Source organism: Numenius arquata, chromosome 9, assembly GCF_964106895.1.
Source record: "Numenius arquata chromosome 9, bNumArq3.hap1.1, whole genome shotgun sequence".
Taxonomy (NCBI): domain Eukaryota; kingdom Metazoa; phylum Chordata; class Aves; order Charadriiformes; family Scolopacidae; genus Numenius; species Numenius arquata.
The window spans coordinates 45,764,156-45,825,103 of NC_133584.1; the positions used below are offsets into that span (position 1 = coordinate 45,764,156).

At 39.2% G+C, this 60,948-nt stretch overlaps 1 protein-coding gene across 1 annotated transcript; it reads left to right on the forward strand.

Annotated features, from left to right (window-relative positions):
- The first annotated feature begins 6,035 nt into the window (after nucleotides 1-6,035).
- Nucleotides 6,036-56,568, forward strand: TAF1B (TATA-box binding protein associated factor, RNA polymerase I subunit B). Its single transcript, XM_074153564.1, has 15 exons — nucleotides 6,036-6,103; nucleotides 7,022-7,120; nucleotides 7,601-7,688; nucleotides 9,539-9,636; nucleotides 9,929-10,024; nucleotides 10,641-10,773; nucleotides 14,240-14,396; nucleotides 21,556-21,655; nucleotides 43,075-43,222; nucleotides 45,361-45,538; nucleotides 45,841-45,887; nucleotides 48,636-48,726; nucleotides 49,169-49,239; nucleotides 51,120-51,345; nucleotides 55,933-56,568. Exons 1-15 carry the CDS (start codon nucleotides 6,086-6,088, stop codon nucleotides 56,123-56,125), a joined length of 1,743 nt encoding a protein of 580 aa, XP_074009665.1. The 5' UTR covers nucleotides 6,036-6,085; the 3' UTR covers nucleotides 56,126-56,568.
- Nucleotides 56,569-60,948: the final 4,380 nt, after the last annotated feature.

Consider the following 60,948-nt stretch of genomic DNA (forward strand, 5'->3'; position numbering starts at 1 on the left):
GACAGAGACAACTTGGGAAGTGTAGATTTGAGTCCAAAGCTCAGGAACATTCTGAAAATAGAGGTTTCCCTTCTGCTTAATTCAATTTTTTCTAGATTTGGCTCTTCTTCACCTCTTTGTATTCTAATGTAGAATCACCTCTTGTGGAACAAACATTGGAAACCTGCTCCCAGTGCTCTGTGGATCCATGTGTCATGGCCTCTTGGAAGCAGGATGGAACGTGGAATGAAGTATGATAGGAAAAGGTGCAGGCTTTTTTGAGATTTTCATATTTTTTAAACCAGAATTGAAGTTGTTGGCTCCTTGCCATAGCTTTGTTGTGTGTCTTTTTAAGAATTTTCTTCTACTACCACATGTCATCTTATATGTGGTTACATTTAAATTACTGGGGGAAAAATTAAACCAGTCTGAAGCAACCATTAGGGATACCAATAGATATCTCCTGTTTACCAAAACAATGTTTGAACAAAAGGGGAAACTAAACTCTATTAAGCATAAAGGATATGTTGGGCTTGTTTGTTAAGACTTGACCTAACAAGAATAACTTTTCAGATTGCTTTTACACGTTACTTGCTTTGTAGCATGCTTTGGGATATTACTGATGGTTTGGTTAACAAGGATTTTGAAAATGGTATCATTTTTGAAATTTAATTTAAATTAGAACTCTGATAGTGTGTAACTAATTAAAAAAGCTTCTGGAGCTGAAACTTAGCTCACTAGAAGATGGGTAAAAGCATGTAAGACCAGTGTTCAAGTCCTGCGCTGGACTCGGTTGTGTCATGATTCAATAACCAGACTGATCACCAGCCATTTATCTCAGCAATGGCTTCTCTAACACCTGGAGAATGATTCCAGCGTCACAGGCCCTTCTTTCTTGTGTGAGTTTCTTTAGATATTTCAGGTCTACCACTTAGAGAGACTTTTAAAATTTGTGCTTATATAAAATACATTTTTAAGACATCATCTAATGACAATATGTGCTGAAGATAAATTGCTGCTGCATTAAGGTACTGAAAAATATGAAATGCCTCTCCTCTTGTTGTGGTAAGACCATGTGCTGGTATCCAGAGATCGGTATTGACAAGCAGCTCAGAGTTCATCACAAGGAATGATGGGAGAGAAACAGTAAAAGAACCATTTTATAGCCCCTATTGCAACCTCAGAACCAAGACTACTCTTCTGTGCAGGAACAATGACCGGTGAATACTTCCAGTTATAGATTATGTCCATCGCTGATCCCATCTTTGCTGTTTCTCTGGTTATGGAGCATGGGGCAGTATTTGGGCTTTGGCAATCCTAATTCTCCTCTGTTAATGAATGACTGCAGGTTAAAATAAGCCTGTAACAGAAATCTACATATAATAATTCCAAAACTTATCAGCACTTTTGAGGACTTAATTAATTATATGGTGAAAAACGCCCTGTGAACACCACCACCCCCCCACCAAGGCTTTGTAGGACATAATGAGTACATTACTCTGCTTCCCTGAATCTGCTGCTTTCTGCATTTTTTCTGACAGTCTTACATTCCTGCCTGCCACTGCCCACAAGTGTATTTCTTTGCTGCCCAGTTTTCATCAGCAGAGGAACTGTGTGATGAGCTGTATACTCACTGAATATGCGCAGACGTGTACGTGTTTACCAGATTAATAACCTTCAGCAGCCCATTGGATCTGAATTCCGAGCAGTTCCCAGCAGTATTGCTTGGAGCCCCTTCATGAATCCCAGCTCCACAAGGTGGCTCTCGATTCCTTTAAAAATACCACTGTGTTTGTGGATTAAACACATCTGAGAATGATCTTGAGAACGCTCTTCAGGGCTCTACAGACACAGAAAGCTACAGTGGAACCCAAAATCCTCCTCGGTATGACATGCATTTTTCTTTCAGTAAAGCTAGAAACTAGACAAAGTCTGACACTATTAAAGTATTACAATTTGAAGGAATGTTTCATGTTAGCTGCTCAGTAAATTCTGAACAGGGAGAAAATAAAGGCATTATACATGCCTGGAATGAGAAGGGGGGCATTGAAACACCCACTTCCTGCTCTGTTCCTTTGTGGCTGCTAAGATCCCCTTCTCCTAGAAGTGTCCTTCCCCTATTCTGTAGCTCTGTAGGATCAGGTTAGGATAGTCACCAGGTACTGGGGAGTGCGACCTCTGCTAATACGGACAGAGAAAAAGCAGCTTGGTGCTCCTTAGGAAAGAGATCCTGCCTTTGAAGGCCAGGACCCACAATGAGGTCTTTACTTAACTCCAGCCAGGACTTCAGCATCCCCAGGCAGACCTCCCAAAATCGCTTCACTGCTAACCACATGTTAGCATGGCTTCAGATCACACAAGAAGGTTGAACCTAAAGAGTTTTACATCTGAGAGCAGCTCATCTCAATGCAAGGTCCTCCCTTGTGGTCTGTGTCTCCAAACACCCCTGGTTAGATGATCGCAGATGATCACCAGCTCTCTGTGGCATGGAGAGTCACATGTGAAACTGGAGTGAGACTGCGGCACCACAATGTACCTCTGTGAGATGGGCTGGGCTGCAGTGCATGTGCAAAGCAGAAGCTGATGGTGTGAACCCCGAGCTCGGTGTGTAAGACAGGATAAGTCTGCCTTCCTCCTGGGTGCAGTATTGCCACTTTTGGTAGTCAAAACTTCAACCTCGTGCTGCTCACATCCTAAGAACAGCTTAAGAAAACCTGAGTAAACTGTGGGAAAAACCAGTTATCTGCTTTCTGTTGTTTTGGATGTTTGAGGTCATATTTTCTGGTTGTCCAGGGCCAGAAATGTATTTAAAAAATAAAATTTGAGAGCTGAAGCTGTATAATAAACACTATCGCAAGGCAATGCTGGGTGTGTCTAAGCTGTAACGTTAAATTCATTCTTCTTGTCGCTTCCTTCAAAGCTCCGCTGGGCTCAGCCCCTCCCTGGTTATCCTCCCCTGCCCAGCTTGCTGCAACCCCTACGTTTTGCTGCTCTTCCCACCTTTGTCCCTTCTCCTGATGGCTCCTTGCACAACTGTCTCTCCGTGCCTTTGCCTCCACGGCACTTCTGCTTGGCACAGCTTTTCCCCTTGACCCTTTCTATAGTGCGGTCTCTTAAAAACATGGGTTAGACTGAAGCCATCTGCTTCTTGTTTTCCTAGTTTCCCTTTTTGTTTTCTGCTTGGTTTTAAACATGAGTTCTTCCATGGAGGGATGGTGCAAAAAACCAAATTGTGGGTGTGAATAGCAATGTATATTTTCTATAAACTTGAACCTGGTAGATCTGCCCTGTGTTGATCTTCACGATTGTTAGAGCAGCTCAAGTTGCCTTTCTGCTCTAGCTCTTTGTAGTAGGTGTCTGACAACAGGTAAAGACTCTGGGGAGAATGTCTGCTACAGAAGTTTGTGTCCTGGAGCCAGCACTATTTCACGGAGTGTTATCCTGAAGGAGAGGCCACGGGACATGTCTTTCAGTCCAATATGTAGTTTTTACATTTTCACATGTAGAAAGTCTGCAGTCAGCAGCCAGAAATGTGATAGCAGCAATGGAACCCAGTTCATTAAAAATTCAAATCAATGGAAACAACAGGACGTATTATTTATCTAAGCCTTGGATCAATCTGACTACTATGCATAATGATCTTAATTAGAAAAGTGAGCCGAAGCAGGAAGACAGTCTGTCTCCTGACTTTGAAATTATCATACCCCTATCAGTATGCTTGGGTAACTTGTAATTAGGGACAAAGGTTACACATAATTTTATATGCTGAAAAACCGGTTTTATACGTCATTTCAAAAAATATTTAAGAAATAGATATAAGACTCGCTACCCCTATTATGCTTTGATTTTTTGCTCCTAGATTACTAGTCTGCACTAATTAGTTGGTGGTCTTAAGAAATATGGATAGAAGCTTTGCATGTATATAGATCCTGGATACTAATAAGTAACTAGTAGTATCAGTATTAGTCTTTGTACAACTTCCCTTCAACATACCTCTGTTTCACCTGCATGGAAAGTGCAGCTCAGAACAACAGTGTTGGTTGTCCAAAAGCAGAGAGTAAGTGCTTGCCTGTTCAAAAACTTTTCTGGGACGTTACACAGGTATGCCCAGAGTCACACCAGTAGTTCCCCATGCAGTGACCCACCCTTCTCTTCTTGTTGTGCTTATCTTCAACTGCTGCCACTGCTGCCAACTGCTGCCACTGAATAACTGAAGCGTTCTGGTTTTTTGACAAATTGGCAGGCTCCTGTGATCGCGCTTTCTTGAACTTTTTTTTTTGGCCAGCTGTAATTAGAAAACAGAAGTCCTAACTCTGAGGTCCTGCCTCATCAAAGCAGTCACTTCCAGGCTTAACTTAAACAAGTTCTTCAATTTAGTTAAATCCACTGAGCGGGCCCACTGCCTGCTCACAGCGTTGCGTCACCCAGGAGCAATGCCTTATCTTCTGAACTGGACCACTGCTCTTCCTGTTTTATCATAGATACAGCTACTCTGACTTTTTTTTCAAGGTAGTATTTCATTTTAGGAAATCATTACAAAAAGATCAAACTCTTTTTCTGTCACATGAAATGGCCTTGCTTTCCCAGAACAGTGTTTCCACAAACAAAAAAAATATGGAAATTAAAATCACAAGTAGGATCTGTTTCATCAAAGTATCACCTGGAATTCTGTGAGGCTGACAATCACCTTTTTAACATGTCAGGAATTATATGCGTAATTCTCTTTAATGGGTGTTACAAATGTTCATCCCACACTGAAAAAAGATCACAGTTGGTATGAGTAATAACTTTTTTTCTTGAACATAAACAGTTCCCCTCTAGCTCTGTACATATCCTCCAACATCAATGTAACCACAGCTGTCAAGGCAGCCTCACCTCTTTCCATGTATATTTTAGCTTTAATTTTTTCCCATGCTTTCACTTAGTGGACCTTTTTTTTTTTTTTTTTAAGGGGCCTAAACCTGTTCTCCAATTTTGTGGGCAAATTCATTGCAATAACAGATCTCAGTGTTTAGACATCTTTAAACATTATTATTAGCGTGCAAGAAATTAGAGACCTACATCAAGATCTGGAGGTTTGGGGTTTTTTTTTAATTGAAAGCGAATTTCAAATCACAGTTTCCCTCATTCAAGGATCTCGAAACACTTTACATAGTTAAATGAGTTCTTGTGGCCTCCTTTTGTACAGGCAGTAGCAGTCCCCCTTTCAACAGCTTTGGGAGAGTCTCAGCGTTCCCCTGCCTTGTGTACCTGGCCAGGACGAGATGAGGGCAAGGACGCAGGAGCTCAAGGCAGAGGCATGGTGGTGGACTGGGGCTGGAGGGGCACGTGTCCCCCACTGGTCCCTGTGACACCGCTGTGGAGAAGCATCCCATATCCCCTCAGAGATGAAGCGCCCATGTCCCCTCAGTGAAGTATTCAATGTCCCCTTTGAGGGAAATCACCCACGTCCCCTCACTGGACCACTTTGTGTCCCCTTGAAGCACCCATGTTCCCTCAGTGAAGTTCACAATGTCCCCTCTGAGGTGAAGCACCTATATCCCCTCACTGCAGCTCCCATGTCCCCTCAGTAAAGTGCTCAACGTTCCCTCCCAGACAAAGCACCCATGTCCCCTCGGTGTAGTGCCTGATGTCCCCTCTGAGGTGAAGCCCCCATGCCCTCTCACTGAAGTTCACAATGTCCCCTCTGTCCCCCGGTGAAGCACTCCAAACCCCAGCAGGGACGCAACCCATGTCCCCTCAGAGAAGGGTCCCGTGACCCCGCGGTGCCTTGATCTCCCTCCGGGGCCCGGATGGGTCCCCTGGCCACCGTGGTGGGCCTGTCGCCACCCCAGGAGGCGCCGGGGTCCCTCAGCGCCCTCCAGCCCCGCCGCCAAGATGTCTCCGGCGAGGGCAGATGGGCGACGGGGGCTAGGGGTGCCCGCGGCAGAGCTGGAGATGGCGATCCCCCAGCCCGGGACACACTAGACAGAGGCAGCCAGGCTGGGGATGCCCGGTCCCGCCGCCGGCCCGGAACGCAAGTGCCAGGGCTGCCGTTTCCAGGCCGGCCCGCAGTGCCGGCGCTCGGCGCCGTTGCCATGGTGTGGGCCCCGGGGCGGCTGCCGGCATGGACGAGGAGGCCACGGTGGGGGCCGGGCGGCGCAGGGGATCGGTGGGGACGGCTGGTTTCGCTGGGCCGGAGGGAGCTGGCGGAGCGCGGCCGTGTGGGAGACGTTTTCCCGCCGGGCGTGCGGCGGCTGCGGGCCGTGGGGCGGGGGGAGTCCGGCGGCAGAGCGGAGGCGCCGCTGGGCCCGCCTGCCCCGGCCCGGCCCGGCCCGGGGGCGGCGGCCGAGGCCCCGCCCGGACCCCTCGCTCGGTGCTTGGCGGCCGGTGCTTTGTCCCGGCCGGGGCCGGCGAGGGGCCGCGGGTGAGGCGCCGGCCGACCCCCTCGGGCCCTAAGGGGGCTGCCCGACCCCTCCACAACCCTGTGCTGCTGAAAACCACTTTATTTTAATTCGTTGGTTTCCCTTTTTTCTCCTTTCTCCTCCGGTTTCGCCGGGTAGTCTCCCTTTCTCCCAGCACGGCTCTGCACCGGCCTGTGCAGGCTTTCTCCCGCTGCATGTGTTTCTTCACAGTTCTAGAAATTTATTTTTTACTTTCATCTCCCACTTTCTACTTTTTGTCTCTGCTTCCATTTCTGATGGGTGTTTTTTTGGTTTTTTGTTTGTTTGTTTGTTTTTGTTTTTTGTTTGTTTTTTGTTTTGGTTTGGTTTTTTGTTTGTTTGTTTGGGGTTTTTTTGGTTTTGTTTTTTTTTAAATCCATGCCCTGTGTGCTAGGTGTGTATGTTCACATACACAAGAGCTGGTGCTCGCCAGTTAAAATTATTTGTTCACACTTACCTATGACTGATAGCAATGATTACTTGTTATCAACCAGAGCTAACGCAAAAATGCATAAATATTATCCACTATGAATAATCTCAAAAGCTGTGCAGTCGCCTAGTAATAGTGCCATTTGTTTTGCTTGAACACGTGTAAAACTATTTTTTTTTCTTCCTTTTAGAGAGATTTTAATGAACGCTGTGCCCAGTGTTCAGAAGTGAACTGGGGTCTCACTGACGGAGGCAGATTTTATTGCAGATCTTGCCACAATGTTACTGAGGTAAAAAGCTATGCTGCTGGCCTTGGAAAAGGCTTATTTTGATTGTTTTTTGGTTTTATACTAAGAAAATGTTAGATTTCCTCCTTGGCATTAGGAGTTGAAGGCAGTATTGTGATTCTTCCTTTTTCATGCTTGACTTGACACTGTATAAAACTAATGTTCCTTGAAATCACAAAATTTAAAATGAACCTTCTTCAGATGCTGTGGTGCTGTGGCTGTGGTGCTGGCGTGCTGTCTAGATGCCTTAGAGGTATTGCCTGGGTATTGCCACGCTTCAGCACAGCACCAATACAAGCAAACCCTGATCCACGTCACCTGTATGTCCAGGATAGTAATTCTCTATTTTTGCAATTTCTGAATGAAAAGTCTCCCTTTAGTTTAGGAAATTTGAACAAGTTCCTCCATTATGTTTTATGATAGCGCAATTTATGCAAGTTAGGCCTGGCTTTTTTCTTGCTAAGACATATTCCTGTTTTGCAGAGAACTAGAGAAGTTGTAAACCCTGATTTTATTTCTAATACAAGAATCCACACAATCTCCAAAGGTTTAAAAAAGCAGGAAAAAACTGGTATGTACAAGTTTCCCTCTGTATTTTGCATAAGTGGCTGTTCAGCCAGGGTTCACCTAACCCATTATGTCTTTGACAGTGGCCGAAGGCAGAGAGCTAGGAAAGACTGTAAGAGCAAGAACAAAATACACCTCCCAAAGGCTATCAGAAGCTTCAGTGGTCGCCTTTGGTGACTTCCTGAGCCACAAGTGACCTCTGTGAGCCTGGTGGTGGTTTTTTTTGCATTGGATAGAACTTATTGCCACTTTGATTTCTGGAAGCCAGTACTCACTGAAGATACGGGTAACATGCATTCAGATGTGGTGATGCCCTTTGTTCCTTCGTTATGATGGCTATCACAAAACCAGAAAAGTTGTCTGTCTTCATAAGTGAGATATGATGGTGGTCCAGCTCTTAGAATGTCAGTCTGTCTTGCATTACAGGTACTTGGCCCTGTAACCTACACAGAAACATACACGGAAGAGATTTCATACAGTTAAAATAGCTAAACCAATGTTAACATCTTTCATGCAGAGTCACTTCTATACTTTTAATTTCATGATTCAGAAGAATAGTAGTCATTACGTATGATGATATATGCCGTAAGGGTGTTATGGTAAGGCTGCTGCTGGAGCTATGTATGTATTCTGTGATGGCTGGGTAGATGTTTTACTGTTGTGGCCACTTTCAAAAAGCAAAAATGCATTACAGTGCTAAATGGTTAGCGTTGTCTCTGATACGCTGACCTATCTTCGCTCTACTGCGGTTGCAGTGGAGTGCAGCATTCCTTTGAAAAGAACAATTGTGGGGAAGTGAAGGGAGGAATGAAAAGGGGAACAAGCTTAACACCTCCTCTAGCCTGTATTGCTCCTAAATTCTGAGCTGTGTACCACTTCATGCTTTTCACTTCTCCTGTTTGGGAAGTCATTAGCCATCTTCGTCATTAGCCAGGCTTCTTCAGAAAAAAATCACTTCTGTGAGTGCAGTTACATTATACTATGGCATCTTATTTTCATGCATTTATAGGAGTAAGCTATATCTGGGGTTATCAGTTAAAGCCAAAATCATTAAAGCAGGACAGAAGCTTTGGGCAGGTAACTTCTAAGATGGTGAGATGCGATGTGATTCAGAGGTGTGATTGGAAGGAAAAATAGTGAAGAACAGGCGGGGAGAGAATGAAAAGGAAGTTGAGAAATGCAGAGAAAATTTCTAAGACCAAAAACCTACAGAAAAGGAGAAAGGAGTTGTAAATATAGAGAGGCAAGGGTGAAAAGTAAATGTAACAGTCTGAGGGAATAATGGATAGATTGGAGAAGGCCAATTCCTTATGAAATTCATGTTGTGCCGAGATTTGCTAGAAGCTCTGAATATCTGAGAAAGTTTCTTTCATTTAAGTGTGTATGATTTTGTGGGAAAGAATGGTGAAGAATGTGGTGATATTGGTTGTTTTTTGCCTGACTCACCACCATAATGTGTTCCAGTTTTCTGTGCTGGGGGTGGGAAAGAAATGATCATATTTCATTTTTTAATGACAGGTTTGCAGTTATTTTAAAACTGGTCACTTAACAACTCTCCACTCAATTACAAATGCTACACTAGAAATTATACTGAAATATATTATATGAAATATGTGGAGAGAAGTGCTTGTTCAGTAGCTTTTCTTCTTGATTAACACTGTGAATAAATGGAAGTTAATGGAGTACTCAGTGTAGCTGGTCTATGCTCTAGGATCTAAAATTATTTAATAGGGAGACATGTCTCTGTACCAAGAGAACAGAATATTAAGTGGAAATAAGTGTCCGTAAGGTTGAAAAAAAACCAACAAAGCACTACAAACAAAAAAAAAAACATCCTTTTTTTTTTTAACTTAGATAAAGGCTGTGAATGGTATGTTTGTGAAGGCTTTCAGCTTGTACTCAAGAAACAAGCCGAAGCTTTAGAAGCATTGGGAGTATGTCCACAAATGAAGGTATGTAAACGTTGGTGTGAGTTGTATACACTGTGTGTGTCTTACAGGAGGTGTTATTTTAAAAGCTTGTAATTTTTAAAGTGAATCGAACAACTCCCTATGTAAAAACACTAAGCATATGAAAACAAACTTAGTTTCTCTGGTAATTTTAAAACATAGTTTATAAATCACAGTTAATAAAATTAGAGCTGGAACATTATTCACATTCCTGAGTTAAAATTACGCTTTGTTCTCTCAGCAGTTAATGATCTTATAAACTTTGCACCGATCTCTATCCACTTGTATTTATCAGGATGAAGTTCTGTGCAATTTTTGGAGGCGTTACCTTCAGAAGACCAAACAGGCATATTGCAACAGACCAGCTGGGGAAACTGTCAAAGCATTATCAGTAAGTGAAAAGCTCAGATCCCATGAGATGTTTGGTATCTCTTTAAAAAGCAACAACAGAAACTTTCTTTGTTGAAGCTACATATCTAGCTTGTATTAATATCGCTTCAGTATGAAGGGTGTCTTCTAAACAGGGTTCCACGTGTCCATTGTTGTTCGTTTTTTTTTTTTTCCTGTTCCGAGAGACAAACACTTGTTTGAGTAGGGAAAACTGCTTATTTAAAAATATTGCTTTGTCTTGGCTTAGATGGTCAGTAGATAGAGCAGAAATTGCAATACAAAATGCATCATCAGCTACCATCCTTACCTGCCTGCTCTCTTGAAATTACGTATTTGATCAAGCTTTGATTCTATGCATTGCCAAATTTTTGATCATTGTAGCAGATTGAAATGTAATGTAATCACCAGAAGTGTTTTTATCTGGAGAAACACATTAAAAATACATTTTTGCAGGGTTTTCTTACATACTGGCAATTTACTGGAAAGTAAAAATGTGAACAGTCTGGGTTTAAACTTCATTTACTGTTGATCTTGCATCTATCATGCTTTATTTGATTTCTTCAGATTGAAACAGTAACTAACAGTTGTTAATACAGTGACTCATTTACAAAAACCAGGTATGTGATAGCAGTACTGACGTGGACAGTGAACCAGAGAGACCCAGTCTTCTTCACTTGTTGTCTCTCTCTGAAAGTGAGGGGGATCTCCAGACTGATTGCAGCTTTGCCTCATCAATTAGCAAGGTCTCAGGTAGGAGCAATGAACTGAACTATCTGGAAACTGTTTTTGTATCATTTTTAAAAATATAAATAAATAAATATATATATAAAGTGTATTCATGTACAATGAATTGGAAGAACTGGTTGGAAAGTGAAAAGTTTTTATTCCTGTATGCCAGAAGAGTACTTCCGCCCAGAGTACTTCCCCCCCAGTACCAGAAATAGAAGACTTCCCCCCCAAGCCCCTACCCAAAGAGGTGAAAATTGGACCTGGAACAGGACCTGGAAATACAGTGGGAAATGCAGAAGGAAGTTCAATTTTATAACAAGATCGCTCCATGCATCCTGTTTGGAGTGTGAAAAATTGCTATTATATTTGCAAAGCTAGATGTTCACAAATATGGCAGCTTTAAAGAATAAGCACTTGTTTAGCTAATAGCAGATCTGTCAGTTGTGACTGATGTTAAAAAACATGAGTTTGATCTTTTGGGGGGTATTTTTTTTTTTCTATCTCATAGATATATTTAGCTCTCTAATTTTTTTTTCCTTGCAGTACTTTTGGTTCTTCTGAGTCTTTTGTTCTGCATTCTTTTTACTACTTTCCCTATAACTTCTTCTGTAAAAATCTTCTTTTAGCATTCCATCAGTTTCTCCTTTCTGTTCACAATATCAACTTGAAAATACTTAAAATGTTTAGCATTCCGTAATTAAAATGTTATAGAAAATTGGAGTGTTTGGTGCTACTGGACAAGTGTAATGCCAGACAATGCTGCAATGTCTGATATTGGAATACTTTTCATGGCACATTTAAAAGCTTTTTTTTGCATTTTAAATTTCTGATAGTTTTTCTTTTTTGCTTTATTCTTCGCTTGCCTTTTCCTTCTTTGTTTGTTTCAGTGTTTCTTTTTCCCCTGTTATGTACTGTCTTCTTTATCTCCCATTTCTGTTCTTCTGTGATATTGCCTGTCTGCTCTCAGAAGAATGCAATCTTGTTCGTTCATGTTTTTCTCTTTATTTCATGAAGTTCAGAAATAGTAATAGAATGAGAAATTTGATCTGCAGCAATTTAAAAAAAAAAAAAAACAAACCTTTTTAAAAATCCAAGCAGAATTAGAGAGGGGAAAAAGGTGCAAAAATGGTGACAAAATTTTTTGTGAATATAATGCCAGTACCTTTCATCCTTATATATTAAAATGACAGAATTTTTGGGTAAAGAGTCAATGTGTGTTTGCATAGGTAGCAGATCTTGGGTGTTACACAGGTATCTATTATATGAAGAGGAAAGAATTAGGTGAAAAATTTCTAGTGAAAAATATTCTGTTGAATTTTCTTCCCCCTTTTGATGTCTGGAGGAACTCCTTTCTTCCTTGGTACTTGTGCCTTTTATAGGTATGTTTCTTAGAGTTTTAGAACAGCTAGATAGTTTTTAGATCATAATTTAATGTGTTCTTGGTTTGTTGTTTCAGAGATTGAATTCAGCTTGAAGCAGTCATACCAATTTCACTAAAAGCGCATGAAATAGATTAAGAGTTCAGTGACACTGAAAGTTTATTTTGGTGAAATTAGACAAACACAGGAATTGTTTTGTGTACTGAAATTTAACACAAGTAATACTAGATGTGTTCTAGTCAATTACCAATTCTTGTGAAGATTCATAGGTTTTGTTTTCAGTGCTGTTACTACTGAACTGTTATTGCTACAGACTAGAAACCCTTTTTCTCCTAAGGGGCTTGTCCAATGTGCAAGCTTTTTTTTGTGTGTATGTGTTATTTTGGTCTAGGGATAATAGCAAATTCCACAGAGTATAGCACTGAGATGTTGCTAGAGAAGCCTATTAAATACTTAAATTATTATATGCATGTAACTGTGTTGTCATGCCTTGCATAAGCTGGAAGAAATAAAAGGAAATTGAGTGCCATCATTAAGGCTGCAAAAATAATGAGGATTATTTTAAACGTGAAATTAATAATGAAGCTTCAGTCACGAAGCTGCCTTTAAGCACAGGTATCCATGTAAAAGGTGAAACTGTTGACTTAAAGGATTAACTGATGTTCCTGCTTTTGTTCTTCGACGCACCTGTACGTGATAGCACGTCATCTAGACGTGCTATCATCTAGTCATCTCGCAGGGTGCTGTCATCTAGACCTTGCCTTGATCTGTACGAGGTGTGTGTTTGAGCCGGTTCTTTGAACCTCTCACTGTGACCCTAGTGCTACCGGCCGCCGTTTTAGGAGCCGGTAGGTGGCATCAAAGCCCAATTCTGGCTCAGGAACATGGTTCTGCAGTGTCTGTCTTCATCCTGCCTGTCGGTGGGCGCTGGACCTCTGCCGCTGACCACTGTCACCTTGCAGGGCTGGCTGTCACCTGCAGCATAACCGTGGAGCTGCCAAGCTCTCTGGAGTTTTAAACTGGTTTTTTTTTTGCAGGCTGCTTGCCATGGCCCCGCAGCTCCCAGGTGGGGAGCTGTGGATCCAGCCCTCGCTGTTCTGTCTGAACAGGTGAACACTCTGTGGGGAAACACTGTGAGAAAATCTCTGCAGAATCGATGCTGATATTTTGTGCTGGTGTGCTTTAAATACAAAACATTTTCATTCATCCTAGCTGGGTCAGGATGTAGGGAAGAGGAGCTTTCTTTTTCTCTTCCTCCTTCCCTGAACTCCTAGGTTTCACTGCTGAAAAGGTTCCCAACTCGTAAATCACTCCCCTAAATTAAATTTCTCATTGCTGCTTCTCTTAGTTTTCAGTGATTCATCTCAGTAAGGAAGTAAGGAGGTTTGTTTGTTTCTTGCTGGTTGGTGTGTTTTTCCTACCTTCTTTACCATTTACTATATTTTTGTTCTAAAGATGTTTCCTTTTTCATTGAATGTAGATATGTTCTTTTAAAAGAATGCTTACGTTTCCACAGTTGGAGATTATATGGCAGGTGGTTACATCCCTTAACCTCACTAAAATTTTTGCAGTGTAAATCATGTTCTCGTTAAAGTCCTGACTGTGAAATTTCAAACTTTGTATTTTAATCCCCAACTCTGAGGTACTGTTTTAAGCACACAAAATTTTCCCTTTTTTTCCTCACTGTTCCCTTATCTCTCAAATGAAAAATAGTGTTTCCAGCTTGTAAGTATGTTAAGTTTATGTTGTATAGGAGTTAATGTCCTTCTAGAACTCCAGGTTTAAGTGTAATTTCCAACAAAAAGTCTGTTTTGATGGGTACTAGAGAGAGTTTTGTCTCTTCATATGATCCAGTGTCTTAGTCAAGTGAAGCAGTTTATGAAACAGATTGTCATCTCATATCATGGTAGATGAATCAATTACAGTTAAGCTGTTTAGTAGAAAAGTACACAAACTACCTAACTACTCCAAGTAATTCCAAAATGCTACTAGTTGCTAAACAGAGATCCTTGTATGTTCCGTTACCTTGTTTTCTGTATAGCATGGATTGTGTGCATATCATATCAATTACTTTTTTTTTTCTTTTCTGTTTTTAACATGAACCCAAGAAAGCACCTCTGTGTACTCTGGATCAGTAGATGGTAGCTTGTATTTAATGAAGAACCCAAAGGAGAAACTGAGGATGACAATGCCAATGACCCTTTCATTTTGTTACATGGCGTTACTCTGGTTGCGAGAACCTATGACATTATCTGATCTTTTAAGGTATGAATAGTCTCTAGTGAAATATTTGTTGCTTTCATAAATAATACATTTTTTTAAAATAAAGATCTGTACTATTGCCCTCTTACTAATTTGCCCAGAAATAGTGAGAAGTTCCCTCTATTTAGTTGTCTTCTATTTTCTTTGACATAACAATTTGTGCTGCTGCTTTTGGAGAATATTCTCTTCTGTTGCTTGCAATGAATCTCAAAGACCTGTAAGGGAGAAGGTTTTGGAGCTAAAGAAACTTTTGTCCTTCTCCTTCAAAATTTCTTAAGATCCAGTGGAGGTGCATATGGTCACATTTCTGCTATTTTTGCTGTTGTCAGCACGCCAGAATTAAATGAGTAAACATTCTCCAGGACTTACATCAGTGTCATCGTACAAACGATACCAGCAGTATATAGAGATATGAAAGGTAGCTAAGTAGCTTCGCACAATGGAGTTGGGCCCAGAAATTATTACAGGAAGTCCTTTTTTGCCTTCGTATCTTTGTATCTGTAATTATCAGAGTTCAGAATAATATGGGTTTTAATATGGTAGAGATAAAATGTTCTAATAGTAGGGTTTGACACTAAATGGAGACCATCAAACTATTGCTGACAATGCAGTTTCCTTCTCCCCTCTACAAGGCTATAAACACATTCCTTATTTACTTCCAAGCCTGTCATTGTTTGAGAGGCATTTGGACAAGGCCCTTAACAACATGCTTTAACTTTTGGTTGGCCCTGAAGTGGTCGGGCCATTGGATGGCCACTAGATGATCCTTGTAGGTCCCTTCCAACTGAAATATTCTATTCTACTTAAGGAATGAAAAATAATTCAACTTTTCTTGTTAGCAATAAATATTTTAAATCAGGCCCAAATAGCTTCAATTCAGGAATTCTTAGATCTTCCTTGGAAGGCGTTTTGTATACTGATGCTGCTTTTTAACAAGTGTTGAAATACTGGTTATTTCTAAAAAGATGGGGAAAAAACGTTACTTTGCCAGAATTTAAGGAACAGAAAGACTCAAGTAACTGTGCATTGGCAATTCAAATTGCAAACTTGGACAAAATAAAGGAAAAACTGATTCAAAATTCAATAGATATGTCAGATTTCAATTCTTTAATTTTTATTTTTCAAATCTATAACCTTTGAGCAGGCAAGGTAATGAGCACGTCACCCCCCACCTGTGGTGCGTGTAACTAATATTGCCGCTGAAAGCGTGAGGAATGCAAGGGAAGTTTCCCCCAGAGCCTGGTCTGCCATCATGGCCTCTCTCCCCTAGAGTCCCACCTTCCACCTGTGCTTTTCTAGCTTTGTGCAAGCTATCTGAGAAGGACAGGTATTGAAGAACACCCTTTTGCAAGTACTTTTCGAAAAGGGGAGGTTTGTAGGTCTCGAAGTACAGTAGTTAATACTTGCTAATTTATTTCTATGCAAAACAGTATTTAACTTTATTATTAACTATTATTATTAACTATTTTAACTTTGATTTAACTTTAGGGGGTGGCTGTTGCCTTCATCAATCAGAATTGCACAAACCATTGCATCTTTGCATAACTGGATAAGCTGTTGTTGCATAAAAGATGCTTGTAAAATGTTCAGCAAAATGCACAGTATTCAGCATTCAACACAGACGTATTTATTGACTGGATTAAGAAATAGTAGAACTCAAAAGTAGTTTTCAATAACAAGATTTTTTTACTGACTAGTATCTTGCTAAGGAAATTCTGTAGGAATCAGAACTACCATTGTGTACTCTGTATTTTTGTCAGTGAGTAGAAAAAATATATATAAATCCTGCCTAATCATGCTTGTATATGGCAAAAATCCAAGTAGTAAATTACAGTTACTGGGACAGAGCAAATGGGTCACAGTAAAGAATTCTTGCTTAGCCCATCCTGTTTGGAGAGAAAAATGAATAATTAAATGAAGAATCAAATATCTGCTCTTGGGTTAGTGTATCTTGGAAATTGTTACTGGAAAGCACGTGGGGTCACACGAGGCAAATACCTCCTCACAAGTTCCTGTCTTAGTGTGATGGTATGGTTTAAAAAAAACCCCAAACTGTTGAAGTCAACTGTTAAGAGGAAAGGTTGATTGTGGTGTTTGCATATTAATGGTATATTATTGATTTGGCACTTCAAAAATTGAGGACTCTCTGAAAATAATTCAGAACCTGGAGAACATCCTTTGTACTTAGATCCTTAAGAGAGAAGCACATCTGCTTGAAAGGACTTAGAGAAAATATGAAGACAGCAAAAAAAGCTGGAAAAGGAGAGACAAAAAATCGAGTACCAAATGTAGCACAGAAAGGCACAGTCAGAAACTAATAATTGGGAATTGAAATAAGATGATTTGAATGAGAAGATATCATTTAATTAGATGCAATATATGGGTGTAATACTTCTAAAAGTGTGTAAATTGGAATGATCCAGTGACTTTAAATGCACTGAAAATAAGAACTGAATTAAATGCAAAAAGTGATGTTTAAAAGAATGTCATTTGTATTGCAAAGTTTTGCCATGATACGATAGTTATATAAGACTGTAATTACATTATCATGTTTCCCTCCCTACCCGTAAGGTCTCTGCCTTTCACAAGTTTGATGAAGAAGGGAAAGAATTTTAAATTGCACATACTACTGTAAAATTCTTGTATTCTAACTTTTGAATATTTAATTTTAAAAAATCAGACAATGTTCACAGTTTTGCATAAAGTAAGATACACACATCAAAATAGCGACAGGCCAGAGATGAAAACCGTGCAGAGAAAACATTAAGTATTCAGCATTACCTTTTAAATCTTTATAGGCAAATTGTTTTATTTAAACCAGCTGAATTACAGTTGTACTTAAAGTTCTGCCTTGTTTTTTTCTGTTTGGTTTTCTCCCTACCCTGAAGTCAGCTGACTCCCGCTCCTCCCTTGTGATACATGCTTAGGCACCATGGCAGGGCAATCTGCCAGCTTTTAAAGGATTTACAACACCAAAAATATACTCCTCCTTGCTACTTGACATACTTAGCAGAAAAACACTACAATTACCTCCTCCGATGGAGACTTTTTGGTTTAAAAATAACATTTTTAAGAACCTTCTTACTCTATGCAATACATTAAATATTTTTCCATTGTAAATAGTCTCACAATACTCCATGCACTTTCTATTATTTATCTAAAGAGTAAATTTTTTGGCTTTTTGGAAAAAGATGCTAGACTTTGAGATTGTGAGAACTAATGCCTTTCAAATGAGTTAATGCCTAGCTGTGCTGGCAAGACTAAACTTGTAATCAGTTTGTGGCATTACTGTGTGGCTTTAACAGATGCATCATTTCCTCGTAGCACGCAGAGGACCTAAGATTTTTTTTCATACTTGGACCTTACTAATGTGTGCTACTGCTGTAATTAAAAGAACATGGACTGTGTACTGTATCTGCCAGTCAAGTTTTCAAGCGCTTCACTGATAGGATGTAGTCTCACAAGTGTTTTGATCATGTGTCTGTTAAATGAAAGGTTTGGAAGAACAGCAGAAGAAACTGTTCTGGTGTGCTGTTCCAAATCTGGGCTTTTGGAGTAAGTGTTAAGAACCTGAATCATCAGCACATTTTATTCATAACAGGGTATTTACGCCATTTCATTTATTTTTAGAACATAAAAACAGCTCTTAACCTGAGAGAGAAGAGCATTCTTTTCTATGGAGACAGTAATTTCAAGCTAGGAAAGATGCCATTATTTTTTAAACAGTTGCAATGCTTTAACTTGGTCCAGCCAAGTTAGTGAAAACTTATTTAAAAAAAAGAAAAAAAGTGGATGGATATTGCTTGCCTTTTGCAGTATAAGGATGTGGTTTCAACATCAGTTTAAGCTGATCCGAGTTGCTGTGGTCCTGCATAAACATTCCTGCCCTTTCTCTTGCCCTGGGTACTAGCATTCATCCGGGTTTTGGTATGTTAGTTGAAAGAAGTAGATCTGCAGAAAACTAATTTTGCAAAAGAAATTTTCACCAGATATTTTGGCGCAGGTGAATTTGCTTCACCGCAGTCCCTTTCTGCCTTGCGCTGGCAATAATGTCCCTGCAGTCAGCTGAGTCTGGAAATCTGTCTTGTTGAAATCAAACCCTGGAAAACAAAAGCCTAGTTTTCAGTCTAATCCTCTGTCTGAGAAGTCACACAAGTGCTTTTGTCAGCAGGGAGGAGTGTGTGAAGGACTGACGGGAGGGTGGGATTTCCCACTTCGGAGGCAGCAAGCTGTTAGGGTGGTTTGGCTGCAATCACCACTCCACCACACCCCAAGGAAGGTCTTGATTGTTTGTCCTCTTCCAGCTGTTGCTGCGCTGGCTCAGGAGGTTGCTGCTCTCAGTGTCTTGGTACCAGCTCTTCAGATCTGTCAGCTAATTGTGTGATTGCACCTCAACACGTGTCAGCCAGAGCTTATCATCAGCTGAGCCAGGAATGGGTCACTGTTGCTGAAAGAGGAAGGTCTTGCTTCCCTTTCTTCTCTCCTGCTCCCTGTGTGATGCATCCCCTTCCCTCTGCCGATTCTTGTGCTTGTTGGAGCTATCTGTGAGCCTCCTCAGTTTGTTAGGTGGTGGGAAACAAACCCTTCTTTCTTGAAACAGGGGAGTGGGCAATCTTTTGCTGTTGTGAATTAAATTTGTGGCAGAGGATGACGAGCAACAGGAGCACACGCAGTCAGAGTACGACTAGCTACCTTGGGCTTTTAGGTTGGCTCAATCCGTTTTGTGAAGCCGTCCCTCAAGTTTGAGTTCTTCCATGTAGCGCAGCTGACTTGGATGAAAATGAGTGAAGGAGCTGATGTGCAAGCTGCTCAGCAGAGCAGGAGGGGTGGCAGGGACAAGCAACCGGTGCTGGGTTTGGATGGTAACTTCACCCAGTATGTGGACCAGCGCACATCTCCTTTTGGGGTGGGGAAATGCTCATCACGCTAGTTGAGGAAAGCCACTGAAAAGTTGTTGGCAAAATGTACATCCCACAACTTGATTAGAAAGGATTGTGCAGCGACTTTCACCTCTTCATTTACGAGACTAATACGCAGAGCTTCAGAATAAAAAGTATTGGGCAGCGTGATTTTTCCGATTGCTGTTATTTTTCAGAAATCATAAATAATTCTAACTGAGGGAGGGTTTTGATTAAGAAATGCATTTTTCATTTTAATCCCGGTTTGAATTCAATTTTTTAATTAAACTGAAAATTCAGTTAAGTCTGTTTAAAAAAAATTTAGGACGTGACTGTAAACTTTGCAGTAACTACCCTCTAAATAGAATTTTGGTCAACTTCAATAGATATATATGCTACATAACATGCAACAAGTGGTGATTGGGGCACAGGACTGGAAGAGGGAAGGTGAGCTTGTGAATTGCCGTAGGCTCAGGAGGGAGGTGGATCCTCCTCACCGGTGGCTGCTCTGTCTGTGAAGACGTTGTTCTGCCTTATTTTTGTTCCTTGTTTTTTTTTTTGTTTTGTTTTGTTTTTTTTTCTGCTGTAGGAACCCACTGCTGTAGGAACCCAGGAGGGACTTAGATAGGGACAGCAGATAACACAGCTGGCAGGACAGAAAATTGTTTTCACATCTCTTACTTAAAGAACAGGGTCTTCTCTGTTTGAAATGTTAACTTATTGCAGTTTAATGTACTCTTTTAAACACAATTGTTTGGGAGGAGACAGGAAGGCGGTTCTAGTTTAGTCCTATGGGAGACCACTGATATGCTTTAATCTGGAATGGGAGTAGTGTCTGTTCCCTCGTGAGGATCCGTGCTTGTTCAGTGCTTGCTTTGCCTGGTGTGAATGGATAAGGGCAGGGGTTTGGTGTCATGCTGGCTTTTTATTAGTAGCTGTTGTTAAGTCCCATCTTTTTTATGTATATGAAAAAGTCAAGCAAAATCCCAAATAATACTGTCAACCACTTACCAAAGCCAATTTTTAACAACAAATGCATTAGTTGGGTAAAAATAAAAATTAAATTATTTTGTATTTATTAGTATACAAAATCATTTATATTCATACCCAAATAATACTTTAAAAAAACCAACCAAACCACAGAATACAGATGTAATTAATGGGGTTTCAGTTCTGTATATCTTCTCATCATTCTGTGACTTTCCTCCCTGCCACATTACCTGACTCAAACTCCTGCAGCAGAAACTGTGTGTTTTAAACTAAAATTTACTTAAAGCTTTAGAATTTTGGCCCAGAAGGCCAATCACACCCTGGGCTGCATCAAAAGAAGTGTTGCCAGCAGATCCAGAAAGGTGATTCTGCCACTTTGCTCTGGTGAGACCTCACCTGGAGCACTGTGTGCAGGTCTGGAGCCCTCAATATAGAAAGGACATGGACCTGATGGAGCGGGTCCAGAGGAGGGCCACCAAAATGATCAGGGGGTTGGAGCACCTCTCCTATGAGGACAGACTGAGGGAGCTGGGGTTGTTCAGCTTGGAGAAAAGGAGGCTCCGGGGAGACCTCATAGCGGCCTTCCAGTACCTGAGGGGGGCCTACAGGAAGGCTGGGGAGGGTCTGTTTACAAAGGCCTGCAGTGACAGGACGAGGGGCAATGGCTTTAAGTTGGAGAAGGGGAGATTTAGATTGGATATTAGGAAAAAGTTCTTTACTATGAGGGTGGTGGAACACTGGAACAGGTTGCCCAGGGAGGTGGTTGAGGCCCCTTCCCTTGAGATATTCAAGGTGAAGCTCGACGAGGCCCTGGGCAACCTGGTCTAGTTGGGGGTGTCCCTGCTGACTGTGGGGAGGTCGCACTAGATGACCTTTGGAGGTCCCTTCCTGCCTGGACCCATCTATGAATCTATGAATTTTGAAAAAAAAAAAATCTATACCATTCGAAGGAGACTTAAAGCAGTTTCAGAAATGTGGTAGCTGAAGAATGTGCAGAACAAATTCCATATAAATGTGTTGATTGTAAGCTTATTGCCAAAACATTGTCATTTGTCAGTTGTATCTGAGCTTGAACTTAAAGGCTGTTAAATCATTGAACTGTTTTTTGTCCTGTGGAGCGTTTAGGGGTGTGTAGCTTCAGATAGAATTGCTTAGGCAGTGTAATACTAATGTTATTTCAAATATGAAGTTGATTTGTATATTAATTTTAGAATAAACAGATGCATTTGTCTTACTAAATACTATTTTCATTTCGTCTTCATTTTTTTATGCAGGTTTGTTGTTGAAGGTCATATTCCATATTTGAATGTTTTTCAGCATTTCCCGGAGAGGATGAAATTATATGGACTTGATCTTAAGATCTTTTGTGTGGAGGTAATTTTTTTTTCTTAAAGGGAGAGATTTAAAAAAAAAAAAATACCAAAACCTAGTTATCTTGTATTTTCATTTTTTGGGTCACTGTACTAATAAATTGATTAAATCTATTCTTATGTTGTAGAGTTTCTGTTTTGCATTATTGGAGCCTGTGCAGAAACCAGTGCACTCTGTGACTCTGAGTGCTTTAATCTTTAACCAGTTTTATTAAGCTGATTATCTAAGTTAAAACAGAATCAATAAGGACTTGTGGAGAAAAAGTATTCAGAACTGCTTTTGGAACACTCAGAAATAGGATTTGGCTTCATGACTAAGGGCAATAAGTTACCCTTTTTGGTGCTTATTTAAAATATCTCTTGAATTTGTCTGTAATTCCCTATTCTTTTCATAAAATATGGTTTAGATGCTATCTTTTTTTCTGTTTCTTGCTGTACTGGCTGAAATATATCAAACCTAAAATCTACAGAAGAGGTTATGGTCCTTGTAGAAGCTGAAGTGTGATGGACAGTCTTAAGTAAAATGTAAATTTCCCTTATTTAAGGTCATTACATATTGTGGTAATGATTGCCCACTGGTGTTTGCGTTGCAGAAAAAAAAGTTTATTTAGGGTTTTGAAGTGTGCAACTAAAATCTCAGCTTTTAAGAGCAGAAAGCTGCAATTCTGCTAACAGCAAGAGCTAGGTTTTGGGCTGCTATAAGGTGTTTGTAGCCCAAGCCCTCAGTAATGATGTTGGAAGTAATGTTACCGTTCTCCAATATGTAGTTTCTATTCAGCAGGTCATGAGTTGTTCAGAAGCTAACCTGTAGTTGGGGTTTTTTTTCTGCTATCGTGTCTGGATAAGTAATAATTATGACCTCAACTTTTAAAAATTAGGAGATAAATTTAATATAAAACTTCTTGAAATCTTTTTCTGTCTTACATCTTTCCTTAATAGAAAAGATAGATCAGGTTGAAATGTGGCTGTAAACTTTTTTTTTTTTTTTTAATTTTTTTAATTCTCAGTCTCTCTGTTTTTCTTTACCTCCATCCTTTGAAGGTGTTTTTGTCTTTCAAAAACGGTTACACAGAACTTTTATTCTGGCCTGACTAAATAAAATAACACCTTCCCCCCTGCAAATCCTACAAATCACACAGATTAAATTTACATATGAATCACATCTGGGAAACTTGTGCCATGCGTTAGAGTGGGAGATGTGGATTGCAGAGAGGAGATGACAATTGCCCTTGGAGGATCCTACTGCTTGCTTTTGGGATAGGGCTGTTTCTGGCATGCGAGATGACCTGATGCCGATCCCGAAGGTGATTTCATCAGTCCCTGTTAGCTCGCTTTCTCCCAGAGCTGTCAGTTGGATTATGCTGCTGTCCCTCCATAAGCACACTTCCACTATGGATTGTAGCATGTCCTGACCTGGGAGCGGGACTTGACAACTTGAGAGCCAGAAGCTGGTCAATTTGATCTTGTTCCACCTTTTGTATAAAAGAGGAAGTCTATCCACTTCACCTTCTGTCTTAAACACTTATATAGCATATATGCACTTCGATTTTTCCACAAATGGGGGAAAAAAACCCAAATCTGATTTATTATTTTTTTTCTTAATATTGCTTAAGATGAGTCTGTATCTAGTGTGATTTGCTATTTGGCTTATGGGAAATTGCTGATCTAAAAGCTGAATTTGTGTAACTTTTTACTTCTGTCTTGCTTGTCTGATACTGACACCTGCACCCCTCACTTCCAAAGCATAAGTAGGAATACGTACTAATCAATTAATCTCTTAACTTTGTTGTCATTGAGATATGTAGGTAACGTTCTGTAAAGTTACTGTACAATTTGTTTTCCAGCCACTCTGGTATTATTGTGGCTTCCTCTTTCTAGGAATATTTGCTTCCTGCTTTACCTTCAATGTTCCTTTAGTAATGCATCCTCAGGTTTATTTATTTTTAACACTTTTCACTACGTCATTGGGCTGCTAATTGCAAAAACCTTACTGACTGTTTCCTACACCTCATGTTTCAGAACTAATCTTGCTGCTCGTTGCAGCACTGAGATTGCCAATAGTTAACTGTATCTAGTTTTGACATCTGAATTTTGAGACATTTGAGAGATAAAGTTATTGCTCTGTATTGGGAAGTCAGATTGTGTAATGCTCCATCCTGAAAATACAGCCTGGATTCCTTGGTGTTCTGTATATAATATTCTATAGACAATTATCTTCAAAACCTTTAGGGGATTATGACTGTTAATAAGTAGGCGGGTAAGATGCTCTAATGCCATTATTTGTTGTGCTTCAAGTCTAGTTAATGTAAGCTGCAAACGTGTTCAAAAATCTTGGTAACTGACAGGGCTATTCAATACTGTCTCCTTTGTATTTTGAACAGATTTTTAGTGCATTTCATTGTGTCCTGTGCTAATTCTCTGCAGCTAAAATTTGAATCAAGAGGTAGTTATGTCATAATAGCTTGAAGGATTTGAAGTCATACTAAGTATCTTTTTATCACTGAAGTACGGATGAAGCCTAACTTGACAAGACTCATCTTATATATTCTCAGTGGCTTAAAGCTTTTTTTTTTCAGTAACAATTTCCCAGATACCCAAAATACTCTGAATTTGTATAAGGTTGAAGTTGCTATAGCTTTAAAAAAATAAATGCAACAATTATTACAAGGTGAGTCACATCTACTTTCTATCTTTCTATGTAGTGACGTGTGTATGTGTACATGCATAAGGCTTTTTTTATGCCTTGTCATTTAGTAGTAGTATTTCATACACAAGGAATGTGGCTAGTCTGAGGCTTTCCAGCCGATGAACTTCTGTGCTGTGTAATGCAGGAATGGAGTCCATATCACTGACAATTTTTCCCTGTCCCGCGTACAGTTTAGCAATTAGAGGTGATTGCAGCATCTGTCATACAAGGAGAGGCTGAGCGCGCTGGGATTTTTATCGCTGGGAACGGAAGGCTGGGGGAGATTTCAGTAGTGTGTGTAAACACCTGACGGGAAGGAGTGGGGCTCTCTTCTTGGTGGTGCCCAGTAGAAGGACAGGAGTCAGCGGGGAAATACAGGACATTCCATTTAAACATAAAACTTTTACTGTAAGCATGACTGAATGCTGGAGCAGGCTGCCCTGAACCGCTGTGGAGTCTGCGTCTTTGGACATGCACAGAACCTGACTGGACACAATCCTGAGCAACTTGTGTAGGTGACCCTGCTTTGAGCAGAGGCATTGGACTCAACGATCTCCAGAGGTCCCTTCCAACCTCAAGTATGCTATGATTCAAATGGTACAGTATGCTTTGTATTCTACTTCACATTTTCAGTGTAGGTGGCAGATAAGCCCTTCATATTTTAGTAATGCAACAGCTAATAAGAAGGGCATAATTTTTCATTCTGCCCAAATTGAACTTTAAAATACCTGCCGCAAAGGTTATCGTATCTGGACAGCTCTGTCCAGAAGTCTGGAAGCTCTGGGCATAACTGCCTCATAAATAAAGAGAAAAGGAGCCTCCGTCTCTCATTATCATCTTTATCATGATGCATAAGTGTTAGACACGTGTCGGGTCCTGGCTGGAGAGAAGTACTACCTCACAAGTATTTTAGGAAGGATGAAAGTACTTTATAAAAGATCTTTGTGTAAAATGAGTTGTTCATCTTCTATATGTGTTTATCTTTTCATTGCTTCGAGTCTCTTTTCTAAAGCCTTCGCTTGATTAGTCATCCTATTTATCCCTTCCTCTATGGAAATCATGTGTATGTTAGAAGTTGGCCTTTGCTACATGGGTTTTACCTAAATACATGGTCAGGGGGTTCACAGGGCAAACAGCAGCAGTAGCAGGATGCTCCTGCTTAGTTTTTAGTTCAGAAGTTGTAAGTTCCCAATACAAGAGAAGAAAACAAAGTTTTCATTTCACTCTGCAAAAGTTTGTTTTTCTAAAATAAGTATTATTATTCCGCTTAATTAAAACCTTTTTTTATTCATCAAGAAATGGTAAGATACTTAAGTTTTGGGGTTTCTTCTATGCAGGAGATCAAGGTTTTTTTCTTGCTATTTGCAATTTCTTTAACTTCAGTAAATCCCTGCTGATCTTGGGGCTTGTGCCAGTAGCCAACACATCTTTAATGCAGCGGGTATCTATTTCTTTAAAAACCTGCTAATGTAGGAGTCAAAACGAATTTATAAATTAGTAGTATGTATAAAGTTTCGTGGCTAATTTGCTTTCAACTTGTTGTATTTTTATTGATAATATCTGTCCTCCAGTGGAGCTACACACAAATGCCCTCTTCCCTTTCTGCTTGAAGCAGAGATGTATCTTTAAGATACATGTCCTCTATTTTGCTTTTAGGGATTTATCTGTATCATACAAAATCCCTTTCCTCTTGAGCTAGCAACAACTTGTCCTTGCCATAGATGTGTTTTTCTTTACATTTCTGACTCAGGACTGTATACCCAGTTATCTCTTATGTAATTATTTAGTTTGTGCTTTAAAGTTGGTTCTGCTTTGCTGTCTCAGGTTTACCTTTAGCTTTCATTACTTTTTATAAAACTAATTACTTTTTGGTGTATTTTACCATTAATGCATAGTAGATTGATTCTTTTTGGTTTTGATTCTCACATTCTTAACACAGACACACACACATATATATATTTGTCTATATATATATACGTGTGTGTGTATATATATATATTTAAACAGATGACTCCCAGGGCTGTTGGGCAACATGATTTACTAAGATACTGAAGGTAATAAACACATCACTTTGGAGTATGTGCTGTGTGAAACAGGGCAGGTGTAGTCTCGTAAATATCTTTCAGATCCTGTAGTTCTCAAGAGCTTCAGGAATGGTTGTCTTTTTAGATGCACAAGTATCTGGACTTGTGTATTGAGGAGCCCGATGTTTGACCTTAGTGAAGTTCCCCTTACTCAATTTCTCCTCCAACTTTAAAATAACTAATTTCTTCCTGAAGTTACTAAGAATCTCTTTTTTTTTTTTTTTTTTTTCTCAGGGATGTGGGGGCTAGGAGAAGGTTGAGCTTGGTGGGTGTTAGATGAGTTCAGAAATTGTCCACGAACCTGCCTTTGAAGACTTTCTTCAGAGAAATGGGTATTTACTGAATTATTCTTGCTACTTCTTCTGTCCTGAAGTGTGGCCATAGAATGGCTTCTCTATATAAGCCTTTCTCTTTTTTCTTTTTTTTTTTTCTTTTTTAATCTCAGCTGGAAGTAGCTGCACAATTCTGTCTGAAACCTTGTGCCTTTTACAAGGCCACCAAGTAATTCAGCGTTGACAGATTGTTGTCGATACACCTTGCTGTCGAGGGACCTGTGTCTTAAAAATGCTTCCTTTTGTTCTTTTACGATTTAATTCCATTCCTCTCTGTCTTCCTCTGTGTGTTTTTGTTTTTTATAATCCACTGCATACTTCTGTCCATAACAAGAGATGTACTTATTTAGACAGCTTTGACCTTGCAATGTGAGAAAATTAATATCCAGGTTACTTTTGGTTGTCTTAATATACACTGTTACGTTTTGTTTCCTTTTACACACCCTACCTCCAAGTTACCCATATTAACGAAGCTGTTTAGTTTGAATTTTGCTCTGAAGTCTGCTCTATATAATGCACCTATTTCCATCCCTAGATGTCTTGATTCTTAAATAGCTCCTTGTGTTACTCTTTAGGTTTTCCCATGATACAGAAATGCTTTCTGAATTTCCAGCTGAGAGGGATGTCAGCATCTTCCTTATCTTTGCCATGTGGAAAATTCTTGAATGCACCCTGTTAAAATGACAGCAACATACTGTGCTTGTCAGAAATCAGTGTTGTGGACAAAAGGAGAAGAATCACGAAACTCAAAAGAACATGTCAGGATTTTCTCCCCTTTCTCCCATCTAACTTCTTCTGAAAGGCTTCTTGTTCCTTTCTTCTCCTGGATATCTTCTTTCTTTCAAGCTTAATAGCTTATCATTCTACATTAAAATTATGTCTGGTTTTGTCCGTGTCAGATTAGGTCAGTAGCTCTGGGCAGATATCCATTGTGTTCAGTTTAATAAGAATTTTAATTCATGCTTCCTTATGACGATGATCTTAAAGGTCCCTTCCAACCTAGACTATTCTATGATTCTATGAACTGATGTTGGCTTTCATAGGAAAAGGAGGAGTTTGAAAAGAAATATTTGCTGTCCTGAGAAAAGGTTTATTTCATCCAGGGTCTTTCTTTTCCTTAAAGTAACCTCTCATAGGTGTTGAAGTAGGTACCACAATGTATTTATAAAGTAGACTGGAAAACTTTAGCTCTTTTGAGAAAGCGCCACTTTAGTGCAGAGCATTTTATTCTGTATGATGCTTTGGAATTATTTTATTTTATTTGAGTTGGAGGGACACACCCTCCCTAGCTTGGATTTCTTTCCTCTTTTATTTGGGAGTGAAAGGCTTGCTTTAAACACTGAGAGATGATCATTCTTCTCTACGCTGTCTGGAAACTTTCCAATTCTTTGGTTTCTTCTTTTACAGTATTCTATAGCTTGTATTTTCTTTTGTTCTTCTATTCAATTTCTTTCTTTACTTTTTTTTTTTTTTTAAATTTGCTTGAGTTTATTCTTGGCAGCACTTCTGTATCTGTATTTCTCTGCAACTAATCCTTCTGGCACCCATTTTTCTGTGTCAGCTTCAATCAAATCTCACTTCTGTTGAAGACTTGGGATATCTGATTTCTGAGATGAATTTACCAGTATATCTCTCTGCTGTCGAGGATGCTTCTGTTTTGCTCCTTTGTTCTGCACACTTTACTTTCCAGCAGAGTAGCTCTTGACTTTTGAGTAAAATTACGAGTTACTGTCTTCCAGTGAAACTTTGTGGTAATTTTGATTTGGGTGCCCTTTAACTATCCCATAAAGAAGGAAAAAGGTTTTTCAGAGCAGCTCCTCGTGGGAGCTGGCGCTTCAGTCAGCTCTCTCCTCTCCTGACCTCATGAAGGTTGCTTGACTGACAGGATATTTTTAGCTTCCATTTTTCCCATTACCATTGTATTATTATTTTGTTCAGGATCTGTGCCAAGCTAATCATTCTAGAGTTCCTGAATCTCCCCTTTACATTTTTTTAAATACTGCATATTAATGTGGAGAGTTCTTTGATGTTTAGAATTTCTTAGGATTATTTAAAAAGCAACATTTGTGTTTCAGAGAGCTCCTCAGTTATTTCCTTGAAGCTTCTTGTGTGTAAATTATCTGGGCCTCTCCTTTGTAAAATACTCATTTTTATCAGATACTGGTTGCTTTTTTGCAGACATAATTTTTCTTTTCCTTACGTATTATTTTAATGAGGTGGATTCATATTCTTTTTCCAGTTACAGAACAATGTTGCTTTTTCTTCATATTTGTTTCATGACTTAGCCATTTACCTGTGGCATTGAAAGTCAAGGTTTTGGGTTGGGTTTTTTTTCTGTTTCCCTGCTGCTTATAGTTTAGTCACCTTTACCTCTTGTTTCATTGTAGAATATCTATAGTGCTGTTTCTTGCCTTTTTTTTAATCCAGGAGATTGTCCCTGCGCACTCTGCAGTCAAATTCCCCCTTCTGCTTCAAAAAGGGGGATCTTTTATTTATGGTTTTCCCTTTATCCCATGATCGCACAATAAAAAGAGGGATATGACAGACCCATCTGGGAGTGTAGTGCCCTACCAGGACTGTATTTGGAGAGATCTAATAGGAGCAACACGTTTTTGTATCATTTACTATCCTCCTGGAGAACCACGTTTGGATTCAGGACTTTTCTGCAGTATTACCCAGTGCTGGACTTCTCTTCCAGGTTGTTAATGATGATGTAGCGTTAATCATTTCTGTTACAATATGGTTAAATGTTGATGAGTTTTACTATGGCAGGAAGACAAAAGCTATTGAAGCTCAGATTTAGCCCCTCTTTCTGATTCTCTTTGTTACAGGCAACATTAAAATTGGAATACAATTATTAATACTGGTGCTGTATAAACATTTTGTGCCTTGGGACCATCTAACAACAGAGTTGCTCAGTAAAACCTGGTTGGGGATGTGCCACAAAAATATATTTGAATCAATTCAGCATTGTTCAAGCATAGTAAAAGCCATTTTGTTTTGTAAATTTAGCTGACGAGTTTAAGTAGTTTAAGACGCTTCCTGATTTTGATTTCCCTGTGAATGTTGGGGGCAGAAGAACTGTCAGGTAGCCTGGAGGAAAACATAGAATTGGAGGGTTTCTCATGGGCTAAGAAAAGAAGATTGCTCAGTATTTTGATGATCACCTGTTGTATATAACCAAAACTGGGTACTTGGTTGTAGTTTTCAGCTTTCGAGGCTAATGGCTCAATTTTAGAAGTAATTTGGCATTCAGTCCTCACTAATTTCTAATCATCTCTGCCAGCTTGTTACAAAGTGTGAAGGGTTCATGTAATTCATACTGCTAAGATTGGTTGAATAATTTGTCAACGTTCTGACTAGACGTAGCATCAATATTACAGGTTTCTTGAAAACTAGTTCTTTAAATTTACAGTACTGAGTAGCGTGTAGAAACTGTCACTTCTGTATCTGAGTGTGTTGCTTGGCTTATTCTCCGTGGAAACAATTGCCTGCGTTTTCTTGTTAGATACTTTGAGCTGCTTCTGTCTTGTTTTGTTTCCCGCAGACACAAATTGATAAAATATTTTACTGTGTTTTAAGTGCCTAAACTTACACAGATAGGATCTTCCTTGGGAGGCTTTGCAAAGTAGCTACCTCTGTCACTTCTGAGAGTATTTTCATTAGATAACTTGAATGTAGATACAGAAGAAAGATAGATAGATTAGCAGAGGGACTGTTGTTAAGAGTATTGACACTTCTCTCTTCTTGCCTGTGCTCAGCTTGTTTCCTGGAAGGCAGGGCAAGCTTGTAGAGTTTGCAGGCTCCTTTCATTCACAGTGGTAATTCTTCCGACCTTGCACTAAGAACAGAGCCTAAGTACTTTTTCATCATTCTTTCGAATACAGAAAAAATGAGTATCTTCTCACACAAATAGATGAGCAACAAACTTTATTGCAGTGCAGGGAAGAATGAGGTCTGTACTCAACCCATGAGGTGCTCAGGGGAGAGCAGTATGCCTGTCTGTGAGGACGCTGTTACTTCGGAATGGCTGTTGAGGACGTGGCTCATACCTGCCTTCATCCAAACACAGAGCCAGGGGATAGGTATTCTGGTTAAAGTCTAAGCTTATATGGCGTAAGCTTATATGGAGCTGTAATATTGACCACTGAAGATCCTTAGGAATCTCATGATGACAGTTTTTAGCGTTACTAAAAATATAGGTAATTGTCCTGCTCTTCAGGCTAATGCCTCTCTCAGGTTTGCTGGTAACATTCCTGCATTTTTACCCTAAATACGATGCAATGTGGCTGAGTGCTTTTGTATAGCAAATGGTATTTCATTCTTTGTGATAGTTTTATATCAAAGATGCTATTTATGGTACTATAATTTGATCCACTTAAAACCAGAAGGATTAGCATTTGCTTCATTACAGAGTTTGGGTATGTCGGTAGAAGTTTATAAACTTGACAGTATTTCTTAAGTGCTCCTGTTTCTTTAGTTGTGGGTGTGGATTTAGTCTCCTAATTATAGTACTCTTTTAGGAGGGGCAGATGAAGTGAATCACTGTTCTAGGGCTTTATGTTTTTTGTCCCCCTGTCAAAGGAGGAGTGAAATTCCTCTGTATGCTTTTGTATTCTGAATATTGCATGAGGTCACTGCACTGAAATTTTTACCATGGAAATGATTTATACCAATTGGTGAGTGCTTTGGTATTGCTAATTTGATAGGTGACAACAATGCATTCACTAAACTGACATTACTGTTTTGAATGCTGATATGTCAAATCATTTTTAGACTTGAAAAAGCTTAAGACTGCAGCCAAGATGGTTTTTAAACTAAAATGGTCTGCTGGCTATTTTTGATGAGTAAACCTTGTAGGAAAAGGTAAAATGCCTATATTGATGTAAGTAAAGACTTCTAACTTGCAGAAGTCATTTTTAAAGAAGAATGATAATTTTAAACAAAAAAATTATGGTGTGAACAAAACTATACCTACAAGTTGCTTAGTCTGCATCATTCTATTCAGACTTGTCTTTTCACTTTTGTTCTTTCTTCATAAAATTCTTAATACTATGTTGTGAGCAGTTTGGAACAAGTCTTGAAAAAATGTTACCCTCTTGATCAGGTTTACTGGGGGGGAAAAAAAAGAACAAAAAAGGGGGCAAACCTGCCCCATTCTACATCTACTGAAATATATGATCTCTGTCATTCACAGTTATGAGATCCAGATGAAGCAAATATAGCTTGAAATGTCTCAGGTTTTCTTCCTGTCCAGCAGTTGACGTAGACTAAAATTTTTCTTTTTTTTTTTTTTTTATTTGGAGAAATTAGTAGAAGTAAAAATAAATTGAGTGGGAAGGAGAAGACCTTAAGAGACAGATACAACGTGAGTTTGGGGGTTTTTGTTTGGCATCATTACAGTGGGTAAGCATTACACATTAGTTTTTGGGTTTCCTTAAAAAAAGATTATAATTCAGTGACCCATGAGCTACTGTTAAAACACACACCTTTTTTTTTTCCCCCCAATGTCTGTTTTGTGTCCAAGCACACCCATGAAGTACATATCAATCAGCAGATTTGTCCATGCTGTTATGTTTGTTAAATGGAAAGAGATTTTATTTTCTTAAAGAATAAAATTTGTAACATTCTCTCAAAGCTGGTGTTATCAATGCTATTATGTTCATTTACCAGCCTTAATTTAAATATCTGTGTGATCTTAATTATACATGTTTCTGTAATCCCTTCGTGATGCCGTTTTCGAACATGCCATTGTTGTAGCCCAGATACATTGGAATTATTTTGTAATAACTCCTGACTTCCAGTACAGAAATAGAGATCAACTTTGTGTTAATGTATAAATCTATCATGCATCCTTATTTTTGAATACTCCATGGCATTCTGGTTGGGTGTTTTTGCTTTTCTTACTCTCCCTCTTCTCAGAGTTACAGAGCTACAGAGTGTCACAACAAGGATCGTCAAATGTAGGGACCATTTTCCTACAAAAAGCAATTAGCTTTGTCTGCTTACCTTCCAATCTAAAGAAGAGGTGACTTAAAGGAAGATGGGGCGATAGTTTGTAGAATGTGTTTAGGAGGCAGCTGTTCAATGTCTCTTCCAGTACCAGGACTGGGAGGTGTCAGAAGAGGCTGCTGATCTGCAGATTGAGAATCAGACAACAGGAAACGTGGCTGCATGTGTTTTGTGGGGAACTGGTGAAACTCCTTGCATTAGGATGTTTTGGTTGCTAAAAGGGCCAGATAATGACTGGACAAATGCCATGAAAGAAAAGGTACCTGGAACTAAAAAATGCAGAGATCTCACTGCTGACTCAGGCACAAATAGTGTGAGGGTGCACAGATACTTGGTAAAGTGTCATTGTGCCTTCTTTGGTTCCTGAATTCCTCTTGCTTGCTGCTGGATGCAGTGCTAAATAGATCTTTTTGGATTGATGTGGTACAACCACTTTTTTGTTGTTGTTGTTGTTCTGGTATTTTAGTTACGGTTTCACTTTGTGGTTTTTGTGTTCTGGGGAGACTTTTTTTAAGATCGTAAAACTTCATTTTTCATTAACTAGTTATCTCACAACAACTCCTTTTTAAGTCATAGTTCAAGCCTTTAAGTTAGGTGAACCAAATACCATCCTTTAAAGTTTCAGATTTATAGATCTGGAGATGTTTCTTATTCAACTTGAAAAATGTTGAGGAATGATTAAATAGCAAAAGTATGCAAAATCATTGCTTAAAAGGGGTATCTCTAGCTTATGGCAAAGAATCCTAAGCAATGAAAACTATACAGTTTTCTTAAGTAAAAATGTTACTTTTTGAAAAAAGGTTTTGCATGCCTGTATTTTTCTAGTGATCCTTTGGTTTGTTTTGGTGGAGGAACTAAAGGAATCGCTTGTTTAAAAACTTGCAATGTAAAATTTGGTGGTGTTGAGTAGTCGTGGTGATCCCAAGGCTAGGAGGAAGGAACGCTTGCAAGAAGTCTGGCCTAGAAATGTGGCAAAAGGAGAAACGTGAAAAGCCATGTAAGAGTAAATAAATTCTAGGTCACGAGCGAGCCATCCAGGAATGGAAGAGATGGCAGCTTAAGGGTTTTTACACTTTACGCATAATATTTCTAAACAGCCTTCAGTTCTGTGCAGGTTTTTTTTTTGGCCCTAAAAGTAAGCACAGGTCTTGGATTTGTGAATAGATTAAGCTAATACGGTCTTTTTTTTCATGTCTTTGCATAGTGATTAAGGTTTTAAAGTTAAGCATATGGAATTTAGGAATTACTGGAATGAATTTGCTTTTAGCTGAGACTGATATATCAGTGTGCTAGGGTGTAGTCATTAATCATTTCATCTCATATTGTTTCTAAACCAAGATAGCGTCTCAATTTAACACGCGGAAAAAAAAATGAGCTGCTCCGGATATCTTTTCCTTTTCTTCATTTAATACGGGGCTTTAAGCCTGCTTTAGTGCACGCCATGTGGAGCCAGCACAGTTGCAGAATATTTTGGTTCTTTCTCTTCTTTTGACGCTGGTCGTTTCCCCTCATCACGGGAGGGTGGCTGCCCGGTGGCTGCTCCTCCAGGGCCGGGCTCTCAGGGGTGGTGTTGTGCTGCTCTATCACAAGGTGGAAAACTGGGACAAAGAGACCTGCCTGAGGCAACAGGGTGGGTTTGTGGCACCATCATGAAGAAACCTGAACATTTCGTAAATCCTGTAAAGTTGTCCCCGTATTTAATTTTTTTTTTCACACTGGCTTTTCAAAAGGATTTCATATCACTTAATAACCTGCTACTGGCTAATACCCAGGTCTTCAAGTCATCGCACAGCTCATAGGAAACTGCTGCCGTTTGGATTGTCTCACACTCCAGGTTTTGGGGAATTGCATGTTTACATTTTAGTTTGGGTCTGATTCAAACAAAGTAATTCCTGACTAAATCTATTAATAAACTCGTGAATGCAGGTCAAATGTTTGCTCTGTTTTCTCCCAGAGTGTTCAGACTGGAATGACAATGGCTTTCTGCTTCCCTGGAAAGTGTATCCACCAGACTGGCTTTTAGACACGTTCCTCTGTTTGCTGAGGTCCTTTTCTAAGAACATTTAAAGTCTTATGTGTAAGAGCCTCTTTTCCTGACTAAAATTTGGATGAGATTAATTGCCATACGATTTTTTTTTTTTCTTAGTGGTAACTATTTAAAGAATTCAAATTAAGACAGAAGCCGGTCATTCTTGTTTACTGAAAAAAAAAAAAAAAAAAAGCCTTCTAAGGGGTATAAAATTCTTGCCATACAGATTCTGCTAATTGGCTGTGACTTTCCAAAACAAGCAGCAATTCCTGCTGTGGTTTGCTGGTGTTTTGAGATGCCTTGTAATCTTAGTTTTGTTGGGAGTGGGTGTCTCTCTATCTGTGGGCTTTTTATTTTCTGTCTGACTCTGTATTTTTTGTGCATTTTAACAGGTGCATGCAGTACTTGTTCAGGATAGAAAGTAGTGCAGAATGAAAAGAAGTAAGGGTGAGGCTTTTATTTGAAAGAAAAAAAAAGCTGAGGAGGAAGTTCACTGCTGAAAGGGTTATTGTAATCAAGTTTATCATGGGAGCTTGCTGTTGTGTAACAGAAACTCTAGCTTGTCCATACCTGTCTTAAAGCATTACTTAATGAAGAAAGAAAACAGACCTAACAAAATATTTGTGAAATTCAATAAAATTTGTTCCCAAACTCTTAAATTTCAGTACATTATGACAGTTCAGCTCCTTATTGGATTACTCTCTCCATTTGTAGAAAGGCTACATTTTTTAGAAAAGTGGTATTTGTAGAGTTAGCTTGTGAGCATGAGCAAGCTAATGCTTGAGCATGTGTCTCTGTTGGTTTTTGAATAAATGAGTTTCAATATTATTAAACCACTTAAACCAGGAATCATGTAATGAGCAAGATGTCTTCCTCTGAAAGTAGTATATTAAAAGGTCTGCTCTGCATCCAACAAAAATATCTTCTCTTTATTTCCTCTAGTAAAAGAGTACAACTGTACTGGATGTTCACTGAGCTTTTTCTTTTGTGCGTGGGTTGCTGGCTTATCCACAAGCCATCTTGAATTCTTCAGTAAAAACTACCTGTGTCAATTTAATGCAGTCTAATATCTTAATACACCTAGATTTTTTTTTCTCTCAAATATATAAACATTTTTAATTGAGTCATCTTCTAAAATTAATCTTTTTTCTATACAAAGATCCTTCTCACTACTTCTGCATCAAAGATTAGGAGTAATTTGGGATTTTAAGATGTAATAGCTGTTTCAACTGAGACAGTTATCAAAGGAGAGAGCAAGAGAGGGGCTGCCAGTGTGAAGTCTTCCATGACTTTCCAATGGTATCTTGATTTTTCTTCCCACTTCCTCTGCCCATTTGTTGCCAGGCAGATAATTTGGGCAATGTGTTTGCCTGGCTTCAAGGTGGACAAATTGATTTTGTTATCTGGTGTTAACCTTTCGGTTATCCTTTCTGCTTGATGAGAGCAGCATGTAAAGCAGCAACTGCAAGTGTGTGCTTGACCTCTTTGTGTTTTTTATAGTGGAAGAAGTCTCATGAGATGCATATTTCTTAGCAGTTATCTAAATGGACTTGTAGCAGTTTCACCTGTCTTTGTTCTTCTTGTCATTTGGTTCCTTTTTAATAATTCCAGGCACACCCTCTCGCTGTTACATCAGCATCTGTATGTGATTCATGGATATCACGGTTTGAAGAAATTTACAGACTCACTTAGTCCACATAAAAATGGCTGCACTGTGTCAGACTCGAGGCTCATGGAATCTGCTCTCCTGTTTCTGATAGTTACCTAGGAAGGGATGTAGGAGCAGGGTGCAGGGGCTCTTCCCAGTGTACTTTCACACTCGCCAGCAATTCAGAAGTCTGGGACGTTTCTACGCAGCTGTGGTAACAAAGCTTACAGTGCCTGGCCTTTACATCACGTGTGTCTTTTCTGTGTTTCCTGTGTTCTGGCAAAGAAGGCGTTCATGAAAAATTTAGCTTGTGACTTCACAGAATTGAACAGTGCAACAGAGTTGACTGCATTAGTTTTGCTATCTAACCTAGTTGAGGAAAAAGTAGTATGATTGAGTGCTGCTTCTTTTTTAAAGTTTGTATTCATAATAAAACACAGTGCTAAAGCACATTCAATTTGTGTGTGATGGCTGTTGTATTAGTTTGCTGCTGTTCCAGGTGGAATGGTGATGGTCCCTGAGAGGTGGACAGAGGTCAGGCAAGGGGGGAAAAATGTTGTTTAAAAAATATACATCAGCAAGATTCATTTGTATGGGACGTACCCAGATAGGTAGTACTGTGAGAGTACACACAAAGCATGAAAAAAAAAAAATCTTCAGTAATCTGGGAGTTTGGGCTAGCCAACGACATTAAGGATGTAGTACATAATGATTGGTTCACAAGGTCATTTAATTCAGTTTACTATACTAATTTGGGTGTAAATTTCACAGCTGATACAGTTATTGTCTTTACTGTCAATTCTTTTATGTAACCTGTGTGTGCTGTGGCTGGTGTTGTCCCACGTCAGGCTTATGCTGTAGACAACCAGATATATCTGAACCAGTTGAGCAGCAGAAGCAAAGTAAGGTGAGCCAGGCTCCATAGAGGGCTCGACTGCTGTGCTCATTGTTGGTATGTAATTTTACCTTACAGAATTTTAAAGCTAATTTGGGTTCCTGGCAATATGTGTTTCAGTGCATATTGCACTGTCTGTATTCAAATATGTTTTATGAACATGTCTTGTCTTATGCAAGGATTGTGTTGTAAAAACCCCTTCTCCAAGCCTCCTAACTTGTTTCCCAAATCTTCAAGTTAAATTGCTTTCTTAGTCCATTTCCTGAGAAGTTTGGTACATTCTTTTTTAAACTTGGTCTATGTTGACTTGGTCATCTTAAAAACGATGAAGTTGCGCTGGTTTTTGTATCCAAACTCCAAATGTCAGAGATTCCCAGGGTCCAACAAAAACCCAATGATGAAAAAGTGAAGGAATCTTATTAGATTCCTGTATTAAATGGTCATTAAAAGAATGGCTTAGGAAAGATATCCACTGCTGAACATGAGCAGCAAAGGTGAAGGCAGAGCCTTACAGAATGTGCAGGTACGGGAAGAAAGGGTTTTCTGGATGGAAATCCACAGGTAGAAGGATAACGAGGAAGGGACCTATGCTGCAAAAAAAGTACTGAACAGGAGAGGAGGATGGAAGGGGAAAAATACGAAAGGAAGAATTTAGAACAACGCTATAACTAGTTATTTTCAGAAGGGATAGAACATTATCACCATAAAATAAACTGAACTGTGAATACGTAAGTAATGGCTGCTGGGATGTTGTCCTGATACAGAAGGAAACAGCCTGTACAGTCATCTAAGAAGAGAGTCAGTCAGACCACATGTAAAGCCATGGAGCCTGCAAATGAATCTAGAAAGCCAGCCAGCGCAGACTGCTTTCTGCTTGTTGATCAGCAACATCCTGATATTGTCCAAACAAGCAGGAGAGGCTGCAATCTTGGCTTACCCAAAACAATTACCTGTTACTGTGATCTGATTATCATGCTAATAGTTTGGCTCATCTGCTTCTGAAAACCAGCTTGTTCTTTTCTGATACAGGTGAAAAATTCCATGTAACTTTGGAAGATAAAGGCAACCGATTTAAAGTCTCATGAATAGTCATCATCATGAAAATCTTGTTCTAGATGCTTCTTCACTGACTTAATAGTGTGTATTTTGTTCTCCTATGCTCAGTTGAAGATTGGGGGGAGGGGGAGGGAGAAAAGAAAAAAATATTCTCTAGTAGTTCTCTTTCTTATTGTTTTCTGGAGAAGACCTGAAGTTACCTTATTTGTGAGAATAAGATACGGAGATTTTAAAGACAAAACAATTAAGAAAAGATCTCGGTAACCTCTGTACCCACTCTAGACAAGTTATAGGCTCTGTCAGCGTTGTTGATCAGTCTTGAAGAAATCCCAGCTTGCGAAACGCCTGGAAAGGGCTAGCAGGTGGCATAACTTAAAAAGGGTTTTCTATCAGTCTTCCTGAAGTTATTAAGCGCCCTCAAGGGTTTGTAACTGAGTTTTAGATATGGAGTGTTTCCCAGGTTCTGGAAACAAGATGAGAGCTCAGTAACTCCACGTGCTGATGGTTAGGGGAGTTGTCCTCATATTTAGCACAGAAACACAACTTGAAAATACGTAACACAAAATTCTTTAATTTATGGTTGGATAAGCAAAAGTTATAGATTGTGTGGCATATGATCTAACGCTGTCCCCTCTTGTCCAGGTACACCCTTGTCCAGGTAAACCCTTGGGGTTTAGTTGCGGGGTGCTGGAGGCAGAGTTTTTTCACCTGAAGGAGACCCCGGCTCTGGATCTTGCTTTCCTAGTTGATTTGCTGGTTGACTCTTTTGTTTTATCAGGTTCTTTTTTTCTGGCAGAGGTACATAGCTAGGTAGAAGGTGATAACTTTTATTAACTTTGACGCTGCATTTTTGCTGCATCTTGCTTTTTCTTAATGTTGTCCTAACATTTGCTATGTTTCTTGTCTGGAATTTGGATGTTCTTTCTAATTCTCCCAGTACATATGAAACTTTGCAGAATAAGAGATTTGCTCTATGAACACACAGCTCTTTCAGAATTAAACAGGGTATGAATAGGGTATGTAGTGACTGATAAAAATTATCAGTGCTTGATGACTGAAATGCTCTACAGTCTCTGCAGTCCTCAACCTTTCAGCCTTCAGATCTTTGCTATGATGCGTCCTACAGAGATGTGATCTTGTGTTGGATCCAGCTTATGCTTGCAGTTTACAGTCCAAGAGATTACTGCGTACTCCTGGAAGCGTGGCGTTAGGTGCAACTGGCATCGTCGTGACTCAACGCTGTGTTGTAGAAACACGAGTACTACAGTGAAGGCTTTTGAGCTTGGGGGGTTAAGGCCTGGAAAGTAGCAATTGATTTGACTGGTCTTTATGGTGGATTAGTGTATGCCCTTCCTAGATCTGCACGTCCAATTGTGTTTGCATCTCTTTATGAACACACATCAACTAAAAACATTTTTTGTCTGTTAACATTCTTTCTAAAATGAGCCAAATGATAGCTCTCGGTATTAATTTTTATTTGTTGTTTTTACACTACTTGTTTACTCTTCAAAAAGAAAAGAAAGGGTCAGTTGTCATTGCAAAGCAAAGAGTGTTTTCTAGCCATTTTGGAACAGAACCGACTGCCTTTCTAACTTGCTAAGAAAAGCTTGGAAACAAGAGTCGGTGTTGGGCTTGAGGAGGAAGGGGTGGATGATTCACTAGTGCCTAGGGTAGGAAAGCTGTCCCCTTAGCCTGGTGCAGTGAGAGAAGCGCAGATATAAGGTGATAAAGGTGCCTACCTCGAGCCCTCCAATTCACAGTTACATTCCTTAAAGTACCTCTGTGTTAAATTAGACTGTTCAGATAACTTCGTGGGTGATAGTTCACTGTTTGAGAATGGGAATGCTTCCAATGACTGAATTCCCTTGTCTTAATTTATTTTCATCTGTGATATACTATTAAGAAGCTGCTAATTCAACTGTTTTTCATTAAAGGGAAAAACTTATTTCCTGTATATCTAATTAGGAATAGTATTTGTGTGATGCTTTTATTTTAATTATCTGGGACTAATTTTTCTCCAAATAGGCTCAAGAGAAGTTACATATGATTCAGGTGTTGTTCCAGATTGTTTTGGTATTCAATTTAGCATTGCTTTTTAAGAGGAATGGAAAGTACTGCGAGCCTGGTCTACTGCAGAAGTCTCGTAACACGTGTTTTTCTTGTTTCTCAAGATAGTCCTGTAGCAGTCTAAGCCAATTTTTAACACTGTTTAGAAAATATAATGAACAGGATACAACTTCCTAACTGTTACAAAAAGTTGCATGTGTAATAGTAAGTGACAGCAGAATTATTCATTTGCTGGAGCATGTGTTCACACAGTTAAGCAAGTCTGAACTGCAGTCTGAGGGGAGATAATTTAAAAAAAGAAAAGGAAATGTTGGCAGTCATTCAAAACAATAAAATTTGAGCATTGGCTACACAGCTTATTAAAAGAGATGAGACCAAATGATTGAATAAAAATGCATTATTGCAGTCTTACTGTTGTTTTAAACGTGATTGCTCTGTTTTTATTCTGGTCTAGAAAAAACAGAAGCCTGAATCACTCTTGTTCAGGAAAGTGTTGAACCTGTGCACAAAGCGTAAATCCCTGCTGAAGGAAAGTCTCTTATGCACAAATTGACTTGATAAATATGAATACCTGATAAAGTGCTCTACTGAATTAGAACTGCCAACACAAGCAGAAAAAGCATTGCTTTTTATATGTTTAAAATGGTAAAGTAGCCTGAACCACTGAAAATTATCACTTTAAGAGGTAAACAGAAGTAATAATTTAAAATACAAAGAATTAAAAATGTTTAATAAAACAATTGCAGTATTGAGAAACGAGGGTCAAGTCTTACAGTCCATACTTACGCAAATATCACCAGGTCCTGCTGAGTTCATTGTGAATAAGCATGTCAAAATCTGACTGTGAGTTATATTCTCCTCTCGCAGGGAAACCTCAGTAGAAATTGGGAGAACTTTCTTCAGGCAGTCAATGGTTTTGAAAAGAGTTGCAGTTTTACTTTCATGAATTTACTTTCGTGCAAATATGGAAGTAGATATTTTCTAAATAATAAAAAACCAACATTATATTAAAGATTCTGTGGGAAGGTTTTGAAGAATGTGGGCCTGCTGCTGAATGGGAGTGGGGACATGGTCACAAAGACCCAAGGAGAAGGCTAAGGTGATGAATGCCTTTTTTGCCTCAGTCTTTGCTGATAAGAGCAGCCTTCACCAGTCCCAGGTCCCTGAAACCAACGGGAAAGTCTGGGGGAAGGTAAATTTACCCTTGGTGGAGGGAGGATCAGGTTTGGAATATTTAAACAAACTGGACTCATGAAGGTTAATGGGCTGTGACGGGATGCTGCCACACGGTCTGAGGGAGCTGGCTGGTGTCACCGCAAGGCCACTGTCAATTTTTGAAAAATCACGGTGACTGGGGGAGTTTCTTGAGGACTGGAAGAAAGCAAAGATCACCCCTGTCTTCAAGAAGGGCAGGAAGGAGGATCTGGGGAGCTAAAGGCCTGGCAGCCACATATTGATCATACTCTTGCTGATAAATACATATTGCGGAATAACCGCAGACACCAGCACATACTGGAGGGCTGACGGGTTGGAAAGGAGCTGTTCAGAGAAGGTCCTGGGAATTCTGGTGGACAAGATGTTGTGAAGATGCACGTGAGCCAGCAGTGTGCCCCTGTGGCAAAGACCACCAGCATCGTCCTGGGCTGCATTAGGCAGAGCATTGCCAGCAGCTCAAGGGCTTGATCCTTCCTCTTTATTTGGCACTGGTGAGACTCATCTGGAGTGCTGGGTCCAGTTCTGGGTTCTCCAGTACAAAGGAGATATGGACATACTGGAGTGAGTCCAGTAAAAGGCTGTAAAGATGACGAAGGCAATAGAGCATCTGACAAACGAAGGGAGGCTGAGAGATCTGGGGCTGTTCAGCCTGGAGATGGAGAAGAGAAGGCTTGAGGGTGGGTTATGATGTGTGTGTGACGGTAGGGTGCAAAGGAGAAGAATCAGATCCTCCTCAGTGGTATCCAGTGACAGGATGGGTGGAAATGGACACAAATTGACATACAAGAAATTCCATTTAAGCATAAAGAAAATGTACAAACTTGCATCGTGAGGGTAGTGAAACACCAGCACAGATTTTCTACAGAGCTTGTGGAGTTGCCATCTATGGAGATTCTCAAAATCTGACTGGACGTTGTCCTGGGCAACCTGCTGTAGCTGACCCAAGCAGGGGCTTGGATTAGATGGTCTCAAGCAGTCCCTGCCAACCTCCACCCTTCTGTGGTTCTGCGATCTCTTACCTGTTCAAAGAGTTCACCTTCCATTGCACCTGTATTTTTATTTTTTTTTTCCAACGTTGTTTTAATTTTGGAGCATCAGTAGACACACTGATCACTTCACAAAAAAGGTAGTGGGTTGGTTGTGGGTCTGAAGCAACTTTCTATTTGTTCCTTATGTATTTCTTTTTATGAAATGAAATGCTTTTAAATGAGCACATGTTTCTCTTTGCAATACTGCAGTCTGGCTCCATTTCTTGCATGTATGTTTAGTCACAGAGTGCTAAAAGAGTCTGTATAAGCAATTAAATAATACAGAATTTAACATTGATAACTAATTTAAAATCGATAACAAATATGGTAATAGAGTAAATGTGTAACATCCTCTAACCCTTGTCTTTCAGTCATGGCCTGTATATGAAGAAGTACACAACAAAATGCTTGAGCTTGCAGCCTTTTTAGACCTGCCTCGTTTTCCAGATATAACAGACAGCTGCTTCCTTCATCCAGACATGTTGTGCATGAAGTACTTGATGGAAGCTAATTTACCTGGTAAATATTTTCCCAAACCCGAACTGATAAAATTTTTCTTTGGTTTATTAAACTCTAGCAAAAAGACTTGAATTACTACTTTAAAAGTGCCTACTCTTTTCCTTCTAATTTGTACCCATTTAAGCTTGAACTGAAAGATAATTTCTATAGAAAGCTCCTTCATCAAACATTTAGAGTATGTATTATAGGCCCAGATATGCAGAGGCACTCTGGTGCTGGCTCTCTAAGGCTGTGGAGTGGATACTTCATTTCAAATCTTTCAGTATCCATGAGAACTAAGAGGCACTAGTTGAAGTCACTTGATTTATTAACTTTAACTAAATGATTCATGAAGTTGGGACCTCATTGCTTAGCGCTAGAATTGTCTCATATATAATAGTGAAAATATTTTCTATAATATTTCGTATTAGCATTAATTTTAGTATTAACAAGCGATGCTGTGTTACAAATCAGCTCGTGTCTCACTTGATTTCCAATTTAGTTTTGAAATTGTAGGTTGCATAAATATTGAGTATTTTTGTTCATCCTAAAATTAAGTCTTGAATATTAAATTGCCAGAGAAAGACCAGTAAGTCCTAGTATGTGAACTGTGTCTGTTGGGCTACCTCCTATCAAATACCACTGTCGCTGTAGAGGAGTTCTGCAGACAAATAGCCTGTAAATAATTTATTTTTTTTTCTCAAAGCATTCCAACAATTAATAGTTTGGGGTTTTTTATTGTCTTACTTTGCAGTCAGTTATGTTGAACAAAGCAACTTGGCTTTTCTTTGTACTCACAGTTGAACGAAGAGAAGACAAATGAGATTTAGGGCTAGAATCCCAGGGTAGAAATTCTTATTTTGTAGTTTTATACCAGTGTTGCGCTAGAGCCTATAGAGGATCATATTATGTTTCAGATCTTGAAGTATCAGTTGAGTCAGAGAAGCAGTTAGAAATTTGGCATTTTCAGATTTATTACAGAGAAATACAAAGCTAAGTACTCTTTGAAAATTACTGTAAAATAAGAATATATTGTCCTTTGCTTTTTCTTTGCAACTAAACTTTTTATCATGTAGAAGCATTTTTTTACAATTTGAAAAAGGGCCACTGCGGTTGTCTAGCAACTCTTAAGAAATAAGTTAAGCAATGAATTGGCAGTGCCTCTTGGGACAATAAATAATGAAAAGGCCATTTAAAGTATGTGAAATAAAAAAAAAAAAGTATACTGGCAATATTTATGAAAAAATTTGGTTTCCAGATTTTGTTTAACTTTTAGTGTTATATGCGAGAGGATTAAAAATGAGTTCCTACTGAACTCTTTGTAGGCAGCAAGAGAATACAAAGTATAGCTGGATTAAGGTTGTACTTAGTCATACATTGCTAACCTTTGTGGAATCTGATGGTGATGTAATCAACTCCTGTATTTCTTGCTGAACAGGAAAGGTGAGAAATTTGGGGGGTTTGTATCTGTGAAAAATAAGCGTAGAGTAATGAGAGGCTGTACAGATATCATAGTGCTGCTTTTGGAGCAGGAGCTGTGTCTTTTCGACACAGCCCGGCTTCGCAGTGTAATGCCAGTTTTAACCTGGGCTGGGATTGTCTGTGCCTCGGCCGGGTTGTGTCGGGGCAGCAGTGAGCACTGCCCTGCCATGATCAGGCTGCTCTTTGTACCCAACTCACTTCTTTAAAATTAGCCCCGTTCCTCTCTGCGGTACCAAATCCGTCCTTGCACGGGTGTTTAGCCAACATGCAGGAAAAAAGTTTGTGACAAGTCTTTGGCTTTTGGGGTTTTTTGGAACAATATTTATGTAGATTTAGGATATTCTTTCCCACAACAGTGTTCAGGATGATCTAACAACATGATTTGAGTAACATCAAAACACTATTAAAAATGTAATTATATCTTTTTTCCTCCGTGTGAATATATGGAGGAAAAGTATGTGAACAGTCATGACTGTTTTCCATGTAAGCACGCTGAAGGTTGCCTAGTATTTTTAAAAATACCCCAAAATACTTTTCAGCCTGGAAAAAACCTTCTGTCTAATGGTCCTAAAAGTCATAAGCATTGTTTTCCTCAAATGACCAACAGATTTGCACTGTACAAGTACTTCTGGTTTGTCTCAACATACTAATTTTATATTTTTATTTACATTAATCAGATGAATTGCATAATTGGACTTGCCGAGTGGTGAAAAAGATCTCCATTGGAGAAACGGATTTCCTGACTTTTGTGCCTGGAAATAAGTCAACAAGAAATGTGAAATACGATGTTCTGGCTGCAGCAGTTATTGTAGTTGTGCTCAAATTACTGTTTTTATTAGATGATCACTATGAATGGTAAGCGTACAGGCAAATCTGCAACAAATCTCAAATTTCAAAGAGTGCAAATGATTGTCTTGGATCATTCTTTCTTTAGTAATGTTAGATTTATAGTATTTGAATTTTGATTAAGTTCAGTAGCATAAAACATAGACCTGAAGGCATTTTAGACATATATTACTACTTTGTAAAAATCATCAGTTTGAATCTGAAACTTGGAATAAAATTAGGGTGTAATGTTTGTGGTTTGTATTTGAACTTCTTGTGAAAATTGCAGTATTTGGATCTACAAAATAACCTACTTTTATATTTTTTTTCAGGTTACTTTCAGACTTCGCTGAAGAAAGAAATAAAAATAACAAAGAAGGTACATAAATATTCTAGTAGAAGGAGCCTTATGATTTTGTAAATGAAATAACTTTGTAATCAGGCTTAGAAAGACTTGTCGTTATTGATCATTAAAATTTGGTTTTGTCATTATTTTTTTTTTATGGCAAATCTTTATTCAAAGAAAACAGTACGTCCTCACATAAAATTGTCTCAGTTTACCTGCATAATTCTTATTGTATCGGATAGGGGAATTTGGTATGCATTTGCTAGGTACTTTTCTGCTTCTCCTTCTGCATGTTTGCCTCTTGTTTCAGAATTTTATGCATGGTAAGTGAAGATGAACGGATACACAGTAAAGAGGGAACGCACTTTGATCGTAAATAGCAGACACTTATTAGGGGCATCAAACCACGTTTATGATAAAATCCAAACTTGTTTAGTCTTGTTAAATAAAATGTCTTAGTGTGTAACATATTTCAGATGTAATCTATTTTCTTAGTCCAAATAATCCTGAGAGAGTGTGGAAAAGCTAGCAGCAATTAAGATAGAGAAGATAATGGTGTGAACGTGGTTCTTTGAGGGCAGAAAGACCAAATCAAAGATTAGAAATCTTCAGGAAGATGTTCCATGGCCTGATCCAGATCACAGTTGAAGATAAGATCAAAGATACGTTACAGTGGTTTGTCTTCTAAGCCTTCCATCCAGTTTTGCGTCCATTTTGACCTTTCTGTTACATTCTGAAAATTTATTTCAATAATAAAATTGGTGTTAGCCACGTGTGAGCACAATTCCTGCTGTATCTAGAGATAGTCATCACTGTTAACTAAAACTGGTAATTCTCATTTTCAAGGGGATACACAAACTTACTTTGTTTTCATTTCCCTTGAAAACTTGAAGTACATGATAGTGACAGGTAGAAGTTGTGCAACGGCTTACAAGCTGAGGCTCAAAGCCATTAATGTCTTAATGGGGTTTCTCCCCTATTAACAAGTCTCATTGCCCTTGGGAATTAACAGCTCATTCTTTGCCCACTTTTTAAATTTAAAATCTGCTGGTGCAAAACGATCCGTATGCTGTGCTATGTCGTCCCTATCCTTAAAATGTTGGGGTGATGGTGAGCAGCTGCACAGAGGAGCTGATGTGAGAATTTCTGTTAGAGCACTGATTAGTGCCAGATCTCAAAACTGCCTCTGGCATTTTCTCAAAGTTAGCGTGCTGAAATGAATAATGGTTAATACTGAGTTTTAAAGATCCAATTTATGTTGACTCCATTCTCAATTTAACTATCCTTTCTCTAGTCTTTTTTTTTTTTTTTAATTAAAACTGGAATTAAAAATACAGACTGGAAGCTGTAAAGTCGTAGATAGTTGTAGTTACCTAGTAGATTCTATGAACTGCACACATACACAATACTGTTTATGTTCAAATAAAACGTGGTGAGGTGTATATATGTATGTGTGTATCACAGAGCTGTGTGTTTTCTAGTCAGCTCAGCTGTATGAACATCAGACGGGCAGTACTGGTCAGGTAAGTGGTTATTATAGTGTAGCATCATGTCTTTGACAATGGTTTTGCTTGTGACAGATGCTTAATAATTCATAGGAAGTTAAATAAAAATTTCTGCCTTCTTCCCCTCCCGACTGCCCTCCCAGCAATTTAAGAGTACTTACTTAAACCTCTGGGTTTAAGGAGTTAATAAAAGAGGTTGTGTCCACACCTTTGAATTTTAAAAACTACTGAAGGGTCTTTCTTCCCTTCGTTTGTCTGTTGCTTTTTGAGTCCATCCATATTTCTAGCATCTAAGACATCCTATGGCAGGATAACTTGAATAGAAAAAATGCAGATAATACAGAATGTTTGTAAGCTTGATTATAAGAACAGTATATTCACCTTCAAAACAGTTTAAACAGCTAGCTGGCAAAGCTAAGCATGATGCAAGCATCGCATGCAGTGCAGCTGAGGTGATGGGGAAATGCAAAGCCTGGTTAATTCACAATGCAGATTATCCACCTATGGGTAATGAGAGTTGATTATATTTTAAATATATAAATCTACACCAGAGTTCTGTTTGGAATTCTTATACTTACTGTACCCAGTTGGTCTACTTCAGTCCTGTGCCTCTTTGGAGCACGGGTGATAAATGGGCTGCTAGAATGGCACATGCCTTAATGTTTTTGCATGTGCTGGTAAATATTTGTTCAGATACGGAGTGGAGTTCCTGTGCTCAAAAACACGGGAGGCTGATATGAAGTGAATACAATTGTCTAGTCCATTCTTCATGGCCTGTAACACTTCATGGATAGTAGAATAAACAGTGAGGAGTTGATGAAACTCTCTTAAACCTTACACCTGAGCTCATTTAGATCTTATTTGTTTAAACCTAAGCTTGATGTGTAGTTTCATTAATCCCTTGAAGTCAACTTTCAAACAAGCGAAGGCCACTTCCCACTGTGGAGATCTAGTTCGTTTGGTAGAGAAGGGGTAGTTTCTAGGCTTAGCTTTCAGAAAGGAGGGAAAAGGTTTGAATTGTGCTAAATCTATGAAATGTATTCTAAGCTAAGGATCTTCTTTGCACTTCTTAGACATGCTGTTCTTTCACTGCATTTCTGCATTTCTCCTTCTTTCAGAATTGTTACATCAGGTATGTCTTCTGAAAGCATGTAGAATTCAGGATAGGTTGGCATACAGGTGGAAGGTGCAGGGTCTAACTGTGTGGAGACCACCTTCTGTGTATTACACATTTCTTTGACTTCTTACCAACCTAAAATGTGAATGTTTTATTCAGGTGGTCCCTATTTTGAGTTCAAAAAGTGGTACAAGGTTATCAAATGTTCCTTGGATGTGAAGCAAAAGAAACTGGATGAAGAAAGAGCCAAGTAAGAGGTTTTTAAGTACCTTTTATTTTTTTTTAAGGTAGAAAGTTTTATGTGAAATCCTGACCCCCACAGAAACTAAAAAGGTTAAGAATTTGCTTCACATTTCCATCCATCAAGCTTGGGTGAATACAGCAATTAAATCCCTATCTTAATTTTCTATTTAAACTCAAAATGTTTATCCAGCGTATTAATTAAATGCTCACTTTCTGTGACAAGTAACCGAACACTTAACTGATTACAGTAAATCTAGGCTTACGTGCCTCAGTTTGCCTACTCTGAAGAAAGACTTCCTAGATGTGTTGGGGCTTTTAGGAGCACTAACCATTAAATTATTTTTATTTTATTTTAATAGCTCTAGTAGTATTTGTAGGAAATTACTGTTCTTTTACTTGTTTGCTCCAGCTTTCTTTTTCCTAACAATTCTTATGTCTCCTACTGGTAGGTATCTGTGGAGATGTGAAAAGCTACCGTTTTATTCAACCAAGAAGAAATCTAAAGTTCTTAAGAGAAGACGTGAGTAAACTTTGCCTTTCCAGCAAGTCAGAAATCTGCTCCAACTTTTCCCATCATAGAAAATCCACGGCCCTGACTGTGATAACATTTACATCTAAAAATGCTTTCTCTTTTCTCTTTCATCTCTGGGTACGATTAATGTAGTACTATTTTACAGCCTGTGGCTGGAATTCTTCAAACAGACGTTTTCCTCATGCTTAACTGAAACTGCCTTTGCGACTCTTCCTAATGACCTACTGCCGTCTTGTTCACTGGTTTGTTAGTTGCCTTTATACAGTTGTCATCTTCATGAGTTGTTGGCAGTCTTCCATAGCTTTTCTGTTCCTTTTCTCCTTTACTTTATCCTGCTATGGATATCCCAGTATGTCCTTTGGTAGACCTTGCCATGTCCCTCTTGTCTCCCAGTCCTTCTTGCAGCCTTCTGTAGGAAGGGAGGAAGGCTTCACTGAACATGGCTTTGCTTGAATAGCTAGCTACACGTCGTCAGAATGCAGGTACATCTACTCTGTTTTAGTAGCTCCAGTAGTACTTACAAGAAATTACTGTGTTTTATGTTGCCACAAAAGCAAACAAACAAAACAACAAAGCCCGCCACTTATCTGTGGAAATACAGAAAAACAGCATTTTATTCAACCAAGTTAGATCTGAAGTTCTTCATTCTATGTTTAATAGTATCTAGTAAGCAGCAGATTTTTGGAGAGATGTTAAGTGTGGCAAGTGATATTTTTCGCTTTATATACTCTTCCAGTTTCTGGAAGTGATTGATTCAGGGGCTTCTGAACAAATTGTATAATCCCATTTGGTTTGAATAACGCACGTTGAATTTCTGTTTCAAGGATGCAATTGGGGTTTTTAAAATGTTCTTACTCTTCAAAATTCGTTAGGGTTGATCCTGCAGTCCAGTCATGTTCCATGGAAATACACATTTAAGTTTGTTTATTTCAAGCTGATCGGTTGCTCAGATGCCCTTTAGTTCCTGTGTTTATAAGAAAAAGAGAGTAATGGTTCATTTTTCATCATTTCTGTGGCACTCTAGATTCCTCTTCTGGCTCTGCTTCTCTTAGAGCTAGAAGAGGACCACTTAGATTATGGAGCTTTACCACCAGTTGTTGCAAGGAGGAATGTCACACAATGCCATTGCAACTGGGCAAGATTCATCTTAAACCAAATTTAAAATCGTAGAGACAAAGAGTGCTCTAGAACACTCACGTGCCAGATACAGGTTTTCAGAAACCTTCCTCAGCCTTTGTTTTTGATGGTAGATTTTAATGTCCACTTGAAAGATAAGCTTCCCAGTCCTTGGATTACTTTAGGATGCCTTTTCTGCTTTTTTTCCAGTTTATGAATGAGTTTATTCAGGGACAAGTCATAAAAAAAAGTTGAAGCTCCAACAACAGTGGTTTTTAACCTGCTTTTTATCGTAGGGAAACAAGGCTTAGGCGATCATATTGTGTGTGCTGATCTATTGTCAGACCTTCTTCCCTTCTCAGCCTCAGTAACTCTTTCACTAGTAACTTATTCACTTTTCACACTGGAATGTGTTTTCTAGCAGAATAAAAACACCAGCAGTATCAAATGGATTTTGTATGTTTTACTTGGGGAATGCTTTTGGAGTACCCCCATATTAATATCATTTTAGATATGAAAGACATGACGTTTTGAATTATCTTTCAAAATCTTTCCCTAAAGCGTGTGACAGAGTTGAATTTTAAATGGAATGTGGGGTTCCTCAGTATTCCATACAGAGGTTTAAAGGGAAAAAAAATAAAATAAAAAGGGCACAAATGCCCTATTTTCATCCTGTATTAGTCATCTCTAAGCAGTATTCTAATACTTAACGCTTTTGCCTTGGGTTTTTTTTTTTGTTTCTATTTATACAGAAATGGTTGTGAACTTACAGAATCAGTTTGGCAAGCTGTCTGGTTCAGTGCTACCTGCTGAAAAGCCAAATCCTTCAAGTTTTCAGTTAAGTTGGTCTGAAGAAAACACAGATGGGAGTTGTTTTCACGGGCATAGCCTGAAGGGAATTTTGCAAGAAAAATGTGGTTTACTTACAGCCATGAACCCTGACTATTGGCTGTGTACAGTTAAACTATGTAATGAGAAGTAAGTATTCAAATTTTTGTTAAATACACTTTGGAAAGTTCTCCTGAAAGTAAAATGCCACATATATATATATTTTTTTATTTTTATTTTTTTTTTACACATGACAAATATGGGGTGTGTACGCAGCTATGTATTCACATATAGTTAAACTCATTTGTAGAAAGGGGTGTGTGGGGAATGGTTAGTCCTGGATTGGGAGCAGACAAATTGTAATATGAAGAGTGATCAAAGTGAGCTTTAAAGAAAGGAGGGGATGAGACAAAATCAACAACTAGAGTCACATGGCAAGAGTAGCAGCTGGGCACAAATATTCACTTCGCTTCCTTCTTCGTAGTATTTTAGAAAAAACTTGCGCCACAGCTCTCCAGAGAATGGGAAAACGGTTCCATTCCTCTCCCCCTGGCCCCCCAAAAAGCATAGGAAATTAATTTCCTAAATTATTATACTGCTTTTTGGTGGCCTTAGTCAAAATTGAAGTTAAAATTAGCAGTCAGAGTTCAAATAAGCAGGCAATTAATGCCTCCAGAACGTTTGTTTTTTTTTTTAAAATTACGAGTGAGAAGGTCTTCATCACTACTTCATTTAAGCATATCGAGAATCAACAGTTGTATTTTTTGTAAGCAGAAAAGTACAAGGAGAAATTTTTCTTATTAGGAAAGTAAAAGAAGAAATATGAAAAAAGAAAACATTTTGTGCTGTTAAGGAAGTTTAGTGTCTGTCTTTACTTGATAACTGTTCCCAAATCCTGACTTTGCAAGTGAAAGGGAATTTTTATTTTCAATGAAGGGTATATCAAAATCTATTTGATATGCTACGTGTTGGTAAAATTATTTTCTTTCAAAGACCTAAGCAGCAATGAGAATGATAGCCCAGCTAATCCAACCTTATACAAAATTATATGGATATTTAAGTATCTGCCTGATTTATGTTGAACTTCTCACTCTGCCTTTAATACCTTCTCCTCTTGGGTCAAATTCTGCAAAAATTGGTGAATGCTCGACTTGGTGGGTGCTGGCAGAGAACCATGGCCAGAGACAGAGAGCAAAAGCCCTGCTGAGGGAGTGTAGGAGTTCGGCAACATTTACTCCAGAGAACAGGAAATATCTAAAATAGTGTTTCTGGTAAACTCCGTGGGTGGTGTGGATACGGCTTCTGGATCATACGCTAGATTTTGGGTCTGCCATTGATTGTATCGTGAAATCCTCATGCAGAAGATGAATGTACCAGTGGGTAAGAGTGAAAAAATGAACTTTGCAGATGGATTGGATTCTCCTGAATTTCTTATGTGTGCAGTTAGAATGTGTTGTTTTTGGAAAGGAGGTCAGGGTACATAAATGTGAAACAAGATTCCATTAGTGCATTGAATAACATCTTAAATGTCTTTATCTGGTATATACTTCTAAATGGCATGCTTAAGAGAGCAACGGCCCCATCAAAATCTTAGAGATACCTTCTTGATTTTTAAAACATTAAATATTCCCTTTTAAAATTACTGGCTTTTACATGTATGCAGTCTTTTCTGTCTTTCAGTGGATTTATTTGCTTATCTTTATTTTTCTTTTCACATTACCTTTCACATATCCACCGTGACAGAAATGGGTTGGAATAATGTAAACACAGTGTTATATTACAAGAGCTTTGGTTGTGTGGATTCATTCTTTTGTATGAATAAGAAGCTTTTTTTTTTTTGAAGGGAGGAGAGGTAATAATCCTTTTACCACAAATTTGCGTAAATCTTATGTACACACTGAATGAGTGGATATTTTGGTGTATGTTTGTGTGAATAATCTTTCATGCAAAGTCTGTTTCAAGCCTACATTTTCATATGTAATATATTAAAATGTTAATGGCAAACTGTCATAGCCTTCATGAAACAAGATTTGAATTTAAATTCTTACCAGTTAAATTTCCCATTATATCATTTGCAATGCAAGTAGTTAATTATACATCTGACACTTATTTAACTTTGGAAAACATCATCTACTCCCTCAGATATGAGGTTTTATCCTATCCAAGTGTTTGTTTTTAGTTCTATTATGCATACAAACTTACAAATACTCTTTCTCTAAAAATCAGCATGGTCTAACTGGGACTATTGAAATGCTTTAATCCTAGGACTAAGGTACGATTTTAGATCAGCAAAGCTGATCAAAATGGTCAAATGGTTGGTAAAATGCTCTTACATTTTCTTTTATTTTAAAACTTTCAGTTTTTAAACCAGATTCTAAATTAATTTGGTATAGGAGTCTTTTGGTGATATATGATGAGGTATTATATAATGTGTGAAAAATATTGATAAAAATGTATTTCCCTTATCACATCTAAATTTAAAATCACTTTGGATTTTTTTAGCTCTTCAGAAATGCTCTTAGGGTAATAGCACAAAAATAACACAAAATGGGGCAAAAATGTCTGTGTGTTTAGGTACTCTTGTGAAAAGTGTAACTCCAGGTAATCAAATAGGTGCTTTACAGTACGGATGTAATTATGCATTTGCCTCAGAATACACAATATCTCTCTCTGCCCTCCCCCCATGAAAACCGAGATTTGACACCTACGTTGCCGTAGGAGCTGTAATTGCTGACTCTCAGGTTTAGGACTAGGAGGTATCAAGAAGTCTTAATTCATATTAGCCCAAAAATGCAGATTTGGTTCAGCCAACATTTCTCAATAAAGCTTGAGTTTAGCAAATGCGTTGGGTTGTGGGGTCGGCTAATTCGTTCTGACGCTGCCGAAATGTCCAATTTAATTCAGTTTTTGTAAGAAGCCTCTGGCAGCTTTTGAGGAACGTGAGGTAGGGCATAGGGTGGGATGTGCCGCACGAGAAACCTAGTTTCAGATTTCCAACCTGCCAGACTTCGGGAGGCTCTTAAACAAAGGCTCTGCTCCCTGAAGTGCGGCTTCGTGGCACTCCGGGACGGGTCCGTCTGTTCCTCCAGTTTGAGGTAAAATGTAAATCTTTGTCGGGCCAGAGGGAGCGAGCAAATGACTCTATAGTCTAGTAATTAGCACGCTTGCCCGTAAATTGGGACAGACAGGTTCCAGTCCTTGTTCTGGTGAATATTTAAGACCGCTGCTCTGAATCAGACAGAGGGGAAATTTTAAACTCTGCTTCTCCACATCCCAGGGCAATACCTAGTAAGCTGGAAGATGCATAGGGCTTACATGGTGAATAGCACCTAAATCCCCATATCAATGTAAAAGATTTTTTTATAAAAATGAAACAGCTGAATTTTATACTATTTTAAACTAACCACTTCTTCTAAAAACAAACTTGGGGCTAACCCAGAACAGGGTGTTTTTCCAACCTAAATTGCTGAATTTCATGTTTATGGAGCTATCTCTGCAGTCTGTCTTCTGTGTCATCTTCTGTTCAGTCTGACACTTGGTACCAACAAGTCCAGTCTGCTATTTTCATTATATACTTCATCAGTAAAATCACCTCACCATTTTCATTAACATTTTCACTGTGAAAGTTACAAAATAATGAAGCAGAAGGCTGCTACAGCACTAATTACTTTCTGTTGACCTGGTCAATGTTTACCCCAGTGTTTCCTGTGTTACTCCATCGACTTGAACTTAGATTTTTCTCTCTTGTTTCTAGACAGGTAATTTACATTTAGCCCACAAAGACAACAGAGAAAAAATGGATGGGTTATAAACCCATGCAATAGCGTTAGGAAGAGGAGAGGGGACCCTATGAAGAGCATGAGCAAGGAATAGAGAAAAGATCCTGAGGTGTCTGCATTGGGTCATAGAATCATAGAATGGGTTGGGTTGGAAGGGACCTTAAAGATCATCGAATTCCAACCCCTCTGCCATGGGCAGGGACACCTCCCACCAGACCAGGTCACTCAAAGCCCCATCCAGCCTGGCCTTGAACACCTCCAGGGATGGGGCATCCACAGCTTCTCTGGGCATCCTGTTCCAGTGCCTCACCACCCTCACAGAATTTCTTCCTAATATCTTAATCTAAATCTCCCCTCTTTCAGTTTAAAACCGTTACCCTTTGTCCTGTCACTACACTCCCTGGTAAAGGGACCCTCCCGATGTCTCCTGTAGGCCCCCTTCAGGTAGTGGAAGGGGCTGTAAGATCTCCCCGGAGCTTTTCTTCTTCAGGGTGAGCAAGCCAAAGTCTCTCAGCCTGTCCTCATAGGAGAGGTGCTGTAGCCCCCTGGAGATAGTCTTAGAAATTTTAAAAATAGAGTAAGGTAGCCATTTTCACACTTTGCTCCATTTGCTAGAAGCTGGCAGAATGAACAGTGGTTCAGTTTAGTCCTGAAAGGTGAAAAACATATTCTTTGCCTGTTTGAGTACGATCCTGATTCGTAGTGCAAGAAGCCACACAGGCTTTTCCTTCTTACCATGTCTGCACCATCTCAACGTGTCTCCATCCAGTCCTCTACTTCAGGGCTTTGCAGGAGTGGATCCTTTCACAGAATTGATGTTGTAGGCCAGAATTGTGATTTATGCTGTTGATAAAATGTATAGTTTTCCTCTAATTATATTTAAATATATAAATGCTAGCTAAATACTAACTAAGTACACTTGTAATTTACGGCTTTTTTTTCCCCCCTTTCTTTTCAGAGTGTGTGGTCATCTGGCTCATTACAGAGACGCGGACTTTCCCCAGAGTTACCATTTTGTAATAAGGTTATTCTCCTTTCTTCTGAGGATACAGCCTTCTTATATCCATGATGAGGTGTGTGTTATAGAACACAAACTTTTTAATAAAAAACTCTGTAAAAAGCCAAAATACAACACAGGCCTAAGGAAGTAAAAAGGCCTAAAAATAACCATGTAAATTAGTCGGTTGGATCCCAAACCATGGTATTGCATCGGTCCTTTTACCTGCATGGAAATTTTTCATTAAGATAGTAGTGCTGAGATCTACTACTGTACTTCAGTTGTAGTGTCATTTTAAATATAAGTTACTGATTTCCAGCTGGGAAAGTTACCAAGGAAACTGTTTATCACAATGTATTTCCTCGCTTTGCATCAGAGCCAACAAGAAGCCATGAAATTACCATTTTTTTTGGCATAATTGTACATACTTTGAGTGTACTGGACAGCATGTTAGCAGCTAATTACTTTGTGAGGTTTTGCAATTAAAATATTATCTATTTTTTTACCTGTTGTTGTATGACAGCAAATACATTTCTAGATAGTAATGTTTACTTTGGTTTGAAATGGTTTGTTAACAAATAAAAGGAGCAGTTGGTTGATATTTTCACCGCAGTGAGTTTTTTACTCATTGTTTCTAAACGGGCTGTTCTGGAGCGACTCTGGCGCTGTTTTCTACGTTTCCTTGCATCCTGTGTATCTGCCAGACTCTTGTTATGCCTGAGCCTCTCATTCAAGTTAACACCTTTCAGGTCCATGCTCCGCTCCAGGCTTCACAGATTTTTGCAGCTACTTTTATACCTGGCCCATCCTATTTCTTGTGCAACAATAACTGCCGGGTCCTCCTGTCGTTATTCTTTTGTGAGGCTACTGTAATTTGAATTTCTTCTGGCTGCTTTATAATCCAGCATCTTCAGCAGCTTGTGCCCCAGCCATTCTACCAGTTTCTCATGCTCAATCTTATTTATGCACTGTGTTTTTTAAACTCTTGCAGACAATGTGTAAATGAAGTTGGGTGCTCCCACTACATTAAAGACACCGTAACATATACATATGTTGAACAGAGATGTTGAGTTGATACCCAGATGAATAATGCTGCTTTCAGTTGAATGAAATAAAATTCAGCAACTCCAATCAGTACAGAAGTTGCCAAATCTAATTGATCAAAACCTAAATCAACAGCTTATTATAGTCATTGTTATAGTCGGGAAAAATGGTGTCTGCAGACTTTACAAAGAGTAATATCTTCCTTCCTGAGCAAGGGCTTCAGTGAGATGTAATCTGAGAAGGTAATCAGTTCCGTGAGCAGACTCTGAGTATGATGGAAGGGTTCAAAATCTGTTGCAGTTCAGTCCTTGCAGCTGTTGCAGAAAAAATGGGAACAGGCAAATGATAGGAGAGCAGATGTGCTGCCCTGCCTGTCTGGAGCAAAGGGATACAGCAGTATTTCAGGCATGGGTAGAGCAGACAGGACTATTAAAGGCAAGTTGTAGTAGTTACTTGGAAATACCAGCAGACCAGGAGGCTTTGCGGGCTCAGTAGAGGCAGGGTGTAATTGAGCATGGTGTCCTGGTTTAAGGTGACAGAAAAGACATTTTGGGTGAAAGTTTTTACTTTTTCAGATATTTTAGGTATTTATTGTAGAAAAGGGATTTAGAGCAATGGTCCTATAAAGTGATTGTAATGTGCAGATGAGAAGGCATAGTTTTAGCCATGCAGAGCTAAACTGTGCCTGATGGGGGAAGTGGAAAAAGCAGACTGAGCTGTTACTTGTTGTATGTATTAGAGATTTCATAAGTGGGTACAGTTTAGCATGTCTAAATCTCTTGCCACATTGTACTAGATTCTTCAGACCTCTCACCAGATGTGTATTGAATGATGTTTACATTAATGGGCTCAGAATGTACCAATTTGAATCTCATCTTGTGTCCGGTGTTTGTGTTCTAAAATGAGGCATTATCTGTTGTGTTTGACCTCACCTGAATGAATTACTAAACTTTGTAAGTATCTGGTAAAGTTACTCGTTGTTCTTGTTTTAGATGAGTATTTGTATCGGTTAAAAATATACAGAAGTGTAATACACATTGTCAGTGTTTTCAACAGTGCTTGCTCAAGCAACTGAAAGTGTCTCATTCTTTTTACTATAATATCTGTTAAAGTTTTGAATTAACTATCTAAAAGACCTTATTATACATAAAGGATTTATTTAATTCAGAAGTCTTTATTTGAAAGCCTGATGCACTTAATTATAGGTACACCTTCCTTTTAAAACTACTGTAGTAGTAAAGTCTGAGCTTCATAAATTAAAAATACTGTGCTCATTGTTACATTGTTACAAACGTAACAAAGCTCCCTTAGATGTTAGAATACATTAAAGCTGTACTTTAATAAACTGGAATAAAGCTTGCAGTTAATCATCAAGAGCCATGTGCCTTCTGGACACATAGGTTAAGAGTCAGATGTAAAAGTAAAGGGTGTGCCCCTGAAATATTTAATGTTAGTTCTATCCAGTTTAATCAATCAACACTTATGTTGGAGTAATGATGTTTAAGAAGCTGACGAGCCACAAGAGTGCCTTATCTTCAGTGAAGTGTAGTTGAGCTTTCTTGGGACAACTACTTTGCGTCCAGCTAATATAACCCTGAGGTGGAGCCGCGCTGGTGGAACAGGCAGTTGCCGGCGGAGAGCTGAAGGGCAGGGTGTCTGCCGCAGCCCCGCAGTTCCAGCCACCTCTTCTATCGACTTTTAAGTTACAGCTCCTTTCTCTAACTATTTGCTGAAAATGTCTGGGGAAAGCTCAACTTTCTGATAGCTATTTCTTCCCGTGGAAATTTTAAGTAGAGAGAACCCAGTTTGTTTTGTTTCTTACTCTAAAAGTTGAAGAGAGTTCTAAAGTATATAGATAAAGGCAAGTGGTTTTTTTAGATTAAACTTTTAAAACATTATATGTTAAGATTTAGAACAGTTAAATAATTATTAACTTGGACAATAGCAAATCAGTTATTCTGAGATCTTGATGTGCCTTCTAAAGTGAATTTAGGCTTTTTCCTAGTTTGTTATATTTTAACATATTATCTTTTTCTATCTTTAAAAGTGCAAAAGTGACCTTGCTTTATGAATTCTCCTAAAAAATGCAGCTTTTCTGTTGTTTCAGTGGAGAAATATGAGAGATGTCTCATTTTCTTTTGAAAGGTACAGCCTTCAGCAAAATTGGAATTTTACCTTATAGTTTTTCACTACCTCAGTGTGTCTGCATTTTCAGTGTCAACTTAGTCAAATACGTTTTTCTTTTTAAAGTTTCTACCATTTTTCAGACATGAAGGAGAGGTGTTTGACTTTCTCCTTAACCTCTTATGCAGAGCGAGGGCCCTGAACCTGATTTAACAACAGAAGGAGAGTTGGCAAGGCCCAGTGCCTGTCAGCAATATTAGTCTAATTTATTTGCCAGTGTGTGTTGTATGGGCTTCACTGCAATTATATCTTTCCTAACGCGTTTTTAGCATGTCCCCTGAAACAATGGTGTTTGGAAGATTTGAGAAAGCTTCGTGCAATGTTGCAGGCAACACAATAAATAACTCGCTTTTTCCTAACTTCTTGGGGAACTCAGAAGTCCCTTCCTCAAAATGACTTTTCTCCCTTTATGGACAAACAAGACTTTTGCTTACAGTCCTGAAAAGATGATTTCAGGGTATTTATGGAAAGTTGTTAAGAGGGTGCTTTTGCAGGGCTGGGAGCAAACCGGCCAGGACCAGGACCCACAGGGCTTTTGGGAGAGGTAAAATCTGTTTGCTCCCTGGTTCAGTTGTCTCTTCCCCACGTCAGGTTGAGTAAGTTTTATGCTGCTTCACAAGCAGAGAAGAATCAGGATAACTTCAATTAATGAATCTCCTATTTTGATCCAAAATGAAATAGGCTTCCCAGCACATATGGTCATACGTATTTCCTGGCTAAACATCTTGGTGTGTGGATTTACCAAACCAGCACCTCTCGCTGCTTTTGTCCTCGCACTGAATGCAGAACGCTTGATTTCCAGTGCCTCCTCAGCAGTTACTGGTCTTGTTCCTCCTCACACATGAAGCTCCTTTGTTCCTGGCCAGGTTAAATGAGGGAGAACATAAAGGGGATGCCGAGATGTGGAAACAGGCGTACGTGAAAGAGCTTTCCTCACCGCTGCTTGTGCTAGGATGGTGCCGAAATGGTGAACAAGAGAGTGAGTAAGGATTGGCAGAACAGGAGATGATGAATGCTTATGTCCTCATGTGAGGTTACAGCTGCCGTTGTACAACTGCTAATGGCAGCATTTTGAGAGCCAGAACGCTCCTCCCCGATCCTCAGCATCTACACTCTGCCTCTGGCAGTACATCAGGTAGTTTTAAAAGAAAATACAAGTGCATTCCTCTAGTGATCTCACACGGCTGCTCTGTATTGTAGGAGTATTGTGTGTCTGCTCCCTGTTGTCCTAGCAGTGGCTTTGCTTATCAGCTGCAGACCCTGCTGTTGCCTCCTGAGAATGCACCGAGTGTGTTTAGTGTCTATGTTGCAATCCGAAAGCTTGGTCTGGGTTCTGGGGTGCTTCTGTGCTGCCTGTTCATGAAGGACACCTGCAATGGCTGGCTGATCGAGCACTGCATGCCTCTGACAGGGCTGCCTGAGGCTCAATAGAGCCTTCTGTGAGACAGGAGTGAAGATGCCATCTCTTTACAGGCCCATGGAAGAGTGTCCTAAAACTATCCAAGTGCCCCAGCTCTCAAGGTCAGGGTATCAAACTGCAGAGCTAGTGAGCTCCTGGTGAGCCATCAGCTCCTCACAAGCTAGGCAGGCTTCACGTCTGCAGTTGGGCTGGTTCCTGTGCTTCTGAGCAGGACTTAGACCGTGGTGTAGCAGGGTTCCCCATCACCACCACCTGCCACTTGCTGTGGCACCGGGCTGTGAAGGAATCCACCCGGCCCTGGAGCTCACGTGCACAGTAAGTCGTGCTGC

Excerpts from the sequence above, each read along its gene's own strand:
- TAF1B (XM_074153564.1), top strand. Across the intron at positions 14,397-21,555 it reads ACATTATCTGATCTTTTAAG|GTTTGTTGTTGAAGGTCATA; the intron begins GTATGAATAGTC and ends TTTTTTATGCAG. Across the intron at positions 49,240-51,119 it reads TAAAGTTCTTAAGAGAAGAC|AAATGGTTGTGAACTTACAG; the intron begins GTGAGTAAACTT and ends CTATTTATACAG.